Source organism: Ipomoea nil, unplaced genomic scaffold (genome assembly GCF_001879475.1).
Source record: "Ipomoea nil cultivar Tokyo-kokei standard unplaced genomic scaffold, Asagao_1.1 scaffold0146, whole genome shotgun sequence".
Lineage (NCBI taxonomy): Eukaryota > Viridiplantae > Streptophyta > Magnoliopsida > Solanales > Convolvulaceae > Ipomoea > Ipomoea nil.
Genome location: NW_017616574.1, coordinates 8,354 through 80,442, shown reverse-complemented (window position 1 = coordinate 80,442; position 72,089 = coordinate 8,354). Strand labels below are relative to the sequence as shown.

General features: G+C 38.5%; 3 protein-coding genes and 1 non-coding gene across 5 annotated transcripts; 2 read left to right on the top strand and 2 right to left on the bottom strand.

Annotated features, from left to right (window-relative positions):
• Positions 1-14,704: 14,704 nt before the first annotated feature.
• LOC109172526 (dof zinc finger protein DOF3.6-like) lies at positions 14,705-16,315 on the top strand. Of its 2 annotated transcripts, none has more exons than XM_019321696.1 (2): positions 14,705-14,927; positions 15,117-16,315. In XM_019321696.1, exons 1-2 carry the CDS (start codon positions 14,874-14,876, stop codon positions 15,927-15,929), a joined length of 867 nt encoding a protein of 288 aa, XP_019177241.1. In that variant the 5' UTR covers positions 14,705-14,873; the 3' UTR covers positions 15,930-16,315. The 2 variants fall into 2 exon arrangements, with proteins under 2 accessions (XP_019177241.1, XP_019177233.1); XM_019321688.1 differs by having other exon boundaries at positions 15,111-16,315.
• Positions 16,316-38,506: 22,191 nt separating this feature from the next.
• On the bottom strand, positions 38,507-40,573 carry LOC109172517 (H/ACA ribonucleoprotein complex subunit 4-like). Its single transcript, XM_019321675.1, has one exon. It carries the CDS (start codon positions 40,472-40,474, stop codon positions 38,735-38,737), a length of 1,740 nt encoding a protein of 579 aa, XP_019177220.1. The 5' UTR covers positions 40,475-40,573; the 3' UTR covers positions 38,507-38,734.
• A 2,420-nt stretch (positions 40,574-42,993) lies between these two features.
• Positions 42,994-45,060, top strand: LOC109172507 (H/ACA ribonucleoprotein complex subunit 4-like). The gene has a single exon (XM_019321664.1). The coding sequence runs from the start codon at positions 43,093-43,095 to the stop codon at positions 44,830-44,832; it is 1,740 nt and encodes a 579-aa protein (XP_019177209.1). The 5' UTR covers positions 42,994-43,092; the 3' UTR covers positions 44,833-45,060.
• A 20,041-nt stretch (positions 45,061-65,101) lies between these two features.
• On the bottom strand, positions 65,102-65,174 carry TRNAW-CCA. The gene has a single exon. It is a non-coding gene; the product is annotated as a tRNA-Trp (tRNA).
• Positions 65,175-72,089: the final 6,915 nt, after the last annotated feature.

Sequence of the window (72,089 nt, the reverse complement as noted above, 5' to 3'; positions counted from 1 at the left end):
CTCCGCGACTCTGTGACCACGATCCCCGCATCGGAAGCACCTAAACACCTGGCCATAACAATCATGGCCCGCGTGCACCTTCTCACATCTTCGACAACCAACCGACTTAGCTTGATCCTGATGCTCCACTCTGATAGGTCCTTGAGAAGAAGATGACACGGCCTTAACTTGAAAGGTCGGTCGGGGCTTCTTGAAGGTGGAAGAACCTCCGCTCTCAACTCTCTTCCTAGCTAACTCATACGATCCCTTCTGAAACTGCTGAACACGATACAAATCCGCGGCACACAGATACGCATCCTTAAGGCAGCTGGGCCTACTTACCGTCAACGTTTTTTTTGCCTCATAATTCAGACCGGCAACGAAACGCTCAACCTTGGCAAGCTCTGTAGGCACAAGCATCCTCGCGAAGCGCGCCAACTCTAAGAACTTCTTGTGGTATTCGACCACAGATAAGGATCCTTGCTGCAGATGAAGGAACTCATCAAACATGGCGGCTCGCACATGCGCTAGGTAGAACCTTTCACGTATTCTGTCCTTGAGCGCGGTCCAATCAAACCCAGGCTCTTCAAGGAAGGTCGGACCTTCGTGGACCCACCACAGATCAGCTTCTTGGCAAAAGTAGAACGTTGCCAGTTCTACTCTCCTTTCTTCAGGGCAACCCACTACGATGAAGATCTTATCAAACACCCGTAGCCACTATTCTAGGACTACAGGGTCTTCCTCGCCAGCGAAGGTTGGCGGCCGATGCCCCGACACCAAACGACCTACATCGCGATGCCCAGCAGGGGGAGGAGGCGGCACAGCATGATTGTTGTTCAGCAATGGCGGTGTGTGAGGCGCTTTCTTGGTTAACAGATAATGGATACACTGCGGTCAGGCTATTCATGGATTGCTCGGTTCTAGTTTCAAGCCTTAGTAATGCATACACATTTCGTTCGTATATTGGTTTTATTATTGACTCTTGTTTGCGTTTAATTTCATCCATGCCTGGTACTGTAATTGGTCATGTTAGCAGAAACGCTAATATAATAGGGCGGCTCACTCGTTAGCTAAACATGTAAGTGCGACTACTGCACGGTCTGTTTGGAGGGATGTTCCTCCGCCTTTTTTTTAGCCGAATATGGCTAATGCAATCTGATCTTATCTGGTTTTTAAAAAAAATGTTATTTAAAAATGCATTTCATAGGCATGACAAGAATGCTTCTAAAATTATATATATTGTATAAAAAGTACTACGTAATACATATATGTGTGTTGTATGGCTATACATGTGTGTGTGTGTGTGTGTGTGTGTGTGTGTGTGTGTGTGTATATATATATATATATATATATATATATATATATATATATATATATATATATATATATATATATATATATATATATATATATATACATACACACACCAGGGACGGGGCGGGGAATTCAAAATTGCCCCCATCCCCATCCCCGATTCCCTATTTTTGTCCCCATCCCTTCCCCGTCGGGTGCGGGTACAATTGACATCTCTACCCTCGATACTAAGGGCAACCTCAATAGTGAGTTATTTTTAAGGGATTTTGTCATACCCATGTAGGAGAGAGAGAGAGAGAGTAGAGGGAAGAGAAAAAGGGATGAAAAAAAAAGCAAAAAAAAAAAAAGCCTGACATGAAAAAAAAAAAAGTCTATTCACGCGCCCAGCTGGGCGCAGCAAAGTGCGGCTCAGGCGCGCCTGAACTTCTTTTGCTTTCTTTTATCTCTGCAAGTGGGACCTCTAAAGCGATAGTCTAAATAAATACTACTTTTGGTTTAAATTTCTCTAATTCTTCTTAATTCTCTTTTGGGTAACATTGTCATTGTTTTTATCTTCAGTATATGTCCTCTCTTTTTTTATTTTTTATTGGTAGTGTGTCATGTGCAATTAGGTTACTGGTGGCAGCATAAAAGGATTCATCATGCAATGAGATTAGGGTGTAGGAAGCTTTAAAATGAACTCTTTATCTTACAAACACCTATTGATATTTAGTAGTGGTAGTTTCCCCCCTAAATGTTTCATGTGTTGTGAGCTGTGTGCCGTAGGTTATCATGTGAAAGGATTGAACAAAATATTAATATTTATTATTATATTTGTATAAAATACTTGGTAAATAAATATATATAACATGTTTTGTATTATAACTTTGATATTTAATTACAAGATAATGTAAAAAGAAGATAGTGGACAATGTAGTGAATATAATAAATTAATAATTTTGAAGATAAGGAATCTTTGAATTGTAGAAAATAAAAATAATATAACTAATGAAATTATATTTCTTTTAAAATTTTTTATGATGAATAATATTTTTTTTTTAAAATAAAGCATTATAGACATCTAATTCTAAATTAATTAAATGCATATGTATTATTTTTTGTTGTAGCTACTCATTTATTTAATTTAATAAGAGTAATAAAGTGTCATACATACTTTTCATCAACAATAATGAAATCAATGATTTTTTTTTTTTTAAATTTCCATTCCTTGTTGAGACAAATTGTTTTGAGAGTTTGTCAATGACAATTGTTACAATTGTTGTCAATAGAGGATGATAATAAATAATTCAAAATATATGGTTACAATAGATATTGTTATAATGATATAGTAAAATTAACTTACAAATTTCTTTAGAAATTTTCATGCATTGATACAATTCTGATGTGTAAACTTGTTCAATTGGAGCTAGTAGGATGTTAACATTGTCAATTATTTGGAAAATGGTCCTACCATTTTAGAGTCCATGTGTAATTGTATTTATGATTAATAGCTTTGTAGTTAGGCCGCGCAAGTCTGACAATGATGTAAGAACAATTTTGTCCGATAAAAAAAAATAGTATAATATTTGTAAAATAATATACAATTGTACCATTATAAAAAAAATAAAAAAAAATATTAATACCATAATGACCTAAATTATTCCAATAAGGCAAAAATATAATTTAAATATTAAGTTTTGTTCTAAATAATCAAAAGAAGATTACTTTTTTAAAAAAAAAATCTAACCTAAATTTGTTTTTTTTTTTTTTTAAAGTTCAAGAAAATCAAATGATTTTTAAAGTTCCTGATTTATAATCTTTGATGCTCAACTTTGAATGATTTGTATTTAGTCGGGCTAATTATTTGACCAAAGTTTATATTAAATTTTATATTATGTATTTTTTTTAAATACATTTTAACATATTCATTATATATGTTTAAAAAAATTATGCAAATTCTAATTGGGATGAGGTTTGAACCTAAGACATTTTTTATAAAAATTAATGAGTATGTTAAGAATAATAAATAGTTAACGGAATATTCCGTTACTAATGTTTATACTAACGGAATTTAGGGTTATTTAAGGGAAGAAAATAATATAATAGATAGTAAATAAGGAAAATCATTAAAATATACTAAAATCAAAATAATATGAACCATTAATTTTAAGAAACAACTAATACCAACATTTTTTTTTGTTCCAGTTAAGGGCCTAACACTACTGGCTCTTATATGATATATATATATATATATATATATATATATATATATATATATATATTATGTATCGTCAATACAAATTATTATTATTGTTATAATGATATAGTAAAAATTAATTTACAAATTTCCTTAGAAGTTTTCATGCATTGATAAAATTCTTATGTGTGAACTTGTTCAATTAGAGCCAATGAGAATGTAACATTGTCAATTTTTTGGAAAATGGTCTTACCGTTTTAGATTCCAAGTGTAATTGTATTTATGATCAACAACTTTGTAGTTAGGTCGAGCAGGTCTGACATTGATGTAAGAACAATTTTGTCTGATAAAAAAAATAATAGTATAATATTTGTAAAGTAATGTACAATTGTACTATTATAAAAATACATACAAAAATATTAATACCATAATGACCTAAATCATACCAATAATGCAAAAGTATAATTGAAATATTAAGTTTTGTTCTGATCTAAATAATCAAAAGAAGATTAATTAAACGAAAAAAAATAAAACTTAACCTAAATTTGTTTTTTTTTTTTTTAAATGCATAAAAATCAAATGATTTTTAAAGTTCTTGATTTATAATCTTAGATGCTTAACTTTGAATGTTATGTATTTAGTCGGACTAATTATTTGACCAAAGTTTATGTTAAATTTTATATATATATATATATATATATATATATATATATATGTATTTTAAAATATTCATAGTATATGTTTAACAATTATGCGAACTCAAATTGGAATGAGGTTCGAACCTAAAACCTTTCTTATATAAATTAATGAGTAAGTTAAAAATAATAAATAGTTAACGGAATATTCCGTTACTAAAGTTTATACTGACGAAATTTAGGTTATTTAAGGGAAGAAAATAATATAATAGAGGGTAAATAAGAAAAATCATTAAAAAAATACTAAAATCAAAATAATATGAACCATTCATTTTAAGAAACAATAAGACCGACATTTTTTTTGTTCCAGTTAAGGGCCTAACATTATTGACTCTTATTAGAATTGTATATATGTATGTATGTATTGTAGATAGATTTTTAACAGATATTTACTTAAGAATAACTCACACAAATAGAGAAATGATTCACAGATTACTTTATAAAAGGCCATATATAACATAACATTTTTTTTAATACTCAACAAAAATTATAACATAACATCTTTTTTTTTTTTTTTTTTTAATGCTATTAACTCTATTACTTTACTACTGTTCAAACATATATTTTTCATTGAAATTCAATCTCATGACCTCTCATATAAGAGAGTCATTACATGCCATTTAAGCACAAAGTGCTTTGCTATAACATACCATCTTAGTATGATTAATATGTTGAAAATATGAAAAGTGCGGGGCCCACCGAAAGGAGGGGGTCAAGCATGGCAGCTTCGCACACAGACCACACGAATAATCCGAAGAAAGTGTAAGGATTTGGTAATATTCTTTTTAGTCGAATTTATTGCATAGAAATTCTTTTCAGGGCGTTTGGTTGGAGGGGGAGAATTATGTGGGAAAAGAATTGTAATTTCATGGGAGTTGAATTACTGGAAATAAAGTGGGAATTTAAATTACAGTGTTTGGTTGACAGGAATAGATTACTGGGAATTTCAATTCCAATGTTTGGTATACATGGGAATTGAAAATGAATAAGTAGTATAAAGTCAAAAATGTTCATTATTATTGTTAGACATTAATTTTAGGTTAAAAAATGAAGGGGTAATTTTGACTTATCACTATCTTTTTTTCCCAGAAATTAAAATCCCAGGGGGACATGGAATTTTAATTCCATGAAAATGGAGAAATTGCAATTCCATGGAATTGCAATTCCCTCCAACCAAACTACGAAATTTAATGGCCTTTGAAATTAGGTAGGAATTAAGTGGGAAGAGAATTTAAAATCCCTCCAACCAAACGCCCTGTTAGTGTAATTTATAAATTATTACATAAAAATAAATTTATTTCATCCATATTATTAGATTTTTTTTAGGTGTAAGGATGGGAGGACGGCTGTTTGTCGTGTTGTTTGGAGGGTGTTGGGGTCCTCCATTTCTGCTATCTTTCTTCATGGATTTCACGAGGGATAATGCATATATGATCGCGACTCCATCATCGCCTTAGTTTGCATGTCCTCTGATCTTCCCTACCTGAAAACTACATTTCATTAACGTTAGGGTTAGGGTTTAATTTTCAGCTTCCATCACTTTCTTCTTCTTCTTCACTTTCTTTATTTTTTAGATTGACAGCTATGGGATTTAAACTCACGCCCTTTTGAACCAGAGCTTAAATCTAACACTTTAGACCGCTCGGCCAAATCGTTAGCACTTTATTTTTTATTCTTTACTTCAGGTTAATTGTGGTGCAAATTTGACTTCGGTCATTAAGGTAATAATAGGACTATTAAAGTAATGATTTGATTACTATAAAAAAAATTAACTAAGGTCATTTCAATTTTGCCGGATTAATCTTAAGCCCACAAGATCTCGTCCTTAGAGTCACTGTAGAGATAAACCGTCAGTCGTGCAATCAGCCCATCGATAGGATCATAGTCTTCATGTGCACACAAGGAATCCATTCCAGACCTTTCATCATCCTTATAGGCGCTGTTTGGTAAAATGGCTGTTAGCTGTTAGCTGATTGTGTTGATTAGAGGGTATAAATAGTTGATAACATTAGCTGATTATAGAAAAGTGTTTGGTAAATTAGCTGTTAGCTGTTTGGTATATTTTTTTTTTTAAAAAAAAGCTAATTGAAAAAGTTGCTTGGAGTAGCTTTTTAAATTTTAACCTTTTGGAGTTGCAAAAAGCTAATTAACCAAACATTTATATTGATATTTTAACTAAATCAAACAATTAATAGTGGTCAAATAGGTCAAAATTGGCCTATAGGCCAATTTTTTACCAAACAGGGCCTATACCTTTTTTGCATACATATTTTCAATGGGATTCGAACCCCGACTCACACTGCCACTTTTAGTCATGACCTTTAAATTAAGCGACGAATCAACTAAGCTAAACCTTGAGACGCAATGATTTGATTACTTGTTTTATATTGATGGTAAATATACCATTAAGTATTTAGTTCTAAAAAATGTGAGACAAATTTTGCCAAGCACCTTGTGCTCAGATGACATGTAGTGATTCTTCCATATGGGAGGTCATGAGATCGAGCACTAGTGAAGGCGGTACTATAATGTAATAGAGTAAGTAGTATTCAAAAACAAAATGTGAGACAAACATTTAATTCTTGAGACAACTCAAACTTACGGCAATTATAACCAACTATATATATTACTATAACATGGTTGAAATTAAGTTCTTAATTCAATCTACGTATGTATATTGCCGGATGGGACGGACTAACCCAATGGATTTAACCCGTTTTGAGTTTTGACAATTCTATTACAGAGTATATATTAAAATATAATGATTTAATTTTTGAAAAGTCTGAGTTATGCCATGCTGTAGATACTCTGATCTCTATAAAAGTACAAATATTATTAGTTCATTTTGTATGTAATTTGATCGAATGAGTGCATATGGTTCATGTGTCATGGCTTTTATAGTATATGATTATGAAAAGGAGCAACAAGATTACAAGAATAATAAAATTTAAAAAAAATGAAGCCTTTAACTAAATTAATTAAAGCAAGCGTCCTTCCCACTTAATTACTTATTCAAAGTCATTAGACCAAATTAAACAAATTACAAAGATGGACCACAAGTGCTCTATCGATTCTTTTTTTGACGTGATATGGTTTGATTAATAAAAAAAACTTTCGACACAATAATCATAATGATTTTAAAGAAAGAAAAATAAATAAGCAGTATAATAAAAATTAAATTTACCAACCAAATTTTTATACATAAATCAATAAAATCTATAAGTATTTAATTTAGTTAGGCTATCTTCACACTAACAATATATCTACACCAATCTGAGTATAAATAGCAAGTTGACCCATGTAACCCATGTAACATGCACTTGATAAAATGTTATTTTTTAATACCTATGTAGACAAAGCAATAACTTTACTATTTTTTAGCCACAAACCACAGAATAAGTAAATTGCATTAGAAAGACCTTATGCGACGAGTTCAACCAAAAAAATATTGATAAGAATCAAACTCTTAACCTTCAAATAAAAGAACGATCATGCCTCACCCACTCAACCATTCTTTTGGGACAATAATCACTTCACCATTTAAACGTACGATTGAAGGTTCAATTATATTAATTAAACTAATTGGTCATCACACGCAGACATTTAGACGACAAATGATAAAGAGATGATGGTCAAAATGAGATAAAGTTTTACACGATTGGAAATAAAAGAAGACAAAGACCAAGAAAAAGAAAGGAAAGGAATAAATATTAAAAAACACCTAACCTAGGCTTGTCTTCTTTTACCATTCTTCAATTTCCCTTAGAAAGTGATACGACCATAATAGAAGACTAGCCTATCTATTTAATTAGTTTTATATTTATTAGTATTAGAAATAGTACTATTTAAGCTCCGTTTGAGAAGTAGGAAAATAGTTTTTGAAAAATATTTTTTGAAAAATAAGTTATTTTTCAGAAAAATTTTTCTTTCTGGTGTTTGGCTACATAGCGGAAAATTGTCTTTATGTGTTTGGTTCATTTTTCCAGAAAATGAGTAGGAAAATGAAATGAAATGAATACTTCAAAATTTTAATTGTTTGATACTTTTGATAAAATCCTTTTGTGAATAACACTCTTTTGATATATATATATATATATATATATATATATATATATATATATATATATATATATATATATATATATATATATAATATTAACATTTTAAAAAATGTAACTTTTAAAAAAAAAATTTAAATACGAAAAAATTAATATTATTTGTAGACTTTTTTTTTTTTGAATTTTGAATTGAAAAAAAAAAAGTCCGCGGACCGGCCTGCGGGGCCCTCCAACCCGCATAGGGCGGATTTTGGTTGCATGAACCTTAGCTTACGGGTTTGGTGGGCTGACTCGCAAAAATCCGCAAAAAATTAGGCCCGAAATTTTTTACATGTGCATCCCTTAGAAAATGACTTCCCAAAAAAAAAGGGGAAAAGTCATTTTCCTCCAAAACATACTCATTTCTTTTGACTAATGCTTCATTTTGCATTGACCACATTTTCCCCCTCTTGTCAAACACTGAAAACTCAAAAAACATTTTTCGGAAGTTATTTTATGAGTTTCCAAACACACCCTTAATTGAATAGGACTTAGAGTTATTGACAAGATTAAATATTTATAATTAGTACTTAGTCTGTTTAATGGTCAATATCACGTCTCGATTGTAAAATGCTAATAGACTTGACCTAATAAGCTTCTAGACTTGTACACAATCGTTATATTTAGATAGAAATTTATATATACGTTTTTCATGCGTTTATAATTTAAAAACGTACCATACAACACCTTCCTATATATAACTTCGTTCAAACACCATTTAATTTCTTTTTTTAAATGCTACTGGCTCTATTACAATGTAGTATCTGTTTATATACTTTCTCAACCTACTAAAACACAAAAAACCAACGACGCCTCCACTGAAGCTTGAACTCACAACCTTCCCGGGTATCATTAGACCACATATTCTTGGTTTCATTTTAAAATTTTAATTTAACAGAGAGGGAGAAAAAACTTACCATTTTCAATACACAAATAATGAGTTAATCCATTTCTGGTCATTTATAGTTGGCAATCCACTTTAAGTCCCTTTTTATTAGAACATTCACTATTGGTCTTACTATTATTGTGGCATGACTATTTTTTGTCCTATATCAGCACAACAGTTTAAATATCATTAAAAACAAGGCTATTTCGGTCTTTAATTATGAATTTTTCCAAAAAAAAAAAAACATAAAAAAAATATAGTGGTTCAACCTACTTTGTATAAAAAAGATTAAAATATCTTTGTATTTAACGACATTTCAACGAGTTTTTTGAAAGATGACTAAAAATGGTCATGTCACAATAATACTATGACTAAATAAGAATGTTCTAATAAAAAAGTATTAAAAGTGGACTGTGACACTTATAAATCTAGGACAAAAATAGAATTAATTCTATAAATAATTGAGGAAGAACAAAAAAACACTACAAGCATATAATTCAAAGAAAAAAAAAATATTATTTCTCTTATAAAAACGTATTATCCGATACGTTTTTAAATTATGCACGTAGGGGAAAAGGCATTAGTTATCAAGAACATGATTGAGGCGCTTGTATATATGATGTGTGGCTCTACCCCATTTAGAATATGAATTACGTAAGAGGATCCCACCATATAATAAAAAAAAAAAAAAATGTGTTTCTGTGTAATATCTTTCCATGCAGTGCAACGCAAATGAGGAGTCACAACTCAACTTTATCATCCACCACTATATTGATAGTTAGCTAATAGCTATTACGGTCCACGGTCTTCCCCCCAAGAAAGCTTCAATGCTAAGGAATTGAACTTCCACCACTATAAAAGCAAAACCCTAAATTCATTAATTAATTACTCCGTACTTAATTAATGTAAATGAGGTACACACCAATACTGCATATTTATAATTACTTATATGGTCTCCGTGTATGCGGCTACATGCCCCCCGGCCCCATTGTGTGTGTGTATATATATATATATATATATATATATATATATATATATATATATATATATATATATATATATATATATATATATATATATATATATATATATATATATATATATATATATATATATATATATATATATATATATATATTTTAATATGAATAGGTTTTTCCTAATTTGACAATTGTTATGTTAATTAAAACTAATATTTGATCAATATGCGGTGTGTATTATTAAATTATATTATGTGAGGTAATACATTAAGGAACTTTTCACTAAATGAGAAAGCTTGCGTTTTTTCGGGAAAAAAAAAGGAAATTTCATTCATCAAGTACAGTGTATTATTTCGATTTTTAAAAGTGAATGGGAAATAAATTTTAAAGTGGTGAGGTCTTATAGTAATCTAATTAGTTCAATAACTTGAACAATAACTCTAGTACATTAAGTCCAAGAATTGATTTTATGAAGAATTGACTTAGCTTGAGCCTGGAAGTCAGTAAGACATTTTTTAACCTTACTCGTTGAGTAAACATAGACTAACTTGACTGGTTGAAAAAATATGTAGTATAGTCACCTTAACTTGTCTTGTAAGAGTCATTCAGTTCGTCTAACTGACTTACATTTACAACACTAGTGACATAAGTTGACTTATACCTAGCAAGTGTCAAATTTAGGTATAAGTTGACATAATTAGATTGCTTCGACCTGCATCATATTCGACTGGCCGATCACTTTGTAGCCATTCGGTCAATACATTCTTGATCATCTCATAATATTTTATCTCACAATTTAACTATAAACCTCTATTGTACTCTCAGTCTAATTTAGGTTATCACAATAATTTTAACTTTCTATTAATAGTTAATTAAAAATATAGCTTATTATGTTTTTTAACAAGCTATCCTTCTTGTTGTTGTTGTTGTTGTTTTGTTTTTGTTTTTTTGTTTTTTTTTTTTTGTTTTTTTTTTTTTTTTGAGATTGGAAATGTCGTAGAAATATTGATGAGTTGAAAGGAAAGAAAAAAATTCCAAACTAAACAAGCCAAAATTTTTCTATGAAGTCATATACTAATTAAAGCGGGTACAATTTATTTAGAATCATTATATACTTTACAATTTTTTTCTTTTTTTTTTTTTATAAAGCAAGAAGTCAATTATGGAGTAGTATATATTAAAATATCTTTATTTTTGGAAAAGTATATATGCAAATATGCAATAATGCCGTGTTTTAGAAACTCTCTATCACTATTATTGCATTTTATATACAATATCTTGGAAGGCTAATTCAAGGATTGCTTGTGCTAGTGGGTTGATTAGAGATCATTATGGGACTTGGGTTAAGGGATTTATGACCAAAATTGGGGTAGGTGATAGCTTCGTTGTGGAGCCGTGGGGCCTCAGGGATGGTCTACGGGGTTCTTAATGGACTTAGGTTTTGAGAGGGTCGAAGCGAAGTTGGATGCTAAGAGCAGGGGCGGAGCCAGAATTTTTGTTCAGTAGGGGCGGAACATTACAACAAAAAGATAGTTTGAAAAATAAAATAAAACACTTAAGAAGTTATCCATAAATATTGTTGGATATAGACAAAAAATAAAACACATCAAAACATTATAAAAATATTTATAATAAAATATGAAATATAATTAATTTGATATAATAATTTGTAGGTGTGTAAAAATCTAAAGTAATTTTAAAAACTGTAGAACAAGCAACTATTAATAAAAATAGTGAAAGTCTACACTATAGCCATAGGAGGGATTCAAACCCGAGCACTCTCATTGTATAACATGCATTACTTGCCACCTGATCTACCTCAACTCTTGTTAACATTTTATGTTTTCTTCTATTTATACTATAACTTGTACTATATATACATATATAGATACAATGTTATATATGGGGTGGGGTGGGGGGAGTGGGGGCAGCTGCCCCCACTGCCTCCATTGTAACTCCGTCCATGGCTAAGAGTGTGGTTAAGGTTATGAATGATAAAGATAACATGGAGAATTTGATATCCAACTTGATGGTGGATTGCATCTCTATGTCCAGAGGATTCCATTCCATTGTGTTTCGGCATGTGTCTAGATCAGAGAAAGAAATCGTTGCGCTGATTGGCTGGCTAATCGGGGGCAAGCAGAAGATTGGGGCACGACTTATTTTGAAGATATTTCGCTCGGGTTGGAGAATTTAATCAAAGCTGATGCGGGTGATTGTTTTTCTCGCATGATCAGATGACTCGTGGGCTAATTGTGTTGTGTCTCCCACTAATATATATATATATATATATATATATATATATATATATATATAGTGAAAGGTTCCGGTGCATTTGTTGCTTCCCGTGCGGATGTGCGGTGGATTAATGTGCCTGAGATTTGTATTTAATGTGCGTGAATGTGTAAAATGCAGCAGAAAATATTGATGTCAGCTTCTTCCCCATCCCCAATAGCCATGTGCGTCCTCCCTGATGATGATGATGCAAAGGCGAGCTATGGTGGTTAAGAATTATGGGAATAATACAACAGAAATCCACACTTTGCTGCTGTGCAAATTTTACTGTGCGTGCGTCATTTATATAAACAATCTCACGCACATTAAGCACAATACTCAGGCACATTAAGTACAAAACTCACGCATATTAACATGACGCACATTAAGTACAAATCTCAGGCACATTAAATATAAACCTCGCGCATATTAATCCACCGCACATCCGCACGGGAAGCAACAAATGCACCTGATCCCTTCCCTATATATATATATATATATATATATATATATATATATATATATATATATATATATATATATATATATATATACACACACACACACACACACACAATATAATTCGTGTATCATGCATCAAATATAAAATAAAATTGGGACAACTCATTTAAGTTGGTCAGGTCGTTGATTTTGTAATCACAAAATTACAAGTATGATTTTAAACGGGAACGAGGCGGAGCTACCCCTTAGATTAGGGGCCCTGTCCCCCACCCCCACTTTTAGTAGATATATGTGTATATATTATTATAATATGGATAAATTACACTTTTGGTCCCCTCTTAGTTGTTTTTGTTTTTTGTTTTTTTGTTTTTTTTTTTTTTTTTGTTTTGTTTTTAAATCTATTATGTATATATTAAATGAACTCAAAAATATATATATGAAAGCCCAAATTCATTAAATAAAAATAAATAAATTAAATAATCAAATTCACCATTTTTCTTTATTAATTAGCTTATTTTTTTAATTTTGTCCAAAAAAAATAATGGAGGACATTAAGTATCTAATTTTTTTTTTTTTTTTGACCAGGACTATGTGGTCTAATGTTACCCGGGTTGGACTTCCATTTGGAAGATTATGTGTTCGAGTCTCAGTGGAGGCGTTATTGGTTCTTTGTGTTTCAGTAGGTTGAGAAAGTATGGTTCTTTGTGAGCCAGAAACTTTCAAAAAAAAATTAAGTATCTAATTTAACTTCATTACTCTTTAAATTTGAGGTATATGATTTAGTTTTATTTGTTGATTAATTAATTGGTAACTTATTATGTGTTTTTAACTTTTTATTATTTATTTACACTTTTAGAATGTAAATTTGTTAGGTTAAATGATTATTTTTAAAATTTACAAAAATTCAATCTTGGTTTTCGTCTTTATCCCTTAAATTTTGAAATATATATTCAATTAATCAGTAAAATGAATATCAATTTATTATGGAAAAAGTTGCTGTTGGGGACCAAACAATTGATAACTTTTTATTTGATAAAAGAGTGACAATGCATATTTAAATAAATGTAAATATTTTTTAGGAAAAATTATAATTTTTGCCCCTAAGTTATAGAGCAATTGTAAAATTTGTCCCTAATTGTTGGTCATGTTCACTTTTTGTTCCTAAGTTATAATTGAAGTCGCAAATTAAATTTCGTCATTTTAATAATAGGTTGTGCTCACTCTTCGTCTCTAAGTTATACTAACGTTGTAAATTTCGTTCCTAATGTTTTGTTAGTAAAGAGACGAAATTTGCAACATAACTTACGGAGTATATCTTAGGGATGAAAAGTGAGCACGACCAACAATTATAGATGAATTCTACAATTAACATAGGGTCGAAAAGTGTAATTTCCCTATTTTTTTTTTTTACTATTGTATAATTGTGTGTTATGTGAAAAATTCGAATGTAATGTTTGACAACCTTAACAATCGTACTCATATAATTATATATTTCGTTATTATTGCACATAGTATAATTAAAAATAATTATCAATAATAATCGACACAATCATATATGATATATAAAATGATATTGTATGATTGGTATTATGTCGACTAAGATGATAAATTTTATCTATAAATTTAATTAGCTCCAACCCAGACTTACTCCGCCCATGAGGGAAGAGCCACCTATTAACTTTGCTTCTTGATTTGAGAGAGTCAATTATAGCAACTTAGCTAGGTTAGTTTACTATTGTAGTGAGGGCTAGTTTTTCTGGTCACTCAAAATATTAAATATTAATTAATTAAAGCAAGCGTCCTTCCCCCTTAAGCCTTCTTTCCTTCATCTTCTCTTTTTTTCCATTTCTCTTTGTTGGGCTGCCTCTGGTATTGTCTCCCCCTCTCTCCTGCTCTCTGATGCTCCCACCATATATTTCCAAAAAACCCACAAAACTTTATTAAAGATAAAGATTAAAGAGAGATCTCTCGAAAGAAAGAAAGAAAGAAAGCAAGAAAAGAAAAAAAACCATGGTTTTCTCTTCTTTTCCTGCAGTATATTTAGATCATCCCAATTTGCACCAGGTGAGGTTTGGTTTTGTTCTCCACCTCGATTTTCTTCTCGAAAAAAGAGGATTAAAAGGGGATAATATTCATATTCATATTCCTTTATGCAATCTTTTTGTTGAATATACTTGATATTGTGTTGAGATAAATGATCCTTAGTAGCCAAATGATTTTTTTGTTTTTGTTTTTGGGTTTGGATAGTTACAGCAATCTGAGCAACATCAGCGAGGAGGTGGGTTTGAGAATCCGCCGCTTCAGGCGGCGGCGCCGGCGGGTGGCGGTGCGGGGTCAATCCGGCCGGGTTCTATGGTGGATCGAGCTAGGCTAGCCAAGATTCCGTTGCCGGAGGCGGGGCTGAAGTGTCCGAGGTGCGATTCCACGAATACTAAGTTTTGTTACTTTAACAACTACAGCTTGACGCAGCCGCGTCACTTCTGCAAGACGTGCCGGCGGTACTGGACAAGAGGCGGCGCGCTGAGGAGCGTCCCCGTCGGCGGCGGCTGCCGGAGGAACAAGAGGAGCAAGAGCGGCAACCACGGCGCGAAATCCGGGTCCGCGGGGGCGGCCGCAGCCGCCGCCAGCTCGGAGAAACAGGCGGACGGAGGCGGTGGCTCTAACTCCACATGCGCAAGCCCTACGGACATCACCGGACATTTCCCGCAGCTGCCCTTCATGGCCGCCGCCGCCGCGTTTCAAAACCTAAACCACTACGGCGGAAGCGGCAGCCTGGGCGGATTCCAGCCGCCGCAGCTGGCGGCCACAAGCGGCGCCGGAATTGGCGAAATGGGTTTCCACCTCCCAGTTTTAACCGGCTTCGAGCAGCCTCCCCACACCAACGTATACCCCCCTTTTCACAGCGAAGGAATCGAAGCTTCATCGTCGGTAAAAATGGAGGAAAACCGCCAAGGTTTGAACAATTCAACAAAACAATTCTTAGGAACCCTGGAAAACAATCAATATTGGGGATGGAGCGGGTTTTCGGGTCTTAACTCATCTTCTTCCACCACCCATCTTCTATGATCTGCTTCAAACTTCACAACCCTAATATATATACACGCAAGAAGGTGAAGTGTCACAAGGCGGGCTGGGTATCACTCTCAGGTGTTGGCTGCGGGTTTTCTTCGTCATTGATCCAAACAAAAGAAGGTGAAGTAGTGCCAGTTATTATCATCAGCATGCATGAGACCAGCTTCATTCATGTGTTTTATCATTATATATATTAACCATGAAATGTTACTTCATTCCTATGTGGTAGCTAAGCTAGAGTTTGTATCGTTCTAATATAAAGTCCATCTATCTTTCGTATTTGTTCTGATCTTAATCAGTTTCATTTCTTTCTTGTAATCTTGGTGTTCTTTCATTTTGTGTCGTGCATTTTGGCTTGTTTTCATGGGACAAACCTAGTATGTTATCCTGTATAATTAACTAATCTCCCATATATTATCACTTTTGAGTGGTTGATAATATTTGATTTTCAGCTGTGGTTTTAATTGTGTGACTTGCCATCTCATGCATGCAAGAAGATGAAGAGTTTATATGTTGATGATGCATGCATTCGCTTTGTTTCTAGTTTATTCTTTGTGGTTTTTTTATCGTTTTGTATGGTATACATTTACAAAATTAAAAGGTTGTTTGGGGGAATTAATCTTTGTGTTAGTGGGGTGGGGGTGGGGGTACCGGGGGGGGGGGGTGAAGCAGATCAGATGCCAATATATATAAAAGCTTAATTTTGACATCATGTTCAAATTAAAGGATAGCTAGGGCAAAGCTAAGGTACCCCTGCCCTTAATTGCATAGAAGACAATAATTTTTTGTTTTTTCTTTAACTTAGGTCATCCCAGTTTAGTCCCTAGAAAATAAGGTTTTATTCCCCATAGCGGTTAACGCTTTGATCCACTTTCTCATATAGCTATGTCAAAGAATGTTCCGGGACATAGCTTAGTGATACAAAAGATAGAGTGAGGTAAGTTTTAGTAGCATTTTGCTGCAGTGTAGAGAATTGATTCCGGTCAATAACATGGTTTGTAGTTAAATCCATTGCATGTGGGTACCAATATAGCAAGCTCTAAGTCCCTATTCATTAAGACACATATGGGGTGTTTGGCAAATAGCTGTTAGTGGATTGGATTAATATGCATGTCCTACTAGCTTATAGCATTATCTGATTGTAGAAAGATGTTTGATAAATTAGTTGTTAACTAATTACTTATTACATTAAAAATGACCTTTAAGGTATAATTTATTTTTTTAAAAAGCTGATTCAAAAAACAACTTTTTGAATTTTAGCGTTTTGGAGCAATAAGCTTTTACAAAAAGCTAATTAATCAAACATTCATATTAGTTGCTTAACCAAGTCAAACAGATAATAAGTAGTCAAACAAATCAAAATTGATTGATAAGCTAACTATGTTATCAAACACGACCTTAGTGATTTACCTTTTCCAAGCCATCTACATGATCTTAAGGGAAGTGCAAAGGCCAAATATCGGCCTTCAATCAGGTTGGAGAAGGAAAATCACTATGTTAAAGAAGTGCAATGACTAATAATAGTCAAACAAGTTAAAATTGACTGATAAGCGAGCTAACTATGTTACCAAATAGAGTTATATAATGATTTACCTTCTCCAAGCCATCCACATGGATGATCTTAAGGGAAGTGCAATGGCTAATAGAGTCCCTCAATCAGGTTGTGGTTCCAATCATATATATATATATATATATATATATATATATATATATATATATATATATATATATATTTGGTTTGTTATGAATAACTTAGTTGATTTACTTTCTTATAGTCTTTAATCAACTAGAGTCACAAAATAGGGATAACATACCGGAAACACCCACATTCAAATAACGACTCCCAGTAAATAAAAAATTTACTAAATAATTCTTGTGCAAGCTTATCTAACAATTGTGTGTGTGTGTGTGTTTTTTTTCCTTTTTTTTAAAAAACAAATTCTCATAATTAGAAACTCAATAACTACTTTATTGATTTCTTGGAATGTGCATTTTTTCATGATTTTCAAATTATAACAATGTCGATCACATTAGCAACTCATCAAGATGTACTTTTAGTTATTATCATGCATGGTTAGAATAGTAATTACAGTACTAATTGTTTTTTGTTTTGTTTTACTGCGAGACCATATATAATCAACTTTGAATTAATATCATGTGATTATTACCACTATTAGAGCATATAAATAATTAGACTAGAAATTTATGTTGAAGAAAAAAGTGCTATAATTAAACTAACTATATGTTCAATTCTTACTACATTGTAATAGAGCCAGTAGCACTAAAAAAAATATATATGTTCAATTCTTAAAAAAAAAGGTGTTTTAAAAAATAATTATGAAATAAAATTAATTAGTCTAAAATCCTATACATGGTTAGAAATTAAAGTTCAAGAATGAGCATGGCTCATAACTAGAAAGTCAAAAAGCAAATTCACTCATTCAAAAGTTAAAAGTAAGTCCATAAAATTTTGAAAGGGTTGGTTGGGTAAGTAAAATATGATTATTGTATCTAGAGATTATGAATGTAATTTTTGTCAACACCCATTGTATATGATCTTTCTAGTGTGTTTGCGGGTTATTACTACTTATTATATATGAGCAGGCCGCATTTATCTTGTATACATTCTTAGGTAGTGGTTGTTGTGGGTTTTTTCTTATCATAAAAAAATAAAAAATAAAAAACCAAGAAAAGAGTCCATAAAGGCAAAATAAACAAATTTATCATAAAATCTCTTAATTTTTTTTTTTTTTAAATGTGCATTTAGATATAGTTGGTAATGGGTTTTCTGTGGAGAAACAGGTAATAACTTAAGGGAAAAGCCAAAGTTCCACTAAAACCCTAGCTTGTGTTACTATTGATTAGTAGAAAGTATATACAAAATGAAAGTATACATATATATATATAGGTATGGAACTTTAATGATGTAATAAAATATAGATTAGTGACTTTTTTTTTGTTTTTATAATTTTTTTTATCACCCATCAAAATATCAGAAAATTCAGTACGTATATTAGAAAAGAAAAGAAAAAAAAAAAACATAAACCTGGATATAGGTTCTTGGATTCTGAAGAAATTTTTTTAAGTTTATTATTGACTACTTTTGATGAGGGGTACATGTGTAATAGAGACGAAATATTTTTTTGAATCTCAAAGTGGGTTAGAAATTTCGTTTTTGACTGATCACTCCCAGTGATAAAAATTTTGAATTTTTCAATGATGATATCTCTTATTTTATAAAAATGTTAAACGAATATATTATAATTTTATTACCAAAAATTAAGATACAATTATAACAAGGCATTTAGAGTGTTCCATGTACTTCATTTTTTTTGAACACTATTGACTCTGTTATATTGTTGTATCTTATCCATACTTACTTTCTCAACCTACTGAAACACAAAAGTTAATGCCTCCACTGAGATTCAAACATGTGACGTCTCATTTGGGAGAGTCACACTTATATACTCAACCGTAAGGTCTTTGGCCCATGTACTCCGGCCATATAATTTAGTTGCAAACTACATTTTTTAAGCTAATAAATTTATGTTGAAATTCTATTATCTCTTCCCTACCACCTAATATATGAAAAGAAAATAAATAAAATGCTCTGAAGGGGTAAACCATGATACTTATACAATCAAACTCATACAGGTTCTTATAGTGCACTTTATTGCTTAGTGAACACACTTAACTACTAGCCGTGAATTTTCTTGTCATTAAAAAAGGTACCGTAACAACCTTAAATTTTCATTTGTTTTTTTTTTTTTTTTTTAAAGTAGTATTTCGTATTTTCGTGTGGAGAATATGCCGAGAAAGATGACACAACAACCGCTTCTTGAGGTCAAAGTCAAGACGACAAACTTTAGTCTTCTTCAACAAATGATAGACTTGGAATTTATCTCGTGTCTTTCTCTCTCTCTTCTTCTCACCTAAAACTTTTATATATAAGGACATGGTGAATTAAATGATTAAACACAAAAAAAAAAAAAAAAAAAAAAAAAAAAAGATCATTGTGAACACAGAATTAGGTAAAATGCTAACTTTTTCTCCTTTAAAAGGGTTATAATATAATATTCTAGTCGCCGTGTGTGTTCACTAGTTGAATAAAGAAAGAAAGATGTGAAAGGAAAAAAAAAAAAGTTAAGTTGTCAAACGATTGTCGTGATGCATGTCAAGAAATAATATGAAATAAAATGTAGTCAATATAATGCACAATTCAACTATAATCAACCCAAAATAACCTGACCATCCCCAAGCAAATCGTGTCACCCCAAACCCATAAATATTACATGACAGGTAAATCTCGATATCTATAGTTTACAGAAGTAGTTGGGAGTGAAAGTTCATCCTCACGGCCATATATTCAACTCTTAACAATGTGAGGAGGTATGAAATTAGCCTGGACACCAATATATATATATATATATATATATATATATATATATATATATATATATATATATATATATATATATATATATATATATATATATATAAATAAGCATTTGAAAAACTTTCACCCCACAATTAATCTCATACACTAACAACACGTCTGGTTTACGGAATGAATTTGGAAGGAATATGAATACTATTCTACAAGGAATGGAATATGTAAGGAATAGAATAGAAATTGTATTTTATTGTTTGGTTCGCTGAAAGAATAGACTAGTAATTGTATTCCAGTGGTTGGTTAAAGGAATAGAAATAGAATACGTTTTAAAGACATAAATACCCTTATACATAATAATAATAATAATAATAATAATAATAATAATAATAATAATAATAATAATAATAATAATAATAATAATAATAATAATAATAATAATAATAATTATTATTATTATTATTATTATTATTATTATTATTATTATTATTATTATTATTATTATTATTATTATTATTATTATTCCATATTATAATAAAAATATATATTTATATTTATATTTGTTTCCCCACTTATCCCACATCGGTTCGAGAAGTGGAAAATGGAGTCTTGAGGCTCCACTATAAAAGGAGTCTCAAGGCTCCATAATTTCAATTGTAATGCCCATCCGCTAAGCAAGCGGATTGGTAAGCTACTTAATTTAGGAGTCAAGGCTCCATAACTAAGGAGTCTTCACTACTGGAAATTATGGAATTTCCGACCACATGAAAGTGATCTTAAATCAAGTCGAAAGCAAAAAGTGATCGGAAAGCAATGCTTATACAGTGACACACACACACACACACACACACACACACACACACACACACACACACACACACATATATATATATATATATATATATATATATATATATATATATATATATATATATATATATATAATTTATTTAAATATATATTTATTGATAGATAAAAATTATAATTAATTAAATATATAATTTATATAATATATTATATTTATTAAATATAAATATTAAATAATGTGCAAAGGGTATTTTTGGTATTTGTATATAAAAGCTATTCGATCTCAAGAGCATGGGAATAGCTAATACCTATTTTCCTTGCAAAGATGATAGCTCATTCCTAGGAATGTTATTCCCATGACACAATCAAACAATGGAGCATGAGAATAGCTAATATCAAGGCCCCCCTAGGAATGACTATTTCCCTTGCAAAGATGATAGCTCATTCCTAAGAATGTTATTCCCATGACAAAATGACACAATCAAACAATGGAATAGATCTATTCCAAGAAATGTTATTCCATCCTCACCTATTCCATGAACCAAACATGCCATAAGTATCTAAGGTAGATATAAAAGAGTCGTGTATGGAGAGCATATTTCCTTTCCTTTTTTTTTTTTTTTTTTTTTTTGAAACATATGCATATAGTTTAATTTTTTTTTTTTATAAAAAATTCTATGCATATGTAGGTTGAATCCCCAAACTCCAAGGAGTCCTCTCCCTTTGAGATGTTGTCCCAACATTGCTGCGGGTGAAACTCAATCTCGAGTCATGATTTCTAAATTTTACCTTTGTGATCAACTAAGTTGCCAATAGGCACTTTACACATTTATGTTATACAGAGTACATGTTTATTACTCCCTCTGTCCCATTTTACATGTCTTATTTTCCTTTTTAGTTTGTCCCAAAATGTTGTCCTCTTTCCAAAATTGAACATCACCATCATTCTACTTTTTCCCAAATTACCCTTATGACTTTTGCTTTTATTTCCAAAAGTGAAAAAGTGAAGGGCATAATTGAAAAATACATAGCATTTACTTTAATTCCTTAAAAAACGTGCAGAAAGCAAATGAGACAACCAATTCGGAACGGAGGGAGTATAAAACAAGAGGTATGTATCATTATCTACAAAAGAGACTTATGATCAATTTTATTTGTACCAGCATAACGTAAGAGGTTGAGAATTAGAGATTTTTACAGCTTGTAGATGAGCTTAAAAAAAAAGAAAGGATTTGATAGGGAGAGGATTATATATGCTTTTTACAAGAACCAATGCTGCATCGCGACGAAGAAAGAATAAAGCAAAATCAACTGTTGATGAGTAAAGCTATATCTCAATAAAGAACTCTAAAGATAAAATAAAAAAGTGAAAGCATTGAAAACAGTGAGTTAGCTTGGGTGTTTGTTATCTATAATTCTCTCTTTTAACACTAATCTAATCTATGATATAGTAACAATTTTCTATAGTTCAATGTGACACATTTTCATATTTTATAAAATATAAATATATTGCTTAAAACCGTACCTCCCTTTCATTTTCTTAACAAAGTAGATGTACGATATGATTATGCTGCGCATAATAATAATAATAATAATAATAATAATAATAATAATAATAATAATAATAAATAATTGTTGGTTTTTGGGTTTTCGGGCCCAAGGAGGTCCAACACAACCTTTCAGCTGGAGGATACACCTTTCACAAAAAGTTTAATTTCAATGAAATGCGATGTTAATAAAGCCTTGTACTCCTCCTCCGGGTTCTCGAATCTCTCCTCTTACAAGGGTGGAGGAGCCCTTTTATAGTGGCTCCTCCCTCACTGACTTAAAGGCCCATAATAGCCGACTTCAAGGCTGCTTTCAAGGTGTCGAGCCGTTGAGTGACGTTACGGGGTCTACCAACGGCTCTTTCTAGCTCGTAACCGGCGGACCGAGTCCGGCCTTTAATGCCTCAACGGCTCCTTGTCTTAACTTCTTCGGAGGCTCCCTCAACGGCTCTCTGCATTGAGTCTTTCCTTGGGCTGGGCCCGGACCGACTCCTCGTCTCCGGCCCATGCTCAGGTTGGGTCGTCCTTCATAGCCCTGGCCTGGGCCTTCCATTTGGGCCTGGGCCGACTCCTGGACTCGGCCCACACACTCTCCAGGCCTGCCTCGTGTCAGCCCATTCTTCTCTCTGGTCTTTCCTCTTTGGGCCCTCTTTTCTTGGGCCGGGGTTCTCACCCCATCAACTAGTCCCTCACTTTTCCGCACCCGGTCCACCAACCTGGGTTTGGAAAAGTAGTAACCGTCTCCTTATCCGGCTCACCGCATCCATGCCTTGAATGACTCATGAATAGCCCAGATTATCCGCTATCTCCCGGATCTCGCGGGACCGTTCGAATCTGCTCGACTTGGCCTGGCACCTATAAATGTCCTTAGCTACTCTTCACCTTACTCACTAACTCTTCATGGGTCGCTCACTATTGAAAGGGAAACGAATTGACTTCGGGTCGCCCTGGCGCCCGTTGCCCTCAAAACGGAATCGGCCCGAAAGGGAGCCCAAGAAGAAGGCTCCTCGTCCAGCCCCCCAAAAATCTCCTGTTGGCGCTGCCTCTTCGGCCCTTCGTCCGCCGACTCCTGCTCGATGTGAAGCCGCTCCGTCTTCTCGCTCTTCTCCCCCTCCGGCGACCGCTCGAGTGACTTCCCCGGGTGGAACCGTCGTGGATGTGCCTGTCCCGGAGCAACTGACCTTCTCCATCCCTCTGGACGACCTGGATGGTCCAATTACGGGGCTGATGAACGAGGAAGATTACGTCCGCTACCAGGAGACGTACCCGGACGACGAAGAACTAATCGTGCCACCACTCATGCCGGCCTTCTGGGACTCGCTTTGCCCATCCCCTCCTGGACCATCGGGAGGGTTCTTTGGGAGCGACTCCTCTTCGCCGGGCGAGTGATCACGTAGGCCGGGGTTGGCCTTATATTCTAGAGGGGTAGTCTTCTAGGAGCATTTGCTTACTCTCGCTGTAATAAGCTCCATGTAACCTACACCTCCTCTTATTATAATAAAACACCCTTTGCATTCTGCTTCTTCTTTCGTATTGCTAGTGCACTCGTTCGCCTTAATGGTTGAGGAGTCGGCCATCATGTCGAGTCCTTCCTTCGTTTGACACTTGTAAGGCATTCCGCCTCCCAGGGCGAGTCAGGCTTTTCAGTCTAGCGTGCGAATCTCGCCCTTCCCGAGCTGATTTGATGGGATTAATCTCTGACAAAGATTCGCACCGCCCACACGTCAGTTATGATTCCCTCCGTGATTTGCGCCTGGGTTATCGCCCCTTCAAGGCTCTATATAAGGGCTCTTGGTGGCTCTATGTTTCTCATCATTCCTCATTTCAAAACTTCACGCCATGAGCTTCAGAGACGGTGATCGCCGCTGGTCTATTCGCAACAAGGAGCACGCCCGGCTGGAGGAGCTCCGGCAGAAAAGGGCGGCTAATGGAGGGCACTTGGTGGGCGACTCCACCTCTGACCCTATCGTGGTGCCTCCCGACATGCTTGACCTGATGATCGTAGAGCCGGATGACGCCGAGATGGAACCTGTGGTGGAGGACCCGGAACCGGAGGAGGACATAGAGTGGGAGGCTCCTCCTCTTTTTGGCATAGCTATGTCACCGAGTGCTCTGGAAAGGCCCCTGCGGATGGTAGTTGATGGGAAGCCCGCAGTGTATCTGGATGGACTGCCCGAGCCCGAGCCTGAGCCGAGTCCTTTGCCCTTCCATCCCCACTACTTCCTGGAGGGTCCGCAGCCGGTGCGTCATGCGGAGGAGAAAGAAGCTAAGCCCTAGGCCCGTCTTTTCTTTGTAATGCATGTGGCCGAGTCCTCGGCCTTGTACTCCCTGTTTTATGGAATAAAAATCATGTTTTTATGTTCGACTCTTGGTTTCGCATGTCTTTTGGCCGACCCCCCGTTATCATAACCGGCTCTTAGAATTTGTCCGACTGATCCCCTTAGGCGAGGGACTCGCCGAATCCATCGGCCGACCTCGCGACCAGAAGCTTGTCCGGGCCCTTCAGTTGGCCGGACCCAGCCGGGTCTTTTCTAGAAACTTCCAGCATGATCTTGGTGGGCCCCCATGGCTTCGGCCTTGATGGGCTTACGGCTTAGCAGGCCGGGTCACAGCTATCTAGCCTCGGTCTAGGGTAGACGCGCCGCTTGTAGGCTAGCCCTAGACCTGAACCGTCGCCCCGTCTATCGAGGCATTAAATGCGTCGTCCTTTCGATGTCTTGTCGCCTCCGATTCCTCCACTGAGGAGGCGACGCGTGGCGGCTTCCCGGGCTTCCCCTTTCCTTTAAATGGCTCATCTCCTCTACTCTTCTTCTTCAAGTTTCCACCCAAGCTTCTTTGCTCTTTCATCGTCTTCCCAGCCTCAACTGAGATCTGTAAGTAATGTCTTCCTCCTCTTATTCTTCTTCTACCCGCCGTCAGTCTTTTGACAATCCGGCGGGGACCTCGCCGTCGTCCTCTTCTTCTTCTTCTGTTGTCCGCCGTCTGGAAATGCCGGCAGGCTTCCAGGCGGTGTCTTCTTCTTCTTTTCCAACCCCTTCTTCTTCTGGGGCGGCCACTCCGATGAGCCCAGCCCCGCTAACCACGGTGGCGGCTCTGCCGGGCGGCGTCGAACGGCCGCGAGGTAAATTCGACTCAATAGTCAGACCGTCCGGTCTCCCGTCGGGTGCCACGGCAGCAGACCTTGATATGGCCCGTTTTTTGCTTGGCCCTTCGGCCCTGGTTGTCGCGGCGGAGGATCGGCCCATCCATAACCCGCCGGAGGATTTTGTGGGCATTCACCTGCATTCGGTCGCATTCGGCTTCCGAGTGCCTCCTCACCCATTTCTTTCACTTCTTTTCCGACACTATAACCTGGTCCCGGGCCAGTTAGTGCCCAATTCGCACCGCCTTCTTACCAGCTTCATTAACCTCTGTCATTGGTGGCAGTGCGAGCCGAATCTAGACTTGTTCCGGTTCCTCTTTACCGTGAACAAAGTCGGCTCTCACTCGCCTGGCTTCATTCAAGTCGCCGCCCGTCCGGGGCGGCAGCTCTTCGAGGGGTTATCTGACTCGATCAAAGAGTGGAAGCCTCTTTACTTTTTCGTCCGACCCCGCTCTTCTTCCTTCTCTTTTCCGACCCTGTGGCCGGCGACTCTCTTCAAGCCTTGCTCTCGGCGCGCCGTCTTTACGGAAGATGCTGTCCAAGGCGGCGAGTTCTTGAAGAGCCTGGGGCCGTACTCGGTCAAGTATTGGTCCCGGGTCCGGGCCATGGCCAAGCATGGCCTACTGCCGGAGGGCGCGGCCACCATAGGTAGCGTCTTTTTTTTTTTACCCCGTTCTCAACTCGCTCCTACTTCTTTATTTGTCATTTTAACCCGGAGCGCTCACAACTATGCGGTTTTCTTGCAGGTCCGTACGATTCTGACTCCTCCAGCTCCGACGAGGCCGTTGCACAGACTCCAGAGCTGGCGGACAGGGCTGAAAAAATGAGGCGTCGCTTGACGCAGCGTTCCACCGGTGCCGTCGCTGCTTCTTCCTCTCAGCCGTCGCCGGCGATTCGGCCGACTCCTCCACCCTCTTACAACGTGGTCGATCTTACGCCATCGCCCGTGGTGTCGCCCACTCGGCAGCCACCTCCTCCTTCGACTGAGAGCCCAAGCTCCAAGCGCCCTGCCGAGCACACGGAGGGGCCGACTCCGAAGAAGATCAAGCTGTGCCACGAGGTGGACGCCGATGCCCAAATCTGGATGGGCGCCGCCTCGGTCCGCAAGTGGTGCGCCGACGTTCTCCTGCCTAATGACGTGGCGGCGACGCAAGCTCTGGGGGACGGGTATATCCTCGAGGCCTCGCTTCGCCAATCTTACCGCGTAAGTGTCACTGACTCGGCTCCTATTCTCCGCTCTTTCTTTTCCTTGTCTAACTCGTGACAACTGCGCAGAACCTCACCTTTCAGATGGAGATGGGCAAGCGGCTCCAGAACTTTAGGACCGAGATGCGGTCTACGGTTCTCAAGCTGCGCCAAACAGAGGAGGCTTTCCTGGAAGAGCAGGCGAAGCACCTCAAGATGGTGGAGGTGCACAACTCCGAGCTGCTGAGGGTCACCCGTCAATGGGAGGAGGAAAGGGATAAGGTGGCAACGATCGCCGCGACCTCCGTCGAAGATTACAAGAAGTCGGCGGCTTTCGAGGCGGATGTGAGAGCGGCGGTGGAGGCCCGGAAGAAAGAGGTGGCCAAGGAGTGGCTGGCGACCCCAGAAGGCGACGAGTTCCTTCTGGATCTGGGCGAACGCGATTACCGCCTTGGTTTCCGCGAGGCGCAGACAGAGATCCACGCCACGTTGCTGGCTCGCGACTCCTCGTTCACTCCCGAGGGCTGGGGCCTCAAGCCGGTGTTGGATGCTGAAGGGCCGGCAGCGCCTGCTGATCCGTCGACTCTTCCCACGGCGACGCTCCTAGAGCTTATCGAGTCCTCTCCTCAGGCGGAGGACCCTTCTTCTGTTCCCCTAGCTGGACCAACGGCAGGGGCGCAAGTTGAAGGGGTCGACGTCGACACCCCATCCCCAGTAGCTTAGGGCCTTTTAAGATAGCCCCTTTTTTTTTTTGTAAAGGCTGGCCTCCTTTTCGGCCTTAATTTTAATGAAAAAAAACTCTCCCTTCTTTCGCACTTCGTTTTCGAATTCTTTTAATACTGACAAATCTCTAAGGCTTCGATCCCTTCTCCCTTACCTTCTAATTTTCCCTTGCCGAGTCCCTTAATCGAGGCGACTCTTTAGGCTTTTACTTTCTCAGAAACGGTTTAGGGTCAGTGCCCCGTTGTTTCTATATATACTCGCCGAGTCCCTCAGTCGAGGCGACTCCTTTTGGCTTTCTCTCGGAAACGACTAAGGGTCTGGGCCCTTGTTTCCTAACTCTTTCTCGCCGAGTCCCTCAGTCGAGGCGACTCTTTAGGCTTTTACTTTCTCAGAAACGGTTTAGGGTCAGTGCCCCGTTGTTTCTATATATACTCGCCGAGTCCCTCAGTCGAGGCGACTCCTTCTGGCTTTTTCTCGGAAACGACTAAGGGTCTGGGCCCTTGTTTCCTAACTCTTTCTCGCCGAGTCCCTCAGTCGAGGCGACTCTTTAGGCTTTTACTTTCTCAGAAACGGTTTAGGGTCAGTGCCCCGTTGTTTCTATATATACTCGCCGAGTCCCTCAGTCGAGGCGACTCCTTCTGGCTTTTTCTCGGAAACGACTAAGGGTCTGGGCCCTTGTTTCCTAACTCTTTCTCGCCGAGTTCCTCAGTCGAGGCGACTCTTTAGGCTTTTACTTTCTCAGAAACGGTTTAGGGTCAGTGCCCCGTTGTTTCTATATATACTGGCCGAGTCCCTGGGACGATTAGCCGTAACCCATGTGCTTTATTTAGATTTTTGGAATCCTCGAGCCCGTACACGGCCTATCCTTTTCTACTGATAAAACCTTTTCAAATGAGTGACGTTCCATATGCGATCTATGGGCTTTCCTTCCACAGTCTCTAACTTGTAGGTTCCGGCTTGGACCATCGCTGCAATACGGTATGGCCCCTCCCACTTAACCGCAAACTTGCCTCCTTCGGTGGGCTGACTGGCTTGTCGATCGCGCAACACGAGGTCGCCAACCTGGAAGGTTCGCGGGCGAGTCCTTCGGTCGCGATATCTTTTCACCGCCTGCTGGTACTCAACCATCCGTGCACTCGCGGCTTCCCTCCTTTCCTCTAGGAAATTTTTCTCGATCCGCAGACTCTCTTCGTTCGCTGCATCCGAATAGGTGCGAACCCGGTGGGTGGGCTCGACCACTTCGACTGGAACCTTGGCCTCGAAGCCGTATGCGAGCGAGAACGGGCTCTCCCCCGTCGCTCGCCGCTGGGTAGTGCGATAAGCCCATAGGACTCGGTCAAGCTCGTCCGCCCAATTTCCTCGGATGTCTTCGAGCTTCTTCCGGATCCCGTCGACCAACGTTCGATTCACATTCTCAACCTGCCCATTGGCTTGTGGGTACGCCACCGATACCTTGGTACGCTTGATATCGTGTCGGCGGCAGAAGTCAGCGAAGGCCTGGCAGTCAAACTGTCGCCCGTTGTCACTGACGATGTGCTCGGGCAGGCCGAAGCGACAGATCACCCTTTTCCACAGAAAACGTCGACATTGGTACTCGGTGATGGTAGCCAATGGTTCTGCCTCGACCCATTTGGTGAAGTAGTCGATAGCCACGACGCAAAACTTCAGACCTCCCGGGGCGACGGGCAATGGTCCCAACAAGTCTATTCCCCACTTGGCGAAGGGGATGGCAGTGGTGACCGGTGTATAAAAGGTGGCCGGTCGGGTGTCTTTCCTGGCGAATGCTTGGCAAACGCCGCACGTGGACATCCATTCGATACAGTCTCGCATCATGGTCGGCCAATAATACCCTTGAACGACTAACTTCCGGGCGAGCGTGTGGGCGCCCTGGTGCGCGGCACAAATGCCTCTATGAGCTTCGTCCATTATTTTCTCGGCCTCAGGTCTAAGCAGGCACTTTAGTAAGGGTCCTCCGAACGACTGTTTATATAGCTGCCCGTCGATGATCTGGAAGGAAGGGGTTTTTCGCCGAACTCTAGCGGCGACTCCTTGGTCACTTGGTAACTCGCCCGTCTCCTTGAATCGCCGGATGTCCTCCATCCAAAACATCTCAGGGTTTTTCTCCCGATCCCATTCCTCGATATTTACTTGCTGGACTTCCAGTGGTGTCTCTTCAACACTCGGCCGATTTAACTCCTCCTTCTGGCAAATTCTTATCAGGTGGTCCGGTACCCCTTCCAGGGCAATTTTAGACAATATGTCAGCTTCCACGTTGTCCGCTCGGGAGATGTACTCTATCTCGTAAGCCCCGAACTCTTTTAACATCTCAACTGCGCGCTCTTTGTATAATACCATCCTTGCATTCTTAGTCTCACACGTACCCGAGATCTGTCCGACTACCAGTTTGGAGTCAGTCTTGATTCGCAGCCGCTCGACTCCCAGGGCATTGGCGAGTCGGAGGCCGTTTAATACTGCTTCATACTCGGCCTCGTTATTTGATGTCGAGAACAAGTATCTCAGAGCGTAATATAGCCGGAATCCTTCCGGAGTGATGAGCATGACACCGCCTCCACAGTGCTGTCGACTCGATGCTCCATCCGTGTGCATTTCCCACCACTCGCCCGGGCAGCTCTCCGGGGCGCGTTCCTTTTCTTCCTTACTTGCTGTACATTCGACCAGGAAGTCGGCCAAGGCTTGACCTTTAATGGAAGGCCGGGGTTGGTATTCAATCCCATATTGAGTCAACTCTACGGCCCATTTTACAAGTTGGCCGGAGGACAAGGGGTTTCTTAGCACACTCCCTAGCGGCTGGTCTGTCAGGACTCGGACGGTATGGGCTTGGAAATAAGGCGCCAGCTTACGCACGGTGACTACCAATGCATACACAATCTTTTCCAGAGCGGTGTACCGCGTCTCAGCGGCCTTCAGCGAGCGACTTACGTAATAAACCGGGTGCTGGACTCGGTCCTCCTCTCGGACCAATACCGAACTCACTGCTTTGGCCGAGGCGGCGAGATACAAGAATAAGGGCTCGCCCACCTGGGGGGTAGACAGCACTGGGGGCGTTGAAAGGTACTGTTTCAACTCCTCGAACGATTGTTGGCATTCGGCAGTCCAAGCGAATCCCTCCTTCTTCTTCATGGCTTCGAAGAAAGGCACGGTCTTATCTGCCGCTTTGCTCAGGAAGCGGCTAAGGGCGGCCAACCGACCAGTCAATCGTTGTAAGTCCTTGACGGTGGTAGGAGGCTGCATGTCGATGATGGCCTGTACTTTCTCCGGATTAGGCTCAATGCCTCGTTTGGTGACCATGTAGCCCAAGAATTTGCCACCTTGGACGGCGAACGTGCACTTTTTGGGATTCAGCCGAAGGTTGTATTTTATCATTATCTTGAAGCAACCGGCCAGGTCCTCCGCATGCTTGTCCTCCTCTCGGCTCTTGACGAGCATATCGTCGACGTACGCGGCCATCGATTTCCCAAGCAGGTGTTGGAACAGCCGGGCGACCATTCGGGTGTACGTAGCCCCGGCATTTTTAAGTCCGAAGGGCATGACTCGGTAACAATAAACTCCGTCCGGTGTCAGGAAGGCGGTCTTCTCCTCATCCGCCGGGTGCATAAATATTTGGTGGTACCCTCTGAAGGCGTCCATGACACTCAGTAGTGCCGACCCGGCCGTTTCGTCGACTAACTGGTCGATCCGAGGTAGGGGAAACGGGTCTTTCGGGCAAGCCTTATTAAGATCGGTGTAATCCATGCACATTCGCCACGCCGGGGGCTTGGGTATGAGGACCACATTTGCCAACCACTCCGGGTACTTAACCTCGCGGACGTGCCCGGCCGCTAGTAGCGTGCTAACTTCCTTCTTCACAAATTCCCTTCGGTCGTTGGCCAGGTATCGTTTCTTCTGTACGACCGGTCGGTGCTCCGGATCCACGGCGAGTCGGTGTGATATAACCGACCGATCGACGCCGGGCATATCCTCTGGGCCCCAGGCGAAAACCAATCGATGTTCCTGGAGCACTCTCACGATTTCCCCCCTTAGTTTCTCAGGAAGGCCGACCCCAATTCTCACCCGCCTACTAGGCTGTGCGGGGTCAATCTCGACTTCCTCTAGCTCGACGGCCGGCTCGGGGCGAGGTATCACCGTTTTCCTAAGGGGCCTCTCGGTAATCTCGTGGACCTGCATCTCACGTTTGCCCATCCCTCTACATGCTTGTAAATAACGGTCGCGGGCGGCCTTGCGATCGAACGTACCGTTCCTATTTCGTTCGGCGTGCGAAACTTCAAGCACAGGTGTTCGATCGAGATTAGGGCTCCGAGGTCCTCCAAACCCGGACGGCCGAGTATGGCGTTATGTGAGCAGGCCAGATTTACCACGATAAACTTCATGCTTAACTTCTGTACATCCGGGTAACTGCCAATCTCCACGGGAAGGGTGATCGACCCTTCTGCCTCCACCGAGTCCCCGGTGAAGCCGGCGAGAGGGGTTTTGACAGGATTCAGCTGCTCTTGGGTTAGCCCCATTTTGATGAAGGTTTCCAGGTATAGCACATTGACGCTACTCCCGGTGTCCACCAGGATTCGGCGAACGACTACACCATTGATGTCCATAGCAATGACCAACGCATCTCGATGCGGGGTCTCTCCGGCTGGCAGGTCCCTATCGGTGAACACGATGGGTTCTCGGCATACCTTTTTGGAGCTCTCTTCGCGACCGTAAACCGTCCCGACATACAATTGCCGAGCCCAGGCTTTTCGGGTGTTTGCCGAGTCGCCGCCCTCTGGTCCGCCGACTATCATGTTGATAACCGGCTTCTGGCGCCATTGGGCTTCGTCCTCTTCGGAAGCCGGCTGCTTACCTCGGCTGTTCTCTGCGTCGGCGGCAAGTCCCTCATCTCCTCGACTGGCCGACCTTCGCCTCCATTGATTAGGGGGCGGGGTCCCTTGCTGGATAATACCCTCCATGATCTTCTTTAGATAGAAGCATTCCTCCGTGCTGTGAGTATAAGATTTATGATAACGACAGTACTTAGAAGCCTTACCAGTCTCCTCACTTGTTACGCGGTCGTCGATCGGTGGAGGCGGAGGTGGGGCGACTGCTTGTATTTCGTGGACCGGCCGCTCCGGAACCGGTCGATAGGCGTGGACGATGGGGCGGTCGTACGGTCGCCTAACTTCGGGTCGCCGGGCCACATCCGAACGCCTTTCCTTCGTCTCGGCCCGCGTCCTTTTCCCGCTGGCGGACCCGCCGACCTCGCGTTGTCGTTTATGCTTCATGGCCTGCTCCGTGTTGGCTCTCTTGTTGGCCATCTGGATAGCTTCCGCGTACGTTGCCGGGCGATTGTCCCTTAGGTCTCGGTACAGCTGGCCGGACCGCAAAGACTCGATGAAGAAAGTGAGTGCCGTTTGGTCCTCCACTTCCTCTATCGACTGGATCTCCTTTTGCCAGCGGGCTAAATAGGTTTTTAAGGACTCGCCCTCGTCCTGGTGGATGTCGCCTAAGTGCGTCAGGTCCTTCTGTGGCTTGATGTTGGCGGCGTAGTGGCTCATGAAGCGATCTGCCAGCTCCTCGAAACTGTGAATCGTCCCTGGGGGTTGCGCCACGAGCCACCTCTGCGTGGACCCCTTTAGCGTGGGTAAGAAGGCGCGGCACATGACTGGGTCCCGTACCCCTAAAACTTGCATCTTAGCTTGGTAGCTCAGTAGGTGTTCTCGCGGGTCGCCCGGCCCGTCGAACGTGGCTTGCTCCGGGAACTTGAAGTCGCCCGGTATCTTGAAGGCCATGATCTCGGCCGAGAAGGGTAACGCGGTCAGCAGCGTTCAGCCAGGGGCCTTGGCTTTTCCTTCCACCTGTTCTTTTAGATTTCGTACTTCCTAGACTAGATTTGCCACCTCGACCCTCTCTTGGGCGCGGTTTCCTATCGATTCTGTGCTCTCGCCGACCTCTGACTCGTCAGGTTGATCATGGTCGTGGGCGGGCTGCTCTAAGCGGCGAGCCACCGTCCGGGCTTTCCTTGCACGGTTACGCTCACGCGCGCTCTGTCGACCGTGAGTTTCTAACGGGGCGCGAAGGGGTTCCCTTCGTCCCAGCCGTTCTCTCGCCGACCGTCGTTCCACACCCGGACCCAACCAAGAGTGAACAGACTGGGCCGGTTGACTCTCAGCCCGGCGGGCGGGTTGTCGATTGTCTGGCCTCCGCGACGGTTGGGGGTCTCGTTGCGGTATCCGAGTTGCGGATTGCTCCCGCATTTCCCGGCTCGCCTCGGCGAAAGCGCGTCCAATCGCTTGTAGCTGATCCGGGGTGAGCTGCACCGCGGCTGGTTGTGGATTTATCCGCGGAGTCGGCGACGGTGTCGCGTCGTTTTCCCGGCTTCGGGCGTTTCTTCGATTCAACTGATCTCTCAGGTCGGCTCCTAGCCCGTTATCGTGTTGACTCAACTGTTCTTGGCTTCCTGTCATGGTAAAGCCTCTCGATCTCTCGCAACTAGGGCTCTTCTCGACGTTCTCTCGGACTCGCTTTGCTCAGAAGGCACGCGACTCTTTGTTTCGATCCCCACAGACGGCGCCAGTGTTGGTTTTTGGGTTTTCGGGCCCAAGGAGGTCCAACACAACCTTTCAGCTGGAGGATACACCTTTCACAAAAAGTTTAATTTCAATGAAATGCGATGTTAATAAAGTCTTGTACTCCTCCTCCGGGTTCTCGAATCTCTCCTCTTACAAGGGTGGAGGAGCCCTTTTATAGTGGCTCCTCCCTCACTGACTTAAAGGCCCATAATAGCCGACTTCAAGGCTGCTTTCAAGGTGCCGAGCCGTTGAGTGACGTTACGGGGTTTACCAACGGCTCTTTCTAGCTCGTAACCGGCGGACCGAGTCCGGCCTTTAATGCCTCAACGGCTCCTTGTCTTAACTTCTTCGGAGGCTCCCTCAACGGCTCTCTGCATTGAGTCTTTCCTTGGGCTAGGCCCGGACCGACTCCTCGTCTCCGGCCCATGCTCAGGTTGGGTCGTCCTTCATAGCCCTGGCCTGGGCCTTCCATTTGGGCCTGGGCCGACTCCTGGACTCGGCCCACACACTCTCCAGGCCTGCCTCGTGTCAGCCCATTCTTCTCTCTGGTCTTTCCTCTTTGGGCCCTCTTTTCTTGGGCCGGGGTTCTCACCCCATCAATAATAATAATAATAATAATAATAATAATTATTATTATTATTATTATTATTATTATTATTATTATTATTATTTTCATAACAATATGACGCCATAAAAAAAAAGTAAAAACTCTAAAATTATGCATAAAAGAGGGGTTGGATATGTGAGATTTTGGGTGCACTATAATTTTTTTTTTTTTTTTAACATCCTTGTCCTTTTTAATATTCTTATAAAGAATTTTTCCAATTAGTAAATATTGATATTTTTAGCATAAAATGACATTGTGTTAGGAATCATTGTATCTTTAGATTTTGATGATACAAAAGATGGCATTAGGGCTTTAGACACCCAATTACTTTTGTCTTTAGTCAAAGTCAAGTTTTCGTTTTTAGCTAAGTCTGTTCAGTTAACTTAGTGTTACTTAGTTAGGACTAGTTGCTATCCAAGCTGTTGACACAGTAAATCAGCATATCAGAAGAGCATCGGACCAACTGAGTTCTACAGAAGACGGAAGAGAAGCTTCAGCAGACTTAAGATCAATTGTTTATTAGCCAAGTCTCAAGGAGTTCAGAATCTGTCTAAGTCTTTCTTACAACATGATTACCTTCAAGACGAGTCAACTTCTGAGTAGTCTTCTTGAAGGGAGCATGTGGAATCATCTAAGAAGAAAATGACGAAATTGTTACAAAAGAGACAAAGGTCGCATGCATCACATTTGGAGTATTGTGGCAAACTTAGACACCTGTTACAACAGGGGACAACGGTCAGATTCTTTTTAGAATCAAATGACTAGCCTACCCCCCTCATTTATCCTATAAATAGAGGACTCTTAGAGTTTTTGGAGGTTGTCCATAATTTGCCAATTATTTTCGAACAAAGAAGAAGCTAAAATTTTCAAATTCAGACAGAGAAGGAGCATAAAGTTTTATCCAAGAGCAGTTAGAAGGTCTTGTGAATTTTAGATTCACGTTCACCCGTTTATGAAAGCAAACAAAACGCATACCTCTTTGGGTTGGAAGCTTGACGCACAAGGGGACTTAGTGGTAAACTCTTGGTGCTGCAAGCCAGACGTTGAAGATCGCCAAGAGTGCACATTCGGATCGAGGGATTGTCACCGGTTTTGGTCAACAGTGCTTGGTGGATACACTGTGTGACCCTTCCACTGTATTTACATTGAATATTAGTGGAACCTCCTCGAAGTTGAGGGGTAGAGTGGACTAGGCTATTGTTTAACCACTATAAAAATTCTTGTCGATCATTACTTTTTAGCACTTTACTTCAAAATATAAATAGTTAAAATCCCAAACTCAAACCCCAAAATTTTCAACTTTCTCTACAAACTTTTTCCCTGTGTGTATGCATACAAACGTTTCCTAAAATCCTATCAAGTTTTACAATACGTTTTGTAACTTTCATAAATACTCATATCACTACCACACAAAAAACACTTTTAACGTCGGTTATTTTTGACGTACGATGTCGATTATTATCCGACGTAGTTCTTACCGACGTAATAAATAAATGATACGACATCAATTTTACAAAACCGACGTCGTATATTATTTTTTATTTTTTACAAAAACCAACGTCATAAATATATATTGAATAAAAAAAAAGATATCACAGTGGTTATTAAATAAACCGACATAGTATCTTATTTTAAAAAATAATAAAAATATACGTCGTCAGTTTTTTTTAGACAAACCGATGTCTTATATATTTTAATTTTTTTTTCCTCTATCCTATCAAGTTTTACAATATGTTTCTTAACTTTCATAAATACTCATGTATAGGTGGTGGATCGCCAAGAGTGCACATCCGGATCGAGGGAATGTCACCGATTTTGGTCAACAGTGCATTGCGGATACACTGTGGGACCCTTCCACTGTATTTACACAGAATATAAGTGGAACCTCCTCGAAGTTGAGGGAAAGAGTGGAGTAGTGGACTAGGCTATTGTTGAACCACTATAAAAATTCTTGTGTATCTTTACTTTTTAGCACTTTACTTATAACTGCACGAACCTAGCTTATTGAATCAATCACACACATTACACGTTTAACGGCGAATTGTTTTGCGTGAAACCAAATCCGCTGCAAGTGGCTTTTAAAGTCTTCCGCTGCCTGTTACTAGCAAATTTGTTCGTAGCACGCTCTTGATTAACTGTATTTGCAAAAATTGTCTTAAAAATTTCTAAGTAAAAATTTTAAGAAAGTCTATTTAGCCCCTCCTCCTCCCCCCTTCTAGACTTTCTTTTCCTCTTGGGACCAACATATTATAAGTGGTTATTTTGTGGTACAAATATATGTTCGGACCACTTCCGGTTTTGCTCGGGTCAAAGAAATCAATATATTGTACACTTAAAACGGATAATGGATGAATGAGAAATTGATTCTCAAAGTAGACATTTTTGGGTTGAAAAATAAATGTGGAAAGGCTTGGAAGAAGCACTTGTTCCATATTAGTTTGGGAACTTGATTTGTACCATTATATATACAAGAGTCCTTTAAAAAAATCCTGAATTGTATACGGGAAGGCTCTCTTTATGCTACGTTTATTTCAATTTTCTTATTTTGTATTGTCATACAAAATAGTCAAATAGAATACCCTTTTGGTAGCACTTCCAAAGTTTAGACTCTCATATGAATTTGATCAACATGTGGTCACTAATCTGCACAAGAACCTCTCACTAAGTATGACAAAGTTGATATTTGAGAGCTTTAATCCTAATCCATGAATTCTTGAAAATGATTTTTTTTTTTTCTATTAGTAAACGCATACTAAAATTTTGTATCACATGTTTATTTCCATTGTGTTATCCATCTGTTATACCCATCCAAAAATCCTAGTAAAGATTGTAGTAGTGTGCTACCTAGACAATTTGTGTCAAATTGACATGGAACTTAGTATTACAGTTGAAGATCCGGTGCTGGCTGGAATTATTGTGGCCATTAAACTATTAAAGTGGGAAAGAGAAAAGGGAATGCAAAAGGGGAAAAAAGTTAAGGCTTGTGGGTATAGTAGCTGCTGTAGAAAAGTGAAGGTCTGGTACTATACATAGAAATCGAATCAATGGAAGAATCTGCTCGCCGACACTGTTCTCGAAGCTGCCTACTACCACCATGTCTACCTGCAGCAAGTCGAGTTGAGTTCGAATAGTCAAATACTTTGTATTTGATGGGATCAAAACAATTTACATTGTTCACAACTGACATACTTAAACTAAAAAGGTCAATACACAATTACACAGTTCTATGGCATTGGTGAAGGACTAGTCAAGTTGCATTCAGAGCGAGGTTCACCTTACAACCCTAGCCAGCAAAAGACCATTAAAAAATAAACAACTTTACATTTCTCTCGAACCAAAAAGGCCAACAAACAGCTCCATAGCAGATGCAAATATGCCATCTTTTGCATTTTTGCAAATATGCCACAGAGGGAGGCATTATCCATCTCAGTTTAAAGAACATAAATGGTTATCTCAAGAATCAAAAGTTGATGCAAATATGCCATCTTTTGCAAAAGCATTGAGGAAGACATTTGGTGCATATAGCAAACAGAGGTGAGATCCAAGGTGATGTAAAACACGGGATATATATTTATAGAATGCTGGAGTAGAGAAACAACAACAAAAAAACATATGAACCAGGATAACATCTCTCAGTAATTCAAGTTTGAAAAATCCCCAAGAACTTAACTGGAAGTAAATAAGACAGACAGATCATAAAACTGAGCTACCAATTCAGAAATGAAGAATAAAAGTGAGCAGACATACATGTCTTAACAGACCAACAGATAGTACAATTTGGCAACACTTAGGTAGAATTGAAGTTGTCACAACCAGGTCCAAAATTGAGCAGCCTCTACTCCTCTTCGGCTTCTTTGTTCTTTTTCTTCTTCTTCTTCTCTTTCTTCTTTTCGCTTCTATTTGATTCATCGTCGGTTCCACCAGCAGCAGCTGGCAAAGAAGAGTCACCGTTCTGTTCATCTTTGTTTTTCTTCTTCTTTTTCTTCTCCTCCTTGGGTGATGCCGAGTCAGTTTTTACTTTATCTTTCTTCTTTTCCTTCTTTTCCTTCTCCTCATCAGAATGTACCTCTTCCATACCATCCTTTTTCTTTTTCTTCTTCTTCTTCTCAGTCTTCTCAATCCCAACTTCCACCTCCTTGTCCGTTTCGTTCACTTGCACAGTTTCCTCAACTTGTGATATCTTAGGTTTCTTAGCAGCATGTTGTGCGGGGCTTCCATCACCTTCATCCAATTTCCGCTTACCACCCTCTGTGATTGCTGGCTCTGGCTCAGTAGCAGCAAGCTGAGCAACCATAGAATCCCCTCCGGTGGGCAAAACAACATTCCTCAACCACTCAGTTGGTGTTTTCTCGTTTGGCTTCCCATGCTTGTCCAACTTCCCATCAGCTATCAATTTCTTCTTCATCGAAGCTCTAGGTCCCAAACCCCATTTCCTCGGATACGTGTCTCTATCCATCACCACCCTCTTAATCTTTGCAACCACTCCATGATCACAAGTTGCCATAACGGATGTAGTCATTTCCGCAATCCCCAATGCAATGGCCTCTCCCTTGGTCGTCATCAACACGACTTCCTCTCCCACCTCGATATCATTCTCGAACCTCAACAACCCAGGAATCATCAGCTTCGCACCATAACAAATTGCATTCACGGCAGAATCCTTCACCACCAACCTCTTGTAACTAGTTAGAAGTACTTCCAGCGGCATAATCACCCTCCTCAAATAACTCTCATCCCTATAATTATCATACACCCACTGAGCATCCATAACATCATGCATTGTCACCATATTGTCCTTCTCACCCATAATCCCAGACCTCACTCTCCTCAGCTCCTGCATATGTGCTCCCACACCCAACAACAATCCAAGATGCACACACATAGTTCTCACATAAGTTCCGGCCTCACAAGAAATCCAGAAAACGACCAAATGCCTATCCGCGTCATACTCCAGTAACTTACTCTCATATATAGTCCTAATCCTAAGCTGCCTTTTCACAGCAGAAATCAATGGTGGCCGCTGAAACACAGCCCCAGTCAGAGTCTCGAGCGCCCGAGCCACCTTCGCGACATCAGGCACTGCAGAGTGCAATCGTGCAATACAGACATACTCTTTTCCAGCACCCTGCTGGGATTTCACGAGCCGGGTGGCCCGATCAATACAGACAATCAAGTTCCCCGTGACTTTCGGGTCAAGCGTGCCGCTATGACCCGTTTTCTCGACCCGCAAGAGTCTCTTAATCCAAGCCACGACTTCATGGGACGAGGGATTCGCAGGCTTATCGAGGTTGAGAACACCGTACCTGATGTACTCGGCAAGCGGCCGCTTGAGCGGAGTGTGGCCGGAGGGAAGAGGAGTGTAGTGTCCGGTCCGAACATTCAACCGGTCGTAGTTCTTCAGGAGAATCGGCCACTGGGACGTATCAATGGAAGGAGTGAAGCTCTGTGGCTTGATGAGATAATCACCATGAACCTCGGTTGGTTCATTGCCGCCGGGCAAAGCTTCCGGGTCATCATTAGACTTGCTTTTCTTCTTCTTCTTCTTCTCTGAGCGAGAGAGCTCCACATCAGTCATGGCTGCCGCCGGCTTAGTGTATAGGTGAGACCAAATGAGACACAATCACAGCCTAAGGGGAGATGTTAAAAATGGACAAAATTAGGGTTTAGGGTTTTACAGACTTTGTAGGGTTCTGAAATCTTTCTGCCATTGGTAACTGTTACATTATACCGATGGGCTTAAATCTGTCTTGTTGGGTTTAGGCCCAATAATCATCAACATATAGGGCCGGTAGTTAGTTGTGGTCTTAGAAATTAGCCCAAAGATGTATAAGGCAGTCGTTAGAGGTATAAATACAATTATACCTGGACTCTAAAACGGTAGGACCATTTTCTAACGAATTGACAATGTTGATAACCCACGGGCTCCAATTGAAAAAGTTTACACATCAGAATTTTATCAAATGCATGAAAAATTCTAAAGAAATTTGTAAGCTAATTTTTACTATATCATTATAACAATATCTATTGTAACTATATATTTTGAATTATTTATTACCATCCTCTATTGACAGGAATTGTAACAATTGTTATTGACAAACTCTCAAAACAATTTGTGTCAACAACGAATGTAAATTAAAAAAAAAAAAAACCAATGATTTCATTATAGTTGATGAAAAGTATGTACGCCACTTTATTACTCTTATTAAATTAAATTAATTAGTAGCTACAACAAAAAATAATACATATGCTTTTAATTAATTTAGAATTAGATGTCTATAATGCTTTTATTTTAAAAAAAATTATTCATTATAAAAAATTTAAAAAGAGATATAATTTCATTAGTTATATTATCTTTATTTTCTACAATTCAAAGATTCATTACCTTCAAATTTATTAATTTATTATATATTCACTACAATGTCCATTGTCTTCTTTTTTTACATTATCTTGTAATTAAATATCAAAATTATAATACAAAATATGTATATATATTTATTTACCAATTATTATATACAAATATAATAAATATTAATATTTTGTTCAATACTTGCACATGATAACCTACGACACACATCTCACAGTGCATGAAACATGTAGGGGAAAAACTACCAGTACCAAATATCAATAGGTGCTGGTAAGATAAAGAGTTAACAGTACAACTAAGATCCCATCATATACACAACAAAGCAAATCTAAAGCTTTCTACACCATAATCTCATTCCACGATGAATCCATCTATGCTACCACCAGTAACCCAATTGCACATGACACACTACAAAAAAAAAAAAAAAAAAAAAAAGAAATAAAGAGGACATGTACTGAAGATGAAGACAATGACAATGCTACTCAAAAGAGAATTAAGAAGAATTAGAGAAATTTAAACAAAAAATAGTATTTATTTATACTATCGTTTTTAGACTAAGTATTTAGACTAGCGTTATTACAAAGTTGCAAAATTTATTTTAGTGACAATAAAATCAATTCTCTCATATATTATCTTGCATTTATGTACTTTAAATTACCGATTTAAATAAACAAATTCAATATTTATTTACTTATGCATGAACATCTCCGATATAATATTGCATTGATATACTTTGAAATACTTATTTAATAATAATCATTGAGAATTATTTCACTCGCGCAAAGCGCGTAAAAGAACTAGTGAAATAATACGTGAGGCAATGTCGGTTTAGATACACTGTAGTGTTAGTTTAGATACATTGTAGTTTCAGTTGGTAATTACACACCAAAAATGCGTGCTCCGCTAACAGTAAAGACACGTCGTTTATTTACTTAAAAAACGACACCGTTTTTACCGCGGTGCACGTGCATCGCGGTCCACGACATAACGACCAGTCGTTATATTATAGACCGCGGTGCATGTGCACCGCGGTCAAAACGGCGTCGTTTCTTTAAGTAAAGAAACGGCCCGCCGTTAGAGTTAACGGAGTCCGCTTGTTTGGTGTATTAAACACCAACCGACACTATAGTAAATCTAAACCGACACTGCAGTTATATCAAAATGATATTGTAGTTATAGTGAAATGAAACTGCAGTGTATATAAAATGAAACTGAATAACATTTCACATATTTGAGTGTATATTGTACAATGAAGCTGTAATTATATCAAAATGATCATGTAGTTGTGTTTTAATGAAACTATACTGTATATAAAATAAAATTAAATACATTTTCACATATTTGAGTCTATAAATATCGAATGAAACTATAATTATATCGAAATGAAACTGTAGTTGTGTTGAACTGAAACTGCAGTGTATACAAAATGACACTGAATAACAGAGTTACTTTTTGCAAAAGGGTGCGCAATGGCGGAAACAAACACTATTTATTTTCATTTTAAAAAAAAGACGCGCGGTGCATAATCGATTATGCACCGCGGTGCATAATATAATTTGCCCATAACGACTGCCTTATACATCTTTGGGCTAATTTCTAAGACCACAACTAACTACCGGCCCTATATGTTGATGATTATTGGGCCTAAACCCAACAAGACAGATTTAAGCCCATCGGTATAATGTAACAGTTACCAATGGCAGAAAGATTTCAGAACCCTACAAAGTCTGTAAAACCCTAAACCCTAATTTTGTCCATTTTTAACATCTCCCCTTAGGCTGTGATTGTGTCTCATTTGGTCTCACCTATACACTAAGCCGGCGGCAGCCATGACTGATGTGGAGCTCTCTCGCTCAGAGAAGAAGAAGAAGAAGAAAAGCAAGTCTAATGATGACCCGGAAGCTTTGCCCGGCGGCAATGAACCAACCGAGGTTCATGGTGATTATCTCATCAAGCCACAGAGCTTCACTCCTTCCATTGATACGTCCCAGTGGCCGATTCTCCTGAAGAACTACGACCGGTTGAATGTTCGGACCGGACACTACACTCCTCTTCCCTCCGGCCACACTCCGCTCAAGCGGCCGCTTGCCGAGTACATCAGGTACGGTGTTCTCAACCTCGATAAGCCTGCGAATCCCTCGTCCCATGAAGTCGTGGCTTGGATTAAGAGACTCTTGCGGGTCGAGAAAACGGGTCATAGCGGCACGCTTGACCCGAAAGTCACGGGGAACTTGATTGTCTGTATTGATCGGGCCACCCGGCTCGTGAAATCCCAGCAGGGTGCTGGAAAAGAGTATGTCTGTATTGCACGATTGCACTCTGCAGTGCCTGATGTCGCGAAGGTGGCTCGGGCGCTCGAGACTCTGACTGGGGCTGTGTTTCAGCGGCCACCATTGATTTCTGCTGTGAAAAGGCAGCTTAGGATTAGGACTATATATGAGAGTAAGTTACTGGAGTATGACGCGGATAGGCATTTGGTCGTTTTCTGGATTTCTTGTGAGGCCGGAACTTATGTGAGAACTATGTGTGTGCATCTTGGATTGTTGTTGGGTGTGGGAGCACATATGCAGGAGCTGAGGAGAGTGAGGTCTGGGATTATGGGTGAGAAGGACAATATGGTGACAATGCATGATGTTATGGATGCTCAGTGGGTGTATGATAATTATAGGGATGAGAGTTATTTGAGGAGGGTGATTATGCCGCTGGAAGTACTTCTAACTAGTTACAAGAGGTTGGTGGTGAAGGATTCTGCCGTGAATGCAATTTGTTATGGTGCGAAGCTGATGATTCCTGGGTTGTTGAGGTTCGAGAATGATATCGAGGTGGGAGAGGAAGTCGTGTTGATGACGACCAAGGGAGAGGCCATTGCATTGGGGATTGCGGAAATGACTACATCCGTTATGGCAACTTGTGATCATGGAGTGGTTGCAAAGATTAAGAGGGTGGTGATGGATAGAGACACGTATCCGAGGAAATGGGGTTTGGGACCTAGAGCTTCGATGAAGAAGAAATTGATAGCTGATGGGAAGTTGGACAAGCATGGGAAGCCAAACGAGAAAACACCAACTGAGTGGTTGAGGAATGTTGTTTTGCCCACCGGAGGGGATTCTATGGTTGCTCAGCTTGCTGCTACTGAGCCAGAGCCAGCAATCACAGAGGGTGGTAAGCGGAAATTGGATGAAGGTGATGGAAGCCCCGCACAACATGCTGCTAAGAAACCTAAGATATCACAAGTTGAGGAAACTGTGCAAGTGAACGAAACGGACAAGGAGGTGGAAGTTGGGATTGAGAAGACTGAGAAGAAGAAGAAGAAAAAGAAAAAGGATGGTATGGAAGAGGTACATTCTGATGAGGAGAAGGAAAAGAAGGAAAAGAAGAAAGATAAAGTAAAAACTGACTCGGCATCACCCAAGGAGGAGAAGAAAAAGAAGAAGAAAAACAAAGATGAACAGAACGGTGACTCTTCTTTGCCAGCTGCTGCTGGTGGAACCGACGATGAATCAAATAGAAGCGAAAAGAAGAAAGAGAAGAAGAAGAAGAAAAAGAACAAAGAAGCCGAAGAGGAGTAGAGGCTGCTCAATTTTGGACCTGGTTGTGACAACTTCAATTCTACCTAAGTGTTGCCAAATTGTACTATCTGTTGGTCTGTTAAGACATGTATGTCTGCTCACTTTTATTCTTCATTTCTGAATTGGTAGCTCAGTTTTATGATCTGTCTGTCTTATTTACTTCCAGTTAAGTTCTTGGGGATTTTTCAAACTTGAATTACTGAGAGATGTTATCCTGGTTCATATGTTTTTTTTGTTGTTGTTTCTCTACTCCAGCATTCTATAAATATATATCCCCTGTTTTACATCACCTTGGATCTCACCTCTGTTTGCTATATGCACCAAATGTCTTCCTCAATGCCTTTTGCAAAAGATGGCATATTTGCATCAACTTTTGATTCCTAAGATAACCATTTATGTTCTTTAAACTGATCTGGATAATGCCTCCCTCTGTGGTGTTTATTTCTATGTGTTCTTTTCTTGGCTAGGGTTATAGGGTGAACTTCGCTCAGAATGCAACTTGACTGGTCCTTCACCAATGCCATGGAACTTGTCTATTGGCCTTTTTTCTTCTTGACTGGTCCTTCACCAATGCCATGGAACTTGTCTATTGGCTTTTTTGGTTTGAGAAAAATGTAAGGGTGTTTATTTCTTTGTGGTCTTTTGTTGGCTATGGTTATAAGGTGAACTTCGCTCAGAATGCAACTTGACTGGTCCTTCACCAATGCCATGCAGCTTGTCTATTGGCCATTTTGGTTTGAGAAAAATGTAAGGGTGTTTATTTCTTTGTGGTCTTTTTCTGGCTAGGGTTATAAGGTGAACTTCGCTTAGAATGTAACTTGACTGGTCCTTCACCAATGCTATGGAGCTTGTCTATTGACCTTTTTGGTTTGAGAAAAATTTATGGGTGTTCATTTCTTTGTGTTCTTTTGCTGGCTAGGGTTATAAGGTGAACTTCGCTTAGAATGCAACTTGACTGGTCCTTCATCAATACCATAGAGCTGTGTATTGACCTTCTTGGTTTAAGTATGTTTGTGAACAATGTAAATTAATTTACCATCATTGTTTTGATCCAATCAAATACAAAGTATTTATGAGTTGATAAATATTTGACTATTCGAACTCGACTTGATTACGGATGACTGCAGATAGACATGGTGGTAGTAGGCAGCTTCGAGAACAATGCCTGGAATTTCTGGGCCAGCAGATTCTTCCATTGATTCGATTTCTATGTATAGTACCAAACCTTCACTTTTCTACAGCAGCAACTATACCCACCGGCCTTAACTTTTTTCTCCTTTGCATTCCCTTTTCTCTTTCCCACTTTAATAGTTTAATGGCCACAATAATTCCAGCCACCGCCAGATCTTCAACTGCTATATAATATAATAATAAAGTAGTATCACTGTAATACTAAGTTCCATGTAAATTTGACACAAATTGTCTAGTCAGCACACTACTACAAGCTTTACTAGGATGTTTGGATGAGTATAACATATGGATAACACAATGGAAATAAACATGTGATACAAAATTTTAGTATGCGTTTACTAATAGAAAAAAAAAATCATTTTCAAGAACTCATAGATTAGATTAGGATTAAAGCTCTCAAGTATCAACTTTGTCATACTTAGAAAGAGGTTATTGTGAAGATTAGTTGGCAACACATGTTGATCAAATTCATATGAGAGTCTAAACTTTGGAAGTGTTACCAAAAGGGTATTCTATTTGACTATTTGTATGGCAATACAAAATATGAAAATTGAAATAAATGTAGCATACAAAGAGTCTTCATGTTATACAATTCAAACTTTTTTTAAAAGTCTATTGTATATATAGTGATGCAAATCCAGTTCTCAAATCAATGTGGGACAAATGCTTCTTCCAAGCCTTTCCACCTTCATTTTTCAACTCAAATGGATCTACTTTGAGAATCAATTTCTTATTCACCATTATCCGTTTTGAGTGTACAATATATTAATTTCTTCGTTTCACTACGGTGAGTGCGAATTCACTTTGACCCGAGCAAAACCGGAAGTGGACCCCACATATATTTGTACCACAAAATAACCACTTATAATATATTGGTCTAGAGAGGAAAAGAAAGTCTAGAAGGGGGAAAGAGGGAGGAGTTGAATAGACTTTCTTAAAATTTTTATTTAGAAAATTTTAAGACTATTTTTGCAAATACAATTAATCAAGAGCGTGCTACCAACAGATTTGCTAGTAACAGTCACGGAAGACTTTGAAAGTCACTTGCAGCAGATTTTGGTTTCATGCAAAAGTAACGTGTAATGTGTGTGATCGGTTCAATCAGATAGGTTAGTGGAGTTATAAGTAAAGTGTTAAAAAGTAAAGATATAGAAGAATTTTTATAGTGGTTAATCAATAGCCTAGTCCACTCTTCCTCTCAACTTCGAGGAGGTTCCACCAATATTCCGTGTAAGTACAGTGGAAGGGTCACACAATGTATCCACCAAGCATTGTTGACCAAAACTGGTGACATACCCTCGATCCAGATGTGCACTCTTGGCGATCTTCAATGTCAGGCTCGCAGCACCAAGAGTCTACCACCAAGTCCCCTTATGCGTCAAGCTTCCAACCGAAAGAGGCTTGCGTTTTGTTTGCCAACTAACAGCTAATTTACCAAACACCTTTCTACAATCAGCTAATGTTATCAACTAGTTATACCATCTGATTAACCCAATAAGCTAACAGCTAACAGTCATTTATCAAATATGGCCTAAAGCTCTCAAGTATCAACTTTGTCATACTTCGAGAGAGGCTCTTGTGCAGATTAGTTGGCAACACATGTTGATCAAATTCATATGAGAGTCTAAACTTTGGAAGTGCTACCAAAAGGGTATTCTATTTGACTATTTGTATGGCAATACAAAATAAGAAAAGTAAAATAAACATAAGCTTTTGTGTTATACAATTAAAACTTTTTTTAAAAGGCTCTTGTATATATAGTGGTGCAAATCTAGTCCTCAAATCAATGTGGGACAAGTGTTTCTTCAGTTCTTCCAAGCCTTTCCACCTTCATTTTTCAACTCAAATGGATCTACTTTGAGAATCAATTTCTCATTCACCCATTTTCTGTTTTGAGTGTAAAATATATTGATTTCTTCGTCTCACTACGAAGAGTGCGCATCCACTTTGACCGGAGCAAAATCAAAAGTGGACCCCACATATATTTGTATCAGAAAATAATCACTTATAATATGTTGGTCCCAAGAGGAAAAGAAAGTCTAGAAGGGGGGAGGGGGAGGGGCTAAATAGACTTTCTTAAAATTTTTACTTAGAAATTTTTAAGACAAGTTTTGCAAATACAGTTAATCAAGAGCGTGCTACCAACAGATTTGCTAGTAACATGCGGCGGAAAACTTTAAAAGTCACTTGCAGCTGATTTTGGTTTCACGCAAAACAATCCGCTGTAAAACGTGTAATGTGTGTGATTGATTCAACAAGCTAGGTTAGTGCAGTTATAAGTAAAGTGCTAAAAAGTAAAGATAGACAAGAATTTTTATAGTGGTTCAACAATAGCCTAGTCCACCCTTCCCTTCAACTTCGAGGAGGTTCCACTAATATTCAATGTAAATACAGTGGAAGGGTCACACAGTGTATCCACAATGCATTATTGACCAAATCCGATGAGATTTTGACATAAATTTGGCAGGAAGGATCATTTTTGCAACAAAAACAATAGTCGTAGACTGAAATTGCAAGGTTTGAAAGTCGCGGCGAATCAATCCTGATAATGTCACTATAGTTGCAGGACCAAAAGTGCAAAAAACTCGACAAAATTATTAAAAACTTGTAAATATTATTTCAAGTTATTTAAAATTAATAGTTTTTATCTTATATAATTTAAATTTAATTATGAAAATATATGTTAACTTGGACTTTATTTTTTTAATGTCCGGCCTATGTTAACTTGGACCTTTTTTTTTTTTTAAATAAAATTTGGGCCTATAAAATGATAAGAACAACCATTCTTGTAGATCACTTTAGATGTCACTTTACCAGCAATTATATTGTGGACCATGGTCCAAAACGGCATCCATTATAGTGTATCTAAATTGACATTGTCTCATGTATTATTTTTATTATATTATCAAATGAAACTGCAATTGAATTGAAATGAAACTGTAGTTGTGTTGAAATGAAGCTGCAGTGTATACAAAATTAAACTGAATAACAATTTCACATATTTGAATGTATAATATCGAGCGAAACTGTAATTATATCAAAGTGATACTTTAATTGTGTTGAAATGAGACTACCATACATATTTGATGCTTGTACCATAATACATTGGGAACTGCGGTCCGCATTATAATTTGCCTCACTTTACCGTAATGGTGTTGGTTGCGATAAATTCCTGAATTTGGCAAAACAACAAAATAAAGTGTATGAGGTTATTAGTTAACAGTTGCATGGCTCGCTTCCACGACACAACAAACAAACACCTTACGCGGCCGCTAAGAACTCTGACTTGTTTAGTTTGCTTTATTCCACGGAATCTTCGTATGTTTCCGATTCCGACACGAGAATCCAAGTCAATCAAAGATCCTATCCATACTAGGAATCTTTGTCTTCATCTTCGTTAACCTACTCAGATGGTGGCATATCGTTTTCGCAGATGGTGTGTACCATTAGTGGCGGAGAATTGAGTTATTGAAACGTCGTTAACTTAGGATTAACTAAAATTGGTAGTTAATAACAAACATAACATCAAGCAATCGTTATGTGTTGGACCTGTGTCCAGCATGCTTGCTGGACGGCACTGTTATCTCCTTCTTTTTTTTTTTTTTTTTTTTTTTTTTTTAAGAATTTCAGACCGCTTCGTTATAGGAGTATATGTTCATAATTTTATTACTATATTATTAATAACTGTACATTAATAACTCTATAACTGTACGTTCATAACTCTATAACTGTACATTCATAACTCCATAACTGTACATTCATAACTCCATGACTGTACATTCATAACTCTATAATTGTACATTCATAATTTTCGAAGCTCTATGTTCACAATTTTAGAGCTCTATGTTCATAATTTTATCACTATATGTTCATAATTGTAAGTTCATAATGTTAGAGCTCTTTGTTCATAATTTGATCAATAACTGTACATTCATAATTCCATAACTGTAGATTCATAATCTCATAACTGTAGATTCATAACTCCATAACTGTACATCCATAATCTTTGAAGCTCTATATTCACAATTTTAAAGCTCCATGGTCATAATTTCATCACTATATATGTTCATAATTGTAAGTTCATAATGCTAGAGCTCTGTGTTCATAATTTCATAATTGTATAACTGTACATTCATAACGGCATAACTGTACATTCATAATAAAAAAAAAAAAAATAACGCCGTTAACGGCAAAACGAGCGCGAGTTTAATAGCTAAATGACGCGTTTTTTTTGAAAAACGACGTCGTTTTGGGCCCGTGTCCACAATTCACTGTGGACACGGGTCCAGGGCATAATTTGCCAACATTAAGCGTGTTGATCGAATTTCTAATACGATTCTATATTCATTCCGCAAGAAAATAGCATGGACGTGCCTACATACAAAGTAGAATGCATTTACTATACTAATAATAGCCAATAAAATAAGGCTTATAAAGAGAACTAAAAAATATCCATCCAATTATTTGATGAAATAAATAGTTCAAGTTATTTAAATTTTAGTTTTTTTTATTTTTTTATTTTCTTACTTTTACCCGCTATTTTATATATATATATATATATATATATATATATATATATATATATATATATATATTGTTTTCTTACCTTAAATATTTCTGCATTCCGTCAGTATAAACTTTAATTCAGTAACGGAATAATAGAATGTTCCATTAACTATTTATTATTAATAACTTACTCATTGATTTTCATAATAAAGGTCTTAGGTTTGAACCCGTCTTAAGTTTGAACCTCATCCAAGTAAGAGTTTACGTAATTATTGAATTAAAAAATACAGTATAAAATTTAATATAAATTTTTCGTCAAAACACCATTCAAATTGGGTGGAAGTGTGATAATAAATGGTATTAAAGTGGGCTCGAAAAATGTGAGTGAATAGGTGGAAGTCGATTTTTGTACTAGAAGGTAATCTCTCGGTTGAACCTACCATAAATGCCGAACAACATTACTATTTAGAGAATGTTGTCTTAGCTTAGTGGTAGAGCACATGACTTTAAACCATGAGGTTGTGTGTGACACCCAGTAAATTCAAAATCTATTTAAGGATTAATTAGATAATTAATCCTAGTTTATTTGGCAATTTATTCCTAAAATCTTAAAAATTTAATAGTCGGAGGACTAGAAATTGACTAGTCAATCCAAGTCAAAGTGTTGTACTCTATGTCTTATGGGTTGTTCCCTTGTCTCCTTATTCTTCCAACTTAAGTAAGGGTAAAGAAGTCTTTTTACCTTATGTTTGTGCCCCAAGCTAACCTGGCATCATCCTTCATTTCATTTCCTTAACACCCTAAACACAAAAGCTCCATTTTCTCTCTAGAAAATTGTTAGCTTCTTCTTCAAGCCAAGTTTTGGGCAATCCTAGATCCTTCAAGTTAGTCTCCAAGATTCAAACTTTCTTAGCCTTGAGCATAGGGGAGGGTAAGATCTTTGATCTCTTGGTGTTTTTAGTGCCTTTTTAGGTGTCTTTTTCTAAAGATGGAATCTTTGTGTCTTTTGGTGTGTTTATGAAGTTGAAGTTGAAGGAGAGCTTTAAGAGAAGCCTTTAAAGGGTGGGAAAAGTGACGTATTAGGCTACAAGAGGTAACCCATTCTCTACAAAATCTATTTTCTTACCTATATGATGATTTCTTGACTTCTACTTGTGATTTTTGTTATGAAATGTGAGTTTTGATGCAGTGTCTTGTGGTAATGCATATCTAGAGCTTGTTATTAGGGTTCTTGTATGCCATTGCTTGACTATTTCTTGGATTCAAGTGATATTGTTGTATTGTGTGAGATTTTGGGTGTTTTGGACTTGAATTTGGACTTGTTGGTGAAAATCCCTGAAGGGATTATTTTGGACACAGGTTGGTACCCGCGGGCGGAACGGCGGGCAGTGGCCTACCCGCCGCCCCACCCGCGGGGTACATAGGTTGTGGGCTTTGGTTCTCGCGGGCGGAACCACGGGTGGAGGTCCACCCGTGGCCCCACCCGCGGGGTACATGTTTGAGGTTGTTCGGGGATTTGTTCCCCGTGATTCTTTTGACTCGGTAATTGATGTTTGACCTCCCGATGTTGTTTTATTGGGCTTTTTGAGTGTCTTCTTGATGTTTCGTATGTCTAGAACGGTATGTTAGGAATCCATGTAGGATTTTGGTGTCTTGAATCGTGCTAAGTGTTCAACTTTGTGATTCATTGGACTATGATGAGTCTTGTATGTTCTACGGAATTATTATGTTTGGTTTACCCGTTTGATAAGCATGCTAGTTTGATGTTGAAATGCTAGTGTGCGTGGTTTGTTCTTTCCCATTGAAGTTGGCAACTTGTGTTGACCATCGTTGGTGTCGGATTGTAATCCTTCATTGTTGAGTATGGTTTCATATCTTTGTTGTGATCCATTGATTGATTCCTGTGATGTAAATGTAACACCCCTAAATTTTAAAACTTTTAACGCTTATGAAATAAAGGCAATTCTAATATCAAATCCCAAACAGAGCATAATCTAAACATAATTGTCGGGGCGCTATGCCACATCTGAGCTGGGAACTCAGATGTACAGGCTAAACTATCCTCAAGTCAATATCTATTACAACTTCAAGGCACGCAGGCCGATAATAGAACTATCTAGCTAGATCCACGGGTCCGACTAGCGCGCTCCAGAGCTACTCATCTGTGCCTGAAAGCCAAATATATCTGTTCAGCGAATAATGCTGGTAACCCACTCCAACGCGTTAAGTATAATATAGGTAGATATATAAGGAAAGTCATTTTGAAGCCGGAATACATATATACTTATGAAACTCTAATTTAAAGCCGAGGATAGACTCAATCAAGCAATAGCAGGCACAATCAAATAATCAATCATACACATAAACATTCCAGCACACATCCTAAGGTCACAAGATTATTCAACATCCATCATATCAATATTCAATTACTATTTCAGTCACAATAAGACAGGTATGCACATATGGTGGTGCCGCAGGACCATTCACATGACCCGAACCTTGAGTTCCATTGCCAAGGGGTCAGTGCATATAGCCCTGACATGGCCTTGCAGCGCCCTACTTGTACCGCAATACAAGGAGATTGATCGCAACCAATCAATGAACCGCAGCTCATTTATAAACGTTTGATCGCAACCAAACGGTGGACCACAGCCCTATTATCATGTGTATCTGATCGCAACCAGAGTATAGACCGCAGCCTTATATATATATATATATATATATATATATATATATATATATATATATATATATATATATATATATATATATAACAGCCGATGGTTCTCAACCCATCCAACTGCCTGTATAGCCGACCGACCACAACTGGTCGGGTTAACACATGATGGTTCTCAACCCATCAGATGGTCATTATAGCCAATTGATCGCAACCAATTGGGGTATCATGCACAATTAACACAGAAGCCAAACAACATGCAACCCACATTAACACATAGTGAGGGGGAATCATCGGGGAACATTTATCCTAATATAACTTATACGTAACACACCACTCGTGACACTCCTAAGGGATCATACACCTTCCTCCTAGGCCAACAAGATACCAATTCAACTAGAATGCAATACACAAGACTCTTTTATCCTAAGAACGGTACCCGATAAATCAAACTAGACTTGCGCACGACAAACGGGGTACAACGGGACACAAAAGGACACTAGAAAACATCAAACGGGAAAAAACACCACGGTTGGCACCAAAATTCCAGCGGGTGGAGGACCACCCGCCGGCGGCGGAGCACAAACCAGCGTGCAGTCGCCTGCCCGCCAGCTGCCCGCTGGAAAGAGGGCACGGGCGGCGGATACCCCTGCCCCCACCTACCCCCCACTGACTTCTAGGTAATATTTTGGTCCTAGGATCCTTTGTGGAACCCGAAACCATGTCCAGACACATTCAAACACAGACGACGACACCACGTATTCAAGTAACGGACTTAAACCAAGAACCACACCAAATACATCCTAACACGACACCTAAACATGCGAAGACTCAACACCCGAACATGCAAAATCCCACCCAAACATACCAAAATCACATAATACGAACTCCACGTTTTATTACCCTAGGGCTCCAGTCATAATTGAAACACAATATCGTTCTTATAATTTATCGTAGAATAAAAAACATCAAGATTATCACATAAGTATCAAGATCAACACATAAAACTCAAGATCATCTCATAAACACAATATAAATCTCAGGCAAAGCTTTATCAAGACTCGAGCACAGAATCAGATATCAAGGAAGCCAATGAAGAAGATATAGCAAAGAAAATAGGTTTTGTTGAGACATGAGTTACCTCTTATGTAACACCCCCTAAATTCCATGCTATTTAAAGCCTTAAACATTCAGATATCTAAACCAAAACATCAAACACAGCGGAAGACTGATATATAAACTGGAAGAAACGGGGTGCTATGCCACGCTCACCCAGAGGTGAACGCACAGGCTAGCTAACATCTGCATTGTTCAACATCTAAAAACCAACATAACAAAGTACTAAGTCTAAATTGGCTCACAGGCCACAAAACATAAGGGAGGAGCTACACTAGCCGGCACTAAACTGCGCACTCGTCTAAGCATCACCTGAAAGAAACATATAAAACATGGGACGACGCCCGGTCAGCGAATAATGCTGGTAACCCACCAATACATGTGAAATATCATACATAGGTAAGATATAAGTTTTTAAAGCCATTTTCGAAACAGAATACATATATATAAGTTCAAAACTAAGAGCAAAGGTCAACACAAGACTCAAACACTCTCAACAAGAACACGGGAACGCATCCCAAAACCCAATGACTCACAAGAAGTCTCAAGGCATAATCTATTATCACACAATAGATTAACACCCGACATGCATAACTCAAAGGAATAAGGACACACCCAATGGCAAAACATGCCAAGACAACACATACCTTTGTGACTACACACGTCACAAGAAGAGAACTCACAACAACGGCTACACAAGCCCTCGTGACATCACCCATCACGAGTTGATATGCCTTCCTTATGCCCGGTTCCAACCTTATGGTTACCCCCAACCTTATATCTAGTTCCAACCTTTACCTCCAGGACCCTTGTACAACCAAGTCCAACCTTTTCCCTCCGAAGACCGTCGTCCCCATCCGCCGACAAACCGCCAACAAAACCACCAATTTCATAGTACACGAGGGTACCGATCACACACACGGCAACACATGCCTCCCAAGAAATACGTGAACCTGACACACAGGTCACAACTCCATAATCACGTCATGGCCACCACGAGGACCACTGCAATACCTTGGTGACTAGTGTCCCATACCACTAATCGTGCAATCCAGGTAAAGCCACACACACACATCACACCACAACAGGAATCAATCAACGGATCACAACGAAGATATGAAACCATACTCAATCAAGGAATGGATCACAGTCCAACAACAACAACGATGAATAACACAAGTTATCATCAACCAATAAGAAGGTACAAACAATACACACGCTAGCATTTAAACACCGAACTGGCATGCTTAACAAACGGGTAAACCAAACGTAGTTCCGAAGAACGCACAAGACTCGTCACGGTTCAACGAATCACAATATTGAACACTTAGCACGATTCAAGACACCAAAACCTACATTGATTCCTACCATATAGTTCTAGACATACGAAACATCAAGAAGACACTCAAATAGTTCCACAAAAGAACATCGGGAAGTCAAACGGCCAAATACCGAGTCAAAAGAATCACGGGGAACAAATCCCCACACAACCATACATTGTCCCCGCGGGTGGACCCACGGGTAGGCCCCCACCCGTGGTTCCGCCCGCGGGTACACACCTGTACACCAAAATAATCCCTTCAGGGATTTTCAACACCAAGCTCAAATTAAAGTCCAAAACATGCCAAATCTCACCCAATACAACAAAATGACTTGAATCAAAGGAATAGCCAAGCAATGGCATACAAGAACCCTAAACACAAGCTCCAGATATGGATTTTCACAAGACAATGCATAAACACTCACATTTCATAGCAAAATCACATGTAGAATCCAAGAAATCATCACATAGGTAAGCAAAATAGATTTTGTAGAGCATGGGTTACCTATTGTAGACAAAAACCTTCACTTAACACTTCACCAAGCTCCTAACAAAGCTCACCTTCCAAACCCACTTCAAGAGCACACCAAAAGATCATAAAGATTCTATCTTTAAGAAAAGACACCTTAGAAAACACTAAAAGCACAAGATGAACATAGATCTTACCCTCCTAGATGCCCAAATGTATGAAAGGTAGAATCTTGGAGACAACTCTTGAAGATTTGACAAAGCTTCAACTTGACTTGGAAGAAAAGCTATCTACCTTTTTAGAGAGAAGGTGGATCTAGAATTTGGAAAGTGTAAGTAGAGAAATGAGGGTATTCTACTAGGTTAGCATACAATACTAACACAAGGTGAAAAGTCAAGAATACCCTTACTAACATGAAGAGGTGTAAGGGAACAAGGGAACTCCCTACAAAGCTCAAGGTACAACTTTGACTTTGGGGTTGACTAGTCAATTACTAGTCCCCGACTATTGAATTTTCAGGAATTTAAGGAATTAGATTACCAGTTGGTTTAGGATTAATTACTTAATTAATCCCTTAATTGAATTTGGATTACGGGGTGTCACATCTTAGCCTTAATCAAATATCCTTGGCTACTAAGGTTCTTTCTCTAGGACCTTCTCCCCGTGGGTTCTCCTACGTTTGGTGATAGGGGAATTGGGAATATCTTGTGTGGTATAATCAGTTGTGGTGGGATTTCTAGGTACCTTCTAAGTCCTTATATATATTTAGGAGTCCTAACTAGGATCTGAATAGTAAGGATGCACTTATCCTATTCCCTTATAGGACTAAGGGTTTGGTTTAAGGATAAGGGTCCATGGTCCATGGTGGGCCCTTCTTAATTAATTTAGGGAATTTAATTCTCTTTTAATGGTAAGAAATTAAGTAACTAGTCTGGGTTAGAGGCCGTAACACGGGGTGTTACAGTAAATATATGTATTGGCTGGACCTTGATTGCACGGTTAATGGTATGGGACATTAATCACCAAGGTACATATGTGGTCCTCGTGGTGGCCATGAAATGAATTTGGTGGTGTAATATGAGCATAGGCTCCCTTGTCGGAGATTGTGAATTAAATGAACGGTACCCTCGTGTACTATGTGTTGGTGGAAATGTTGGAGATTTTCGGAGTGGGGATGACGGTCCTCGGAGGCATAAGGTTGGACTTTGGAGTACAGGGGTCTTGGAGGTAATGGTTGGAACTGTAATAAGGCCGGGGGTAGCCATAAGGTTGGAACAGTGCATAAGGTTGGAACTTGTGACATGAAGTGTCACGGTGGAATGTAGTTGCCAATGCTCGAATGTCTATTCCTTGTAAATGAGCATGTCGAGTGGTATTATACTTTGTGATCAGTAGAATATGCCTCGAGTTGTATCTGGTTATTGTTGTTGTCCTTGTCTTGTCGTTGTTTTGGGATGTTGATTTCCCTTGTTCTTTTGAGAGTGAAATAGAGTCTTTACAGTTGACTTCTATCTACGACTTTTGAACTGATATATACTGTATTCCGTTTCGAAAATGGTTTTGTTTTATACTATCTATATATGCTACTTAACGCGTATTGATGGGTTACCAGCAATATTCGCTGACCCGGCGTCGTCCCCTTTCTTTATGTTGCTTTACAGGTCTTGAGTAGCTTATGGCGAGTGCGCTAGCTGTTGGTTGTAGTGTAGCTCCCTTGGACTTTGTAGATAGTGTTTTGGGCCTCTGTGCCGTGGTTATGTTGAACAAGATAGTATGTTGGTTTTAGACTTGCTTGTGCATCCACATTGAGGTGGATGTGGCATAGCACTTCCAGTTTTCACGTTTTTAATTAAAGTCTTCCACTGTCGTTTACGTTTTATGATACCTGTTAGTTACCTTGCCTTACGTATTTAAGTTTTTAAAATGTCGTGAAAATTGGGGGTGTTACATTGTGGGTTTGATCCCCAGAAAGGGAAAATAAAATTCTAGCTTTAATAAAATTGTATTGTTTTTTGTCACGTAAGTGGTCTAAAATTTGATTTACACTAGCGTTTCAAAATAAAATATTATTTTAAACTTTCTATGTTTTACCAAATAGAAGTTATAGCTTGTTTGCAACTTAAAAGAAGTCATAATCTCTAAAACAAATTCTACCAAACAAGATAATATTGGTTTATATCCAATACGCTCTCCACCATTCTAGATGCATATTATGGAATAAGTTGTCTTAGCTTAGTGGTAGAGTGCGTGACTTTTAACCACGTGGTCGTAGGTTCGATCCCCACAGACGGTGAATGAAATTGTACCTTTAACAAAGTTGTATTTCTTTGGTCTCATAAGTGGTCAAAAATTCGATTTACACAAATTTTGTCAAATTTGTATATTTGTTGGATCCATAAGTGGTAAAAATTTACATTTATATACCCATAAACCCTCGCGTAAGTAGTTGAAAATTCAATTTTGATCTCATTTTGAAATGCTACTTAGGCTAGCGTTTCAAAATAAACTATTATTTTAAACTTTCTTTGTTTTACGAAATAGAAGTTATAGCTTGGTTTAAACATAAAATAAGTCATAATCTCTAAAATAAATTCTACAAAATAAGATAATTTTGGTTTATATCCAATATCTTCTATCCAATTGTACATGCATATTATTATGGAAGTTTTCTAAGCTCAGTGGTAGAGTGTGTGGCTTTTAACTACGTGGTTGTGGGTTCAATCCCAACAAATGAAATTGTATCTTTAATAAAATTGTATTTTTTTGGTCTCGTAAGTGGTTAAAAATTTGTTTTACACTAATTTAGTCAAATTTGTTTATTTGTTGGATCCATAAGTGGTTAAAATTTTCATTTATATACCCATAAACCCACTCGTAAGTTGGAACCCCCCCCCCCCCCCCCCGCCCCCCCAAAACACATGCTATAAAAAGCCTTAACACATGCAGATAACACAACTAAACAACTAGCACAGCGGAAGATTAAAAGATAACTGGATAAACATAAATCCAAGTCAAGGGGTGTTATGCCACGCCCATCAACAAAGATGAACGCTACGGCCAAATCTGCCTGGTATACAACTATCCCAAATCTCACAAGTCTACAACTAGATAGGCACACAGGCCATAAAACAAACGGAAGGAGCTAAGCTATCGGGTACTAGACTGCGCTCTCGTCTAGACATCACCTGAAAGATCACAAATAAACATGGGACGACGCCGGGTCAGCGAATAAAGCTGGTAACCCACCAATACATGTGAAATAACATACATAAGTAAGGTATAAGTTGTAAAACCATTTGCGAAACGGAATACATATATATAAGTGTAAAACCAAGAATAAAAGCCAACGTAAGACTCAACACTCTCAACAAAAACACACGGGAACACATCCCAAGACCACAAGAATAACATGACTCACAAAAGAGTCAAGGCATGGTCTATCATCACTCAATAGATCAAAACCCGACAAGTACAACGCAAAAGAATAAGACTCACACAACCGGCAACACATGCCAAGGCAACACATGCCTTTGTGACTACACACGTCACAAGAGAAGAACTCACCACAGTGGCTACAATAGCCCTCGTGACATCACCCATCACGAGTTGATATGCCTGCCTTATGCCCGGTTCCAACCTTATGGCTACCCCCAACCTTGTATCTTCTTTCCAACCATTACCTCCAAGACCCCTGTACTTCTTAGTCTAACCTTTTCCCTCCTGGGACCGTCGTCCCCCACCAACAAACCACCAACAAAGCCACCAATTTCATAGTACACAAGGTACCGTACACGCACACGGCGACACACGCCTTCCCAAGAAAATACGTGAACCTGACACACAGGTCACAACTCCGTAATCACGTCACGGTCACCACGAGGACCGCTGTAGTACCTTGGTGACTAGTGTCCTATACCACTAATCGTGCAATCCAGGTAAAGCCACACACGCATCACACCTCAACAGGAATCAATCAACGTATCACAACGAAGGTATGAAACATACTCAATCAAGGAATGGGTCACAGCCCAACAACAACAACGATGAATAACACAAGTTATCATCAACCCATCGGAAGGTACAAACAACTCACACGCTAGCATTTAGACACCAAACTAGCATGCTTATCAAACGGATAAACCAAAGGTAGTTCCGAGGAACACACAAGACACATCACGGTTCAACGAAACACAATATTGAACACTTAGCACGATTCAAGACACCAAAGACCTACATGGATACCTACCACATAGTTCTAGACATACGAAACATCAAGAAGACACACAAATAGTTCCACAAAAGAACATCGGGAAGTCAAAAGACCAAATACCGAGTCAAAAGAATCACGGGGAACAAATCCCCCAAACAACTCCACTTGTGTACCCGCGGGTGGATCCATGGGTGGTGCCCCGCCCGTGGTTCCGCCCGCGGGAACACTCTTCCCACAAGCATTGTACCCGCGGGTGGGGCGACGGGTGGTGCCCAGTCCGCCGTTCCGCCCGCGGGTACATGTCCTGTACCACAAAACACACTTCGCGGATTTTTCATCTTCAACCCAAATTCAAGTCTAAAACATGCCAAATCTCACTAAACACAACAAAATGACTTGAATCAAAGGAAATGCCAAGCAATGGCACAAAAGAACCCTAAACACAAGCTCAAGATATGCATTTTCACAAGATCATGCATCAACACTCACATTTCATAGCAAAACACATGTAGAATCCAAGAAACCACATATAGGTAAGCAAAATAGATTTTGTAGAGCATGGGTTACCTCTTGTAGACTAAAAGGCTTCACTTTACACCTCAACAAGCTCCTCACTAGGCTCCCCTTCCAAACCCACTTCAAGAGCAAACCAAAAGATCATAAAGATCCTACTTTTAAGAAAAAGACATCTAAGATGGAACCAAAAACACAAGATGGACTTATATCTTACCCTCCTAGATGCCCAAATATAAGAAAGGTTGAATCTTGGAAGCAACTCTTGAAGTCTTGGCAAGGTCTCAACTTGGCTTGGAAGAAAAGCTACTCACCTTTTTAGAGAGAAGGTAGAGCTTAATTTTTTAGAAAGTGTAAGGGATAGAATGAAGATGTCTACTAGGTTAGGTTACAATACTAACACTAGGTGAAAGGTCAATAATGCCCTTACTAACATTAGGAAATGTAAGAAACAAGGGAACTCCCTTCAAAGCTCAAGGTACAACTTTGACTTTGGAATTGACTAGTCAAATACTAGTCCTCAAGTATTGAATTTCAGGATTTTAGGAATTAATTCCTCAATTGAAATTGGATTAATTACTCAATTAACCCATTAATTGAATTTGTATTTTGGGGTGTCACATAAGTATTTAAAAATTCAATATTCATCTCATTTTAAATGCTACTTTGGATAGCATTTTAAAATAAACTATTATTTTAAACTTTCTTTGTTTTACCAAATAGAAGTTATAACTTCGTTTCAACTTAAAATAAGTCATAATTTCAAAAATAAATTATACCAAACAAGATAATATTGGTTTATATCCAATATCCACTCCCTCATTATACATGTACATTATTGATTTGTCCTTCTTAGCTTAGTTGTAGAACGTGTGGCTTTTAATCATGTGGTCGTGGGTTCGATCCCCACTGGGACGGTGAATGAAAATGTAAGCTTTAACAAATTTGTATTTTTATGGTCTCGTAAGTGGTTAAAAATTCGATTTATACTAATTTTGTTAAATTTGTATATTTGTTGGATCCATAAATGGTTAAAATTTTCATTTATATACCCATAAAGCCTCTCGTAAGTAGTTGAAAATTCAATTTTCATCTCATTTTAAAATGCTACTTTGGGTAGCGTTTCAAAATAAACTATTATTTTAAAGTTTCTATATTTTACCAAATAGAAGTTATAACTTGGTTGCAACTAAAAACAAGTCATAATCTTAAAATTAAATTCTACCAAACATGATAATATTGAATTGGTTTATATCCAATATCCTCTCCATCATTATACATGCATATTATTGAGTAGGCCATCGTAGCTCAGTGGTAGAGTGCCACTGCTGGCAGTGTTGCAAAAATCGTGCCTAGGCGCTAGGCGATAGGAGGCCGCCGCGAGGAATGGCCTCGATGGCCTCCTCCGCGGCCGGCCGCCTAGACCGCCTAACCGGCCGGTTCGGCGAATTTTTTTTTTTTTTTTTTTTTTTTTTTTTTGAAAATGTCGGAAAACTTTCGGAAGGAATAACTTTTGACTCGGTTGTCTGATTGGTCCACTAATTTCTCAAAAAAAATGCTTCTTTAGCTCTTAATTTTAGTTTTTTATGTATTTAGATGGTTTAAACAATCTTTTGAACAATTTTACAACCACTTTTGTAAATACTTTCTAAGAAATAACTATGGAAACCTTATATTTTAGTACTAAATTTTGAAAATTTTTAATTTTAATTTTTTTTTAATTAAAAAAAAATAAAAAAAATCGGCGCCTAGGGGGCGCCTAGCGTTTTTTGCAACATTGACTGCTGGAAATTATTGAATTTCTGACCACTTGAAAGTGATATTAGTCGAAAGCGTTGTTCTGACCACTTTTGGTATCTGGAAAAACCTTTGTTGCTATTTCAGACCACTTTTTGCTTTCGAATTGATTTAATATCACTTTCAGGTAGTCTGAAATTCCATAATTTCCTGCAGTGCGCGTGGCTTTTAACCACATGGTCGTGGGACCGATCCCTACTAAGTGGACAAAAATTTGATTTACACTAATTTTTTCAAATTTGTATATTTGTTGGATCCATAAGTGGTTAAAATTTTCATTTATATACCTATAAACCCTCTCGTAAGTAGTTGAAAATTAAATTTTCATCTCATTTTTAAATGCTACTTAGGCTTGTGTTTCAAAATAAATTATTATTTTAAACTTTCTATGTTTTACCAAATAGAAGTTATAGCTTGTTTGCAACTTAAAAGAAGTCATAATCTCTAAAACAAATTCTACCAAACAAGATAATATTGGTTTATATCCAATACGCTCTCCACCATTCTAGATGCATATTATGGAATAAGTTGTCTTAGCTTAGTGGTAGAGTGCGTGGCTTTTAACCACGTGGTCCTGGGTTCGATCCACACAGACAGTGAATGAAATTGTAACTCTAACAAAGTTATATTTTTTTTAATTGGTTTCGTAAGTGGTCAGTAATTTGATTTACAAGAATTTTGTCAAATTTGTATTTTTTTTGGATTCATAAGTGGTTAAAATTTTCATTTTTATACCCATAAACCCTCGCGTAAGTAGTTGAAAATTAAATTTTCATCTAATTTTGAAATGCTACGTAGGGTAGCGTTTCAAAATAAACTATTATTTTAAACTTTCTTTGTTTTACCAAATAGAAGTTATAGCCTGGTTTCAACTTAAAATAAGTTCATAGTGTCTAAAATAAATTCTACCAAACAAGATAATATTTTTTTATATCCAATATCCTATCCCCGATTATACATGCATATTATTGGTCTCATAAGCGGTCAAAAATTTCATTTATACTAATTTTGTCAAATTTGTATATTTGTTGGATCCATAAGTGGTTAAAATTTTCATTTTTATACCCATAAACCCTCTCGTAAGTAGTTGAAAATTCAATTTTCATCACATTTTGAAATACTACTTAGGGTAGCGTTTCAAAATAATTTATTATTTTATACTTTCTATATTTTAACAAATAGAAGTTATAGCTTGGTTGCAGCTTAAAATACGTCATAATCTCAAAAATATATTCTACAAAACAGGATAATATTGAATTGGTTTATATCAAATATCCCCTCCCTCATTATATTAAGCAGGTTTTTGTAGCTCAGTGGTAGAGTGCATGGCTTTTAATGATGTGGTTGTGGTGGGTTCGATCCCCACAGACAGTGAATGAAAATGTACCTGTAACAAAGTTTTGTTTTTCTTTTTGGTCTCGTAAGTGGTCAAAAATTTGATTTACACAAATTTTGTCAAATTTTTATATTTGTCGGATCCATAAGTGGTTAAAATTTTCATTTATATACCCATAAACCCTCGCGTATGTAGTTGAAAATTCAGTTTTAATCCCATTTTGAATTACTACTTAGGGTAGCGTTTCAAAATAAACTATTATTTTAATATTTCTTTGTTTTACCAAATAGAAGTTATATCTTGTTTTAAACTTAAAATAAGTCATAATCTCTAAAATAAATTCCACCAAACAAGATAATATTGGTTTATATCCAATATCATCTCCTCGATTATAAATGCATATTATTGATTAGGCCTTCTCAGCTCAGTGGTAGAGCGTGTGGCTTTTAACCACATGCTTGTGGGTTTGATCACCACAGACGGTGAATGAAATTGTAGCTTTAACAAAGTTGTATTTTTTTTTTTGTCTCGTAAGTGGTTACAAATTTGATTTATACTAATTTTGTCATATTTGCATATTTTTTGGATCCATAAGTAGTTAAAATTTTCATTTTTATGCCCATAAATGCTCTCGTAAGTAGTTGAAAATTCAATTTTCATCTCATTTTAAATGCTACTTAGGGTAGCGTTTCAAAATAAACTATTATTTAAAACTTTCTTTGTTTTACCAAATAGAAATTATAGCTTGGTTTCAACTTAAAATAAGTCATAATCTCTAAAACAACTTCTACTAAACAAGATAATATTGGTTTATATCCAATATCTTCTCCCCGATTATACATGCATATTATTGAGTATGCTTTCTTAGCTCAGTGGTAGAGCGCGTGGCTTTTAACCACGTGGTCATGGGTTTGATCCCCACATACTGTGATTGAAATTGTAGGTTTAACAAAGTTGTATTTTTTTGGTCTTGTAAGTGGTTAAAAATTTTATTTACACTAATTTTGTTAAATTTGTATATTTGATGGATCCATAATTGCTTAAAATTAATGGGGACAGAAATCCCTTAAGTATATAACTTAGGAGGAAGAAGTGCCATTTTCCCTTAAAGATAATATACTAATAGAGGGATTTGAACCCGACGTGAATCGAACACACAACCCTTCTAATCTGGAGTCAGACGCACTACCATTGCGCCACGGATCCGGATGTTATAATCTTTTATACAAAAACGCTTATCTTTATGTAAAACCAGCAAAAGTTTATTCCATAATCGAGGTGACTGGCTGTAGTAATCAATATTTGTACAAATATTGTATAGTGCGTAAGGTTTCAAATTAGACCCTGTGAAAATTATCTATTAGTTTTATTGATTTGAGTCCAATTAATTATGATAATTTATGTTAATTTATTTTTTTGTGATTTTTTCTCAGTTAAGATCACAATGTGAATTTTATTCAAAGTGCACTCTTAAATGCAATTGTATAAAGTGTTTGATTTTTCTTTCCAGCACAACAAGCATATATGTAGTATTTGATTTGGGTTTCGCTAGTGATAATATATTCCTTCATTACAAACACGCAATCATTGTACTGCGGCATGCATATGCAATTAATAGAATGAAACTTAACCTGGGATGGTAGCTCAACGGGTAAATAAGCTCGGGGAGAATTTCGAGATAATTTATATTCAATTTTCATAAACGATTCCCCTTGCGACAGCTCCCATAGCCTTTCGGAGTAAACTTGAATTAGCTAGTCAGGTGGACCTCCTGACCACCTCCTGATTTTCACCAGGGTACACCCAAAAAAACTTGATATTTTCTTACTCTTTATAGATTATTGTTTACTACTTAACGTACGCATGTTGTGCTGATTGAGTGATTGTTGTAGTAATTGTTTGTATCCTTCATTCCTTGTATGGTGTAAATTGCACAAACATCTATGTTTTATTTTTTATTTAATTAAATTATTTATCATATTTATGCAATTTAATTAATTTTATGGTTAATGTTTGTAATTGAGTGATGAGAGACATTTATTTATTTTTAATTAATTCTATGGTTAATGTTATTTAATCGTAATTTATTTAATTGTTTTTTCCTTATGAAAATAGTAGTATACTTGAGCAATAAAAAAATAGAGAAAGATCAGATAAGATCGATTAATTTTACGATTCTTAAGTAGTCCTTGTTGGGGAAATTTGCAACGTCAACGCGCGATCTGGAAGCCTTTTAAGAAGCACGGACACTATTGGTGTATGGTTGAAAGGAAATCTGTGCCGTGTTATAATAACACTACCTTAAAAGCGTTATTTGCCCGATAACGGTGCTGTTAGAACCCTGGCACGCTTTCAACAGGCTACACAGACCTACTACAGATAGCTTGCACTAGCAATCACGTAGGCGAACCTCACTATTGCTCAGACTTGAACATGCAAGCACGGAATTATATATTATAATATATATTATATAATATAATATATATTAGTGACGAAGAAGGAAGAATGAAGAAGAATATGTTTCTTCTTGGTGTGTTTTAGACAAAGGAGGGCTGCCCCTTTTATAGTACAGGACTAAGAGACATTTAAGCAGCCACATCCACACACTTAGCACAATTCATGCTTGCCACATAATTATGTCCGAAAATGATGTCCTTTGAATGGACTATTTCCAACAATCCCCCACACATTCAAAGCAGAAGGCTAGGAGGCAACAATGTCTGAGCAATACAAATGAGTTGATCTTAATGTCAGTGTTTGAGAACTTGAACTGACACGTAGTGACACTGAGTAATTTTCTTCCCAGGAGTGATGTGAATCTTGAACTCACCGGTTAGATAAATTTTGAACTCGAATGCACACACCAACTCAAAAGGCAGGTCCTACAAAAAGTCAAACTCTTTGACTTCTTACGAACACCTTTAGTATTAAGGAATGTTACGTCTGTCTCAAATATAGACTTCTACTATATCCTGTCAAAGTCTATCACAATATAAACTTTTAACTCTGACAAGTCTTACAACATTATAGATTTTACGTATTGTGAAGTCCATCTCAATACAGACTTTTAACTCTATCAGGTCTATCTCGGTATAGACCACCATTAAAGGCTTATAGAGTAGTTAAAGACATAAATCAGTTGTAAGTCTTTTCTTTCTATCACAGGCACTGTTATTGGCAACGCAAATGACAGTTTGTGAATCACAATGTGGTGAAGGTGTTGGACACCCCCACAATTACACGGTTATCACCATGTTTCTTAGCCACTCAGCTTCTTGAGATAACCCCATTATCTTTCATAAGAGGTGGTTAGCCCTTTTCTACTCAAGTTAGGGGTCTCTTTAGGTCTATCTCAACATAGACCATGGTAGCCATTTTCCACTCAAGTTAGGGATCTCTTTAGGTCTATCTCAACATAGACCATCCCAATTGAGTATAAGAGGCTAAACTTCCAATGTGGGACAACATGGATAGGCAAAAGGAAGCCTTTCCTTTTAAATGCTCCCAACAATCCCCCACCATTAAAGGGACTTAGGCTGATGCTGTCATTGCCTGACAACGATCAAAACAAATTTTCATGCCAGTGTATAAAACTTGAACTGTCATATAGTGACATTAAGTACTTCTCTAAACGGGAGTGAATTTGATCTTGAACTCATCGAATAGACAAAGTTTGAACTTAACGCACTTAATTTGCTTTGGTCGCTTTAAAATATGTGAGGTCATACTCTTGACCCTGAGATATCCCCTGTTAGGTCTATTCTAGGATAGACCTTCAACTCTGTCAAGTCTATCTCAACGCAGACCACCATGACTGGCTACAGAGTATCCATGGGCACCACGAGCACTTTGTACTCATGTCATTATGCGGTGAATTCATTAGGTTTGTCTCAACAAAACCACCCTTTCTCAAAGAGTTATGAATTCATTAAGAGCTGTAGCTCAACCTCACATGCGGTGAATTCATTAAGTTTGTCTCAACAAAACCACCCTTTCTCAAAGAGTTATGAATTCATTAAGAGCTGTAGCTCAACCTCACAGGTACACACACTGTCGGAATGACCAACTAGTGTACTATTTTGTAACTCTTTTCATGGTTTCGTTTGACCACAGAAGTGGGATCCACGACGAATTCATTACCACTTGGACTTTAAGTCCTTCCAATGAGTCAACGACTAATTCTCATAATTAGCCCTCAAGTAAGTTGATTCTCTTGACCAAACTTACATGCACTTTGACGAGTACTTCGTTTACTCGTGATATGAATCTAGTCCAAGGTTCAAATAAATATGGAATATTGTCCCAAGATTGCTCTCAAAGTAAAGATAGAGATGGATCAAAATACCTTAAACCTCACGAGAAACCCTTTGTCTCGAATCCTCAAAGACTTGGAAGAATCCCATGTAGCTTCAAGTACCTCGATGATGCAATCTTCAATCAACTAGAGTCGGATCTAGTTTCCTTCGATTCAAGAACGAGTCCACGAACCTATATCTAAGGTTGAAGAAAGGAAGATTGATTCGAGTCCACGAATCAATTTGCTAGTCGAGTCCACGACTAGCCACTAATTGAGTCCACAATTAGCCATAAGGTTTCTTACACAAGTGTAAAGAAAAACTTAAGAATTTTATTGAATTGAAGCCTGTCTAAAACTGATATGGATGTGCCCTATTTATAGGTATAGGGCAGCATTGTAATCTAAATACAATGGGAAAAAGAGTCCTAAACCTAATCTAGAAAACAAGTAAATAGAGTTTTATTTAGAAAAGGATTTAAGGAATCCTTTCTAAATACAACTAGTGTTTTATGCCAAACAATTTAAATTAATGATGACCAAAAATAATAGGGCTGATTTGGGCCTAATTTAATCACCAAAATCAGCACTTAAACAATTATAAAAAAGCCTTGAGTTATTCTTCATATTTTGCAAATGGGCTTGACTTGGATTTCCACCATCTTTGAACATCACCAATGAAGAGTTGCCTTAATTGTTTGGACTTGGGCCTTGTGATTGGCCCAATTAGTATTCTTAATGGATCTTCATATGTTGGGCCGCATCATCCTCCCCTTCTTGAAAATGATTCGACCTCGAATCTTGTAAGCATTGTCTTCGATCCATGATATCACTTGAAATTGGCCACTATAACATTTTCCTCTATCGAATGGACTTATTATTGGTCTTTGTTGTTTTTTCCACCAATGATGTTTTAAGGTCGTCTTTATGGGCCTTGTGATGAGCCCACTATTTACCCTTTCTGGATTCCATGTGTATTGGTTCCTATTAACTCGTAAATAATCCCTTGAGATTTTCATGTTTAACATGACAGATTCTCTTTCATCATTATTCTCAATACCACAGAGAAACTTTTGATGAAAATATATGGAGTTTATTACCCCCACAATGCAACACTTACAAATATTTTTGTCAAACGTATTTGATCTCTTACTCAGACTGATCTTTGGTGCCTAACTTTAGCTCCTTTGTAGACTGAGTTTTGCCGATTTGCTTTGTGGAGCATTATAGAAGCTTTGCACTCTACCTGATACATGCTCAACAGTTGAATATATTTCAACAAACTTGGTTATCTCAATTGACCACAATTACCCTTTAACTAGGAATTATAGGTATTTCAATATGACTCAACCAAGAGTTTAAATAATATATATATATATATAAATGCTCATTGTTAGTAAGCCATAGAAATAATGTTGTTCACATGCTACATGAAGTTGAACAATATAATCACAAATTTCACATCATATTCTTATAAGAAATTAATCTCATACACAAGGAATATGTTCGAGTTCATATTTATTCGGAATATCTCTCAACAATGAGACTTCAGAGTTGCCACTAGCACAATTTTTTCCTTCCCTTAAGGAATTTAAAACTCATATAAAGCATTCATAGGGTGCAGATCAATATTGCAGTACTTCAACAACTTCTATTGCAAGGCTTTGATTGTATTAGCAACATATGAAAGTCAACCTCATTTCAGGTAAAGATCAAGTGGCGCTCTAACTAGCCTGCATAATCAACACCCTACTTCTTAAAACTCCCAGGTCGAGTGGTGAAACCGAAGTTTACTTAAAAACCATCTTCCTAGACAGAGTGTTCAAGAATGATGACTTTTCCATGTTCTCACTAAATTACAATTGAAGCCTATGATATATGCTCTTAATTTTATACAAATAATTTTAGTAAAAAGTTTGAGCAATATCTATGCACGAATTATTTCAATCAATGTCATTAGTATTCAAAATACTAAAGAAATAAGTACTACTAAGTAATCAAAATCTAGACAGCTCAACTAGAATTCAGTACTAAGATAACCATACTTCATGCGAACCCTTAGAACTAGAGCAAATATAGTTACTCAAAATAACTATTTATTTAAAGAGACTCAAAACTCATCTTGCTCTGTCAGATTGACTTTTGCTAGTTTTGCCCTTCTGATGGTAGCACTAGTGTGCTCGGTGTCCTTGCTTTTTGCATGTGAAACACCTTCCTTTGAACTTCTTGATTTTTCTACTCCTTTTGTTGTAGACAGTTCTGACACTTTGATTTTCAGTTCCATTGGCACCGTACTTTTCTGACAGTGATTCCCAAATGACTTTTGCCGAATCTTGTTTGACATAGATGTCGAACAAATCGTCATTCATTTGTGACAGCAAGTATCCTCTGGCTGCCGCATTGTCATTTCTAAATTGAATCAGAGTTACACCCGGTTCTTGACCCGGAATGTAATCTATTTCAGGACTGCTTTCTCTCGATTCTTCACCCGGAGTGTAATCAGGTTCATGGTTACATTTTGTAGCACCAAACGGAGAGAACACTGTTGGAGTAGGTTCAGGTGCAACTGAATATAGCACGTAAACCAACTTTAATTGTTCGAAAAGAATCAGCATTCTTTTAGCCCACCTACTGTAATTTTTCCCATCAAGCACATTGATTTTTGATAGATCCGGTATGACAGTAGGTGCCAAAATGCTGAAGGTTGACTGTTGCAAAATAACGCTTTTAACTGTTGGGGAAATTTGCAACGTCAACGCGCGATCTGGAAGCCTTTTGAGAAGCACGGACACTATTGGTGTATGGTTGAAAGGAAATCTGTGCCGTGTTATAATAACACTACCTTAAAAGCGTTATTTGCCCGGTAACGGTGCAGTTAGAACCCTGGCACGCTTTCGACAGGCTACACAGACCTACTACGGATAGCTTGCACTAGCAATCACGTAGGCGAACCTCACTATTGCTCAGACTTGAACATGCAAGCACGGAATTATATATTATAATATATATTATATAATATAATATATATTAGTGACGAAGAAGGAAGAATGAAGAAGAATATGTTTCTTCTTGGTGTGTTTTAGACAAAGGAGGGCTGCCACTTTTATAGTACAGGACTAAGAGACATTAAAGCTGCCACATCCACACACTTAGCACAATTCATGCTTGCCACATAATTATGTCCGAAAATGATGTCCTTTGAATGGACTATTTCCAACAGTCCAGACGATATGATGCAATCATATATATATATATATATTGATGGGATAAGGACCCCGGCCCAAGAGATAGAGGCCCAAAGGAAATGGTTCGAGATAGGAGAAGTGGGCTAGTGTCCGAGGAGCCCGAAGAGCAATTGGGCCGAGTCCTGGAGTCGGCCCAGGCCCAGGCACGGGGCCCGGTTCAGAACTGTTAAAGAGGAGCCCAGTGGGAGCTTAGGCTGAGACGAGGAGTCGACCAAGGCCCAAGCCCAGGGAAAGACTCGGTTCAAGGAGCCGTTGAGAGCATTGAAGAGGCTCGTTTAAAAGGGAGCCGTTAGGGCATTGAAAGCAGGACTCGGTCAGGCTGTTACAAGCCTAGAAGAGCCGTTGGTTGACCGAGTAATGTCGTCTAACGGCTCCATATCTTGATTAGTCTTGAAGTCGGCCATTAAGGGCCTTCAAGTCGGTAGAGGAGGAGCCGCTATTTAAAGGCTCCTCCTCTCTTGTAGAAGGACGGACGATTGAATACCCGGAGAAGGGAGAATACCAGAGAGATTCCGAGTACTATCATTGTTTCCGAGATAGGCATACATTTTTATTGAAAGGTGTATCCTCCAGCCATAGGTT

What these genes read in the sequence shown, in the direction of transcription:
- LOC109172526 (XM_019321688.1), top strand. Translation starts at nt 14,874, where the DNA reads ATGGTTTTCTCTTCTTTTCCTGCAGTATATTTAGATCATCCCAATTTG. An exon ending in ATCATCCCAATTTGCACCAG is followed by an intron (nt 14,928 to 15,110) that starts GTGAGGTTTGGT and finishes GGGTTTGGATAG; the next exon opens with TTACAGCAATCTGAGCAACA.
- LOC109172517 (XM_019321675.1), bottom strand. Translation starts at nt 40,474, where the DNA reads ATGACTGATGTGGAGCTCTCTCGCTCAGAGAAGAAGAAGAAGAAGAAA.
- LOC109172507 (XM_019321664.1), top strand. Translation starts at nt 43,093, where the DNA reads ATGACTGATGTGGAGCTCTCTCGCTCAGAGAAGAAGAAGAAGAAGAAA.